This window comes from Mytilus trossulus, chromosome 3, assembly GCF_036588685.1.
Source record: "Mytilus trossulus isolate FHL-02 chromosome 3, PNRI_Mtr1.1.1.hap1, whole genome shotgun sequence".
Lineage (NCBI taxonomy): Eukaryota > Metazoa > Mollusca > Bivalvia > Mytilida > Mytilidae > Mytilus > Mytilus trossulus.
Window position 1 is genome coordinate 35,966,979 of NC_086375.1, and position 59,619 is coordinate 36,026,597.

The 59,619-nt window shown below is 31.1% G+C and overlaps 1 protein-coding gene across 3 annotated transcripts; it reads right to left on the minus strand.

Moving 5' to 3' along the window:
- Positions 1 to 918: 918 nt before the first annotated feature.
- LOC134711356 (angiopoietin-1 receptor-like) lies at positions 919 to 35,400 on the minus strand. 3 transcript variants are annotated; one of them, XM_063571910.1, is made up of 18 exons: positions 35,308 to 35,400; positions 34,724 to 34,910; positions 33,345 to 33,416; positions 31,453 to 31,527; positions 29,262 to 29,310; positions 28,804 to 28,997; positions 23,992 to 24,124; positions 23,321 to 23,607; positions 22,179 to 22,374; positions 16,778 to 17,013; positions 16,177 to 16,288; positions 15,433 to 15,612; positions 14,125 to 14,283; positions 13,213 to 13,381; positions 7,963 to 8,113; positions 7,308 to 7,563; positions 6,426 to 6,522; positions 919 to 4,544 (listed from the first exon to the last, which is right to left on the minus strand). In XM_063571910.1, the coding sequence occupies exons 2-18, from the start codon at positions 34,835 to 34,837 to the stop codon at positions 4,172 to 4,174; spliced, it is 2,853 nt and encodes a 950-aa protein (XP_063427980.1). In that variant the 5' UTR covers positions 34,838 to 34,910; positions 35,308 to 35,400; the 3' UTR covers positions 919 to 4,171. The 3 variants fall into 3 exon arrangements, with proteins under 3 accessions (XP_063427980.1, XP_063427979.1, XP_063427978.1); XM_063571909.1 differs by lacking the exon at positions 35,308 to 35,400 and adding an exon at positions 34,996 to 35,300; XM_063571908.1 differs by lacking the exon at positions 35,308 to 35,400 and having other exon boundaries at positions 34,724 to 35,300.
- Positions 35,401 to 59,619: the final 24,219 nt, after the last annotated feature.

A 59,619-nucleotide genomic window follows, 5' to 3' on the forward strand; every position in this document is an offset into this window, starting at 1 on the left:
TTGTCCATTGTTTAATTTTTCCTTTCTTGGTTTAAGTATCTAAATGATAATTAATTCCCATAATAATCTGCAATTAACAGTATTTTGAACATAGCCATATTAACCACATGTTTGATATATTTATGCAGATATAACCATTATAATATATCTGATTCATTACCAAGTTTCGTAGGTTACATCTAGAATGAAGGTTTCTATGTTTTGTCTGATTTCTTGCGAGGCCGATAAGCATTTGTTTTTGCTTTGTTTAAAAGATCTACTGTGAGATCACTAAGTGTTTTTGGTGGGGTTCGTGCTACTTAATCAGTCTTTAATTTTCTATGTTGTGATTTGTTTTTTTTTTCGTTTTTCGTTGTTTTGCAAAAACATTGTCAAATTATTCTAGACATATGAATTGATATTTGTTTGTGTATTTCTCTGTTCTGAATGTTCTTGTTTATTTATACAGTATTCAGTAGTCACGTAATGTTGTCCTTTTGGCGCAATGTTTAACATTGCCATAAAGTGCGAGGTTTGGTTAGCCATAAAACCAGGTTTAACAACCATTTCTTTTCTTAAAATGTCCTGTACTAAGTAGGAAATATGGCAGTTGCTATCAAATAGTCCGTAATAATATGTATGTTGGAACTTGTTTTTGTTGCCGCTCAGTGTTCCTGTTGATCCGTTGTTTTCTATTTTTGAATTTTCCATTTGTTTTTGGTTTGTTACCTGGATTTGTTTTCGCTTAATCGATACACGACTATTGAATAGGGTATACTACTGTTGCCTTTATTTATGAGTTTTAATGTCCTTTTTGTATCTTTTGCCTCATTTCTGCTGATATTAATTGCATCAACATTGTTTTATGCGATCAGCTGTGTGATACCCTATATTGCCTAACATCACTTTTTTGTTTTAAAACATTAAAAAACGAAACAATAAAAACAATTGTTTTATTCTTGCTTAAATTACTTGTTTGCAACAATTATAACATGTATATACAATAAAATATCAACAAATATTCGAAATTGGACGGTTAGACGATAGGGTTGATCTAACACTTCCAATATATACATACCGGTACAGACAGATTCACATTATATACATTTGATATTTACTTATCTGTGCTGCACGAGACATCAATAAATGATTGATTGATTGAAATACAATGTAAATCAATAAAAACAAATAACACATTTTGAGACAGCCATTAAAATATGAAAGAACAGCATGAACTGTGATAGAAATAACATCTTGACAACTGAAAGCGGTAAAGCAAATATGATTTTTGCACAGTAAAATTCAAAACCGCTAATTCGACTACTTGCTTGGCTAGAAAAAAACGTTGTGAACAACTATTATCTTTTTACTATAACAGTTTTTTTTTCCGAAAGAATCATGCGAATTGTTTTTGTTTTAATACTGTTTTATCTATCTTAAACTTGAAATATTTATAAAATTTGGAAAACCTTAACCTGAATTCATGGTTATCCGATAACAATGAACATATAAGTCACGTTTAAAACGTTTGATAAATCCGTAAATTTGAAACTAAGTTTTGAAATGCAAATTTAATAATAATAAAAAAAATCCAAATTATCACATCAATTGGAAGTCTTCACATATTCACACACAATCTTTTTGGAAGACAAATTTTAACTTAAGTTTTCAAACAGCTCGTTTATATATATATTTCGGATGAAAATATCATCTGAACCGTACGACACTGTGTCAGCGTATCATAAATTGTTGACACAGATATATATCTTGTCGTTGTAATAATATTATAAACTTTAACAACATGTGAACCCTACGGCAACGTAAATAACACACCCAAGATTAAGTATCGTTTTTTGCGACTTTTGTCGCAGGTGAGACAGAAACCTTGGATACCAAAGCAAACCACTCTCACTCACATTTTACAAGAATAAAATGTTATTTACTGCCTAAAATGCTACCTGAGTAAAACAATAATAAATAACAAAACAAATAAAAAATATATACACATCATTTAGCACTCAGTACTGTAAATAAGCTGTAAAGATATTCTATAGGGTCACCAATGAAAGAAGGATACGATTTTGGGCTACTTTGGCATCCACATTTTAAGTCATTCAAAATTTCGGTTGCAAAATTGAAAGATGAATATATATTTACTTTAATATATCTATATTTATGTTTATTGAGGTGTCTTTTTGCGGAGAATACAGCCATGAAATGATAGAAATGTTCTGTAAAGTGTCCCCGCTTGCACACAATCTTGATATTTGACTTTTGCATGTTGAGAAAACAAAATGTAGCACACTTTCGTTAAATATATAAACGAAGGAAGAGCATTTTCGATATGAAAAGTAATTTAAGTCTTTGATATCGATTTTTTGTTTTGCAAAAAACAAACAAAAAAACAACAAAAAAAAACATCCAGCAATTTTTCCTAATGATACATAATTAATGACGCCACAGTAAACTTGGGATTGTATTAAAGGAAGATTAACGATTTAACAAAAAAATATGTCTTTGAAGTACAAAATTATTTCTAATAACGGAATTAAATTTTGCATTTTTGGTGAATTTAACTATGTACCTATTTCTCTGGTTTTTATTTAGCTCTAAATGTGTAATTCATTAATATATAATCGACAGACTGCAATGAGGCGGCACACGCCCAACTAAAATTATATTATTACTCAAGTCGTTTTCATCAAAGAACAAAAACGTTAAAAACTATCAACCAATACAATCTGTTAAAAATATGATTATTTTAATATCATATTTGATACCTTGAATTATTCCAAAAATTCCATAAATTTATTTTTCAAACGGAAATATAGGAAGCCAATGAAATATTTAAATATAGAGATATGTTTGTTAAGCCTCTTTCTGTTTGCTATATGTTGGATAAATTAAAAAAATTGATCATTGATAACTTATCAAAGCTTTGGACGAACTCATAACATGCAAACTTTCCCTATCATCCTTCAAGGGTAGAAATTATGATATATTTCTTTCGCTTACTAGGTACAATGTTAACTGTTGAAATATAACATATTCATTGAAGCACATGTGTAAATATAATAAAACGATCACGGCGAGTACTGGCCAATCAAATTGTAAAAGTAAAACCTCTACTCCATTTTTGGAATACAATAATATGATGTAAATTGTAATACCTAATTTGTTGTCACCCGCCGAAAACATTTCAATATATGTTTAAATTCCAGTTCTATATGTTTTTCTCAATTAAATAAAGGACACTATATGCATCTAATTCATGCTTTGTCTAAGCTGCCAGGGGAAGGGAAAATATTACTTTAAAACAGATATAAGGACAAAACTTCCATATATATTACACGATAAAGTTCCTTTGTTAATACTTTAATGTCACAACTAAAAATATAACGTCACGACATGTTCACATGATTAAAATGCTTCAAATTCTAAATGTATTTCCAGGCGTTTTGGTTTCCAGTCTGTATTAGACGATGTTTATTATATACACACAATTAAGATATTTAGCTTTTTACTCAATATAAATTTCTCTAAGCATTATATTTACTAGTATATTTTGGACATTGGTGTAATATTATCTCAATTATAATATATAAATAAGTTTAGTGTTAAATACAATTCTTGTGATATAAGATACAATAGAGGTATTTGATATACATATAAAAGTTGGAATAATGTGCTTTTCATGCCCTATGAAAGAAATGTCACGATTTTCACATATATGAGAGTTTTTATGGTAGATATCTATTTGCATTAAATTGTGGACGGATTATAAATCCTAAGAAAAACCCTGAAAGGCACAGATTTATAAAGTAATACAAAATTCAGTTCGATAACAGACTATAATATGTATTTTGAGAAAGACTAAAAATAGTTGTCATTTAATGACACCAACTAAAACGGCCATGGACATGTTCAAAACTAAAGCAACAGAGTAAGGAAATCTTAAGTTTCCATTATAAATCACAGACTATAAATTACACGTTTGTCATGTCTTATTTGTCATTATATTTTTTCAATAACCTTTTCACAAATTGTTTGTGAAATCGAAAATTCACAACCATATATCACAATTTATCTGTCCATATATTGGCAGTTTTAGATTCTAATTCATAACCCGCACACCAAGCACATTATCAGCAATCAATGATTTTGGTCCTACATTCCTACACAAAACAAGATATTATGTCGTTGTTTCGTCATCACGTGCCCGAGTTAACCAATCATTTGACTGTTCTCCACAAATACTAACTGTTATGGTGTCACGTGTTAGTGACGGTATTGTTATTGCACGTGGCTGTCTGCCCGTTGAGCTTTTTACCATACCAGTATTTTTCACTGACTGTGAGTGTCTATTAGAAATGAGCGATAATCTATCGTCTGTTTTGGGTACACTGTTACTGCTGCTTTCTGATGTAGACAGAGGAACATCAATATTATCTAGATCTAAGTAGTTTCTGTCTACTGACAACAGCTGTTCTAGTTGGAGACGCAGTTCACAAAATAATGGTCTGTCCTTTGGATTTTCCAACCAACATTGTCTCATTATAGCATATCTGTAAGAAAAACAGGTAAATTAAATAACACTAGAGAATACAACTCAACCTTAATTTGGAGTTGTTTTTTTCCAAACAAGAGAGAAGTTATCAGATGATCAATCAACATGGGTTGAACATAAGGCACACAAATACACAAACAGACAAAACAGCACTTAAAAAAACTGCATTTAAAAAAAGATTGAGCAGTCGCGGCGATTCTGGTATATTCAGTAATTGAAATATGCCAAAGAAGTTATTCTAAATAAACAAATCTTTGCTTTAACTTCTTTGTGCCGCGAACAGAGAGAAGCATAGAATCCTCGTCGGCGATCGAACACACGACCTTACAAGAATATAGAATATAACTACGAGACAATATCGGATATCAGGTAAGTACGAACCGACTATCGATAACTTTTTAAAGAGAAAACTACTACACAAGTTGCAATGCATTTTATATAGGCACCAATCTTATGGTTAAGAAGATGGTTTGTTAACTTCAATTATTTTTTTGGTTTGTATTGAGTTTCTTTATTATCAACACATACCCAACAATTTCCAATAGTTTCAAATTCAATACAAAAACACAACATCAAAAAATTAATAAATAACAGAAACTATATATCTGTATTTAAGAAAATTGTCTCATAAAAATTCTGAAAATGTTTTTTTCTTTCTTTCTTTGTATGCATCAAAAGTTATCAAAATATTGTTTTACGTTTTAAACTGCAATCATTATAAATCACGAAGTCATGTTACGTAGAAGAAGTGGATAAGATAGATGAGCTAATTAGTCTATTAAAATATGACGCCTTTTTCATTGCTGTAATTCTATACGTAATAGTTAATTTAGATAAACTTTATTTTTGCAAGAGGTGTAGGATCATTTGTTGTTTTAGCTTATCAAATTTATTAAGATAAAGTTCTGATTTACTGAGGAAGATGCTATCTGCTTCAAAGTGGCTCTACTTACTCCGATGTACCGAATCTAATTGTACCGTATGTCTGCAAAATACTTGTGTTCTCGAATCTAATTGTACCGTATGTCTGCAGAATACTTGTTTTCTCAGTCATTTATTTTACTGAAAGCTTAATTTTATCTTATTCTAAAATCCACAGTTGGTACTTTGCAGCAAAAATGATTTGACACTACTTTATCTTTTGTGTAAACTTAAACCATGATAATATCAAAAATATCTATCTAAGATAATCTGTCAGAAATTTATCAAAACATCTACTTTATATACTGTGCATGCCATACAAACATTAGATGAGGTTTTTAGTTCGATGTTCTTCATTGGATCAACAAAGTCTGGTTTTATGCAAGATTAACTATCTGATGAAACGTATTAAGATAAGGAATAAATAAAGAAATATCTAAAACGAAAAAAATGTTTATCAATATTCTTTAATCACCTTTAAAAAGTGCTCGTTAAAGTTTCTCAACCAGAAAAAAATACATGTTTTTCAAGAGTCAGTTTCATGACTGCTGCGTTTTGACATAATATTTTGATATGAAAATCTTCTGTTTAAGATCAAAACGCGACGACATTAAACCTTGCTATGGATGTAACTCCTAAGACTAGAAACTTAGATCCTGCAGAGTTATGTTTTAAATTTCTACTTTAATTACAAAATGAACCACTGATTGCATTTCAAGCTACAAAGTCTTCAAAGAAAAGGAATTTGGATTGTAATCATACCACTGTTTTCACATAAACAAGACTTTTCTTTAAAAAAAAAAATATAAAGAGATTTCAGTAATAACATTCGTGTTAGTTTAACATCTTTTAAATATAGGAAAAAAAACGACCTTTAAAATAAAAAGGATTTATTTTTTTATTTAAATTAAACAAAAGGCAACATTACTTCATTTTAAAGAGTAGTAAATAGGCTTACAGTTCATCAGAGGAATTCCCAGGCTTCTCCATTCGATATCCATTTGCTAATACATAATAGAGGTCTGCCAAGGCTGTATGAGGGTACGGTGATCCTCCTACAAAACGGACGATAAATATAATGTACATCAATACCAGCCCAGAATGTAAACGGACAATAAATATGATGTGCATAATATCGTCCACAATTACAATTTTTCATATACAAATCAAATATTGCATAATAGACACTTAATATTCATTAAATTTTCCTATGTCTATGATCGCCTTAGCTTTTCCTTTCATACTCTGACACCTTGTTCTATATTCAATTGTCAAAGCATTTGACTATGTTTTTTATTTATAAAATGCAACCTGATAAAACCAAACACATTCGATGATAATAGTACATGTTTATAATTGGAGCTCAATTCAAAGCAACCATTACAGCTGTTTTAAGTGTTTCAGGTCCGTTTTGGTCATGTAGCTTTTCATGTGGTTTAGTATTAAACATCTTTGGTTTTAAAATGTTTGAATTTGAGCGTTCCTGGTGAAGATTAGTTCACAAAAGTCCTCAAAGCAGGCACACATTAATAAAGTGTTTTAATTGAATGTTTTTATCTTGATGGAAAGGAAGAATTTGGATACAGAGTCTTAGGAAGTAGATGTTTGTCAAGGGAAATAACTCTTATAAATTATTGGTACGTTTATTTAAACAGGCTTCATTAATATTTTCCAATCTTCTTAGTAACACTGTTACGTGTATTTCTGTATCAAACGAATGTTTTCAAAAGATTGATGAAAGTACGTATTAAAAACGCAATATTGATTTATAAAATCATCTGTCGTAACCCAGGTATATCCAGTAATAATTGATGCGAGAATTACAGCAGTTTTGACTTACCCATAGTAACTATTTCATACAACAGTATACCAAATGACCAAACATCACTCTGCGTTGTAAATACCCGATCACGTAGTGATTCGATAGCCATCCATTTTAATGGTAGTTTACCACTGGTAACTTTGTGATATTGGTTATCATTGAAAATGTCTCTAGAAAGTCCAAAATCACAAACTTTAACAACTTTATCATAATCAAGTAGTACATTCCTGGCTGCTAAATCTCGATGTACATATTTCTTATCTGCTAAATATTGCTGGAAGAAAAAATAAAATTTTGCTACAAAAGAATTAAATCAAAGGAAATATTTAAAAAAAAAAAAAGATATATAAAAGATGTTTACCATTAGGACATAGAGCGAATGGCATTTTGTAATGTATAATTATTTATTCTTCCAATAGTTCTCACTCTATTACTAAACCATATTGTCACTGTGCAATTTACATTTAACAATTTTTCACGCTCATTGTGTTTTTATGTTCGTCATTTCAACCAGCTGTTACAATTACAAATGTAAAACAAAATATGATGGATATAACATAAGTTTGCATCTAGTCCGTAACGAACCTACAGGGCAGTCTAAAATTACACCATACAGAACAAATAATTTCTTGTATAATTAATGGTAAAACTGAACAAAAACATATTTATATACCATTGCCATGGCAACTTGACGTGCAAATGACAGCATATCTGCTGGGGTTATTACACCATTATCAATATCACCATTCGGATCCATGATGGAATATGTAACCTCGGTAGGGTGTCCGACTCTTTTAGTAAAATCTCCCTCCATGCGACATTTCCTACAAAAATAACAATCAAATACAATATACATTTAATATTTATGATTGGGAGCTCCTAGCGAAAGTAAATCAAGAAAAGTGCTTTAAATGCACTAAACTTACATCACATAAAGTGTTTTATTTTCGTTATGTAAGCATGAGCGTGATTTTTAAATGCATCAATATGGGGGATGGCACATTAGTATACACAAAATATTTCCAAATGTTATTCGGTACAGTAAACAATAAAGAAATATGTAAAAGCAAATATAACAAACAGGTAAAAATTCTATAATATGATTGATGGGGATATACGCAGATTAGTGATTGCCATGTGACCAGAAAAAGATGGCAACTACCCAGGACACCAATGATTATCACAATAACATCCAACTGGGAACCAGTAATACAGATCGTTTCCTTTTCTTTTCAAACATAATTCTTATGATTGAACATGACAATGTTGATTTTATTGTTGTTCATAGTAATTATTTATGATCTATAACTCTTTTTTTTATGCCTGTTTGGTTATTTTTTTATGCAGTATAAATAAAATAGCATCAAAACAATAGTGACGGCTATAACAGAGAAGAGTATGTCAAAATTAAAGAAAAACGAGGGGAAGATATCAGGAGGACATAACAACGACGTAAACTGGCAACGCTAGGCGACAAAGACCAACAAAAACACGAAACACTACACAGATAACTAGACTGAACAACGATAACCCCACCAAAAAAACTAGGGGTATCTCACGTGCATTATCCGACAGGGCAAGCAGATCCTGCTATACTAGTTATGGTATTTCAATAGCCTAAGAGCAAAACAGGCTAACCATTCGCTATGGTATCATCAGTTCTATTACTTCTATATAAGAGTGTATCCATATAAACATGGGTTTCTTCTTGAGGAAATTACTGTACTAAGTCAATAATATGTCAATTGTTTTCCATTCGTTTGATGTAAATAAGCTTTTGATTTTGCCATATGGTAATGGACTTTCCGTTTAGAATTTTCCTTAGGGCTAGGGAATTTTGTTATTTCACTTTTTTCATTAATTAATCCTTTATAAAATTATTTTGTTTCACATATAACTTATAATGTTTTATGTTTTTCAAACAAATGGCTTTAAAGAAAAAAGGCCAGATCATCAAACAGCTTGCTTTTACAAGGCCAACAAGCCAAGAAGAACATCAAGGGTGCACGTGTCGGTGTAAACCACTTGCAATTTGCAATTTATCAAACAGATTGTTATCACCTAAAAATGAATCGTGTATGTTACATGTGCAGTCGGAATTTTATCATTCTGACACGAGTATACATATTTCAAAATGACTTTTATGCAAAGTTGTAAACGCCAATTTAGAAAACCGCAAATCAGTTACATATTTCAAACACAACTATGTATACACTGCATGATCGCGTATCATCATGTACTTTTTCAAATCTACAATTGCAAGTTTTTTGAGTGCACAGCTGGAACCGAAGCAAGAGTACACGGCAAAAAAAGTACACATTATTCATACATAACAACAACTTGGCAGCCGTGCATCGGAAATCTCTGAGATACGTGTCTTTCAAAAGTTCATAGAGACTGTCAAAAGAGATCTGACTCGTGTCAGCGAACAAATGTCATGAAAACGACTGAGAGTACTCGAAAGAAAAACATAGCGCATGGCATTAATTGTTTTCTTTTTATGATGTCTTCTGATTATATCTGCACTCAACATGCAACTTTAATTAAAACAATGAGCTCATCGACATTCCTTCGGGTAAGGGAAGGGTCAACATGGTTATAAAAAATAATTCAATTAGAAATAGATGTCCCAAATTTCTCATTTATGATTCAGAATCGCACAATCTATAGAAAAAGTTTATACAGGTGCCCGGAGTAAAATTACTTAACCTTCCCGTGAACTCCTATTATCAAAAGGACCAGTAGAATAAAAAGTTAACCTTTGCTTATTCTGGAGGTGATAATGAACTGTGAATTTTTACCATCGTATCAGTCATTCCTGCAGATATATCTATAGCGAATATAGCGAATTTTTGAAAAGTAAAGTAAAGCAGTGGGGTTTACAGTTGCTATCTATCTTGTATTTCATAAAATTTAAATTAATTGGCAAAAATGTTATATTAGAATATCGCACATATTATCTTTATGGGAATTATTTGTAAGTTAACCGAAAACACTTAAGTAATGAAGCAAATTTAATTGTTTTATCATTTTCTTATCCATAAGTTACAGGTTTATGACCATAATAATAGCTCGTATACTATTAAATTTGTCAGAGTTCTCAGATACTGTCAAACCATCCACTATTTCAAAATTTTCTTCTTTTTTCTATTAAAATTTTGAATTTTCTTATACATTTATTTAACAAAAAAATGTAATAATGATAGCAGATGCATGTTAAATCCCGTGTTTAACGTCATATTAAATCTCTGCATTCTTTCATGCAGCATTTTAATAGGAATATAAGAATTTAAAAAAATATTATTACCCAGCTTTTCTTTTAAAAATCATATAAACAAGACAGGGAAAATAAAATAGAATATGATTATAGATAAAGTCGACTGCTTCAATTACTTGCTGATGAGATGTTAGTCCTTGGATACCATATGCACAGTAACTTGTACTACAGTTACATCTATTTAATTCAAGTTTTATTTAGAATACTTTGTGCGAGTATTAAATCTAAAGTAGCCCCTAGTTTAAAGTTAACTGGATTATTCAGGTAAGAAAACATGTTTTATACTTCTGTCCAAGACATGATGCGTTTACTTTTAGGTAAAAGTTAGATTACTTTTTTTTTTATCTTAATCTTCAATATTAATTCAAAAAAACAATTGGTGCGTAAAAGATTCTAACGCATTGATATCGCGGTTTTAACCCACTGGAATTAAAATGAAACCACCACAAAAGACAAATATCGTACCATTTATACCTATTTCTAAAGTTTTTGTGTGTAAATTTCCAATATAATATATATTGACCATAGTATTGAAAGGTGACGGAGTATGACCCAGGTTGTTTTACGACTTCTCTCTTGTATCATTCTGAGACAAAACTAATTCCAACTTATGTCCCAAGTGTAATCCAACATAAAACGGTAAAAAAATACCCTAGATCTATTTATTATAAACAGCTGCTTCAGTTGCACATATCAAACTATGTTGTATAACGTAATCACGAAAATAAACCAAATATCTGCGTAGACATCAAGGGATCTAAAATCGTTTTATTTTAATCTATCGAACTGGATGACTTGCAAAAGAAGCTTCTTTACCGTCTGATTAAAATAAATCGTTAAAGAGCCCAATCACTGCTAACGTACTGGTTCTTTAAGATTTTCATTTCATGCAAGTTCGTAGCATGATGTCTCATTTAACTAATAGGTTATATACTTAACATGCAATCTTCATGTAAAGAATCTTGCTCAAAGTCATATAATAACTTAAATGTCTTTTACCACAGAAAACACAAGAGTATGGTTACTTTTAATATCAGCAACATGCAATAAGCCTATATTGTTTTGTCAAAATTTAGATACAGGTGCAAAATGGAAGGAACATTTCAAAGAACAAAAAAAAATATGTCTAAATGGAAAGGACATATCAAGGAACAATATATACACGTCGCCGAAAGTCAGACGACACAATAATCAAGTGAAAAAGATGAAGAAAAAAGATAGTCAACATTCCATTGAAAAGTATTTGAAACGAAGTACACATTCCTCGCATACCTATTCTTTCTTTAAGTTTGATGCTATTTTGATTAAACCCAATTTCAACAGCATGTAATAAGTCTATTTTTTTGTCAAGCTTTGGAGTTGGTACAAAAAGGAAAGAACACAACAAGGAACAATAAAACATATGTCGCCGAATGGCAAACGACACAATGACCATGCGAAAAAGATGAAATGACGAAAAAAAGTCAACATTCCACTGAAAACTAAAAACTGTTTGAAGGTCTTTGAAAACGAAGTACACATTCCTCGAATACCTATTCATTCTTGTAGTTTGATGATATTTTGATTAAATACAATATCTTGGCATCGCTTTGTAATAAAGTGCAAAATCCATAAAAATCTTACATAAAATATAATAGATTTGTAATGTAATGTCAAAGTAAAATTAAAGCTGAACGAATTTCAGATGGATTCTCGTAGATATTAATTCTTTGATCATTTTCATGAAATGGGTCACGAACAGACGAAGTAAAACTGAATTCAATAGGAATACGTACATTAAAAACCAGTCCCTTAAAGTCTAGGAAAAGACTAAAATCAGGGGAAAATAACAAATTTAAGATGGATTCTCATAGATATTAATCCTTTGATCATTTTCATAAAATGGGTCACTAACAGAAGATTAAAAACTGGATTCTGGAGAATATTCACATGGAAACCGTGCTACGGAGCTTAAAATCTGGGTAACAATCACAACGGTATGCAAGAAACAACTGAGAACCTTAGCAAAATCTAGATAAGTTTAGAGAGCTAGATACATTCTTTGATTGGCATTTGAAAACATTAAATGGAGAATGGAAACAGTTAATGCGTCAAAGAGAAAACAACCCAGCCCAAAAGCAGAAAACAGTCAATTGACACAAATGGGTCTTCAAAACAGCGATTTTGTTTTCTATTGGTGCTACTAAAAGCAAACATTGATTAATCATGACAAGTTGTATTGGGGGTTCATTGTTATTTCCAGCGATAATAGTTGTTTTGTGGATTTAACCGCAACTACAAGATTTAGTAATTCAAATGAAGAGATAAATACTGATAAGTTAACTTTGATCGAGCTAAGAAAATTACTAAGATATACATATACAACACACTCACACACATACACAAAAATCCAGAAAGACAATGAAAAGGAATATGTTAGAAAAAAAATCCATGGTCAGCATAAAATAAAGTAGAAGAGAAAAAAATCTAGCCTAAAATCAGAGGAAACAGATGGCTTGTTTCGGCGTAGAGGGATTGATTCTGTTCTATACATTACATTGTACAATATTTTTGCATCAAATGCATACAATTATTCCATCTCATTTTTGTTTAAATTTTGGCATTTTCAAGTTTCTATCATACTTACAATATATATGTTTTACTTACTTCAAAAACATTTGCAGGTTTCCAAAAGGAATGTACTCCATAGCAAGAGCAATGGGTTCAGAAAGGGTACATGCTCCTAGCATCGATACTATATTTGGATGAGCACCTATACGTTTCATTAAGTTGATTTCTGCCAATAGATCTTCTTTATAAGATAAAGGTGCACTATCTATAAAAATAAAAGAAAAAATATGTACTGGAAAATTGCCACTGGAATTGAAATGCAGGAAACAGGTGAATACAAATAACTGACGGGACAATTAATTTCAAAATTAAAGATACGAATTAGTTTTATTATCTCATCTTTGAAACGAAATTGGACATTACATTAAAAGTTATTCGCGTACTATTTTACGTGTTACTATATATACGTAAGCAAGTCGGCTTAAAAAGTAGTTTTGATAAACGTCTCCAAAAGTTTTTCATTATGTAATAGTTTACACCGAAGTAAAGGAGCATAAGTCTTTACAATGATGTAGAAATATGATGTATTAAACCAGCAAAGGGGAGGCGATTACTTATCATCTGGGGGACATTAGTTCTCAATTATAGCAAGTGTATTGATAGAGAAAAAAGTAACACTTTAAAAAACTCTAATTATTCTCTTCAAAGCTATCAATTTTTACGTAAAACATGAATATAATCAACACACTTTTATAGTTTGTTGGCTTTCTTGACAAATAATTGTAAAAATGTGTTTCACGTCCAAAAGAATATCCTGAGCTTAACACAAAAGCTGTTCGTGAAAGTGAAATGAATAATTTAAATGGGAGGTACTAAGCATAAAAAATCTCCAAGGATCATAGTATATGACCCTGACGTAAAAGAAAACTAAATGAAAACATTCAACAAGTTAAGAAACTAACAGCTTTATATAAAAATGTAAGAGCATGATTTATAAATAAAACGCACCTCGAACCAGTTTAATGGCTACTCTCTTGTTGTCGTAGTAACCAGTCACTACTTTGCCAAACGCTCCTTGGCCAATAGGGGTACAGAACTTTAGACGACAAGGGTCCAGTTCCCATTCATCACTCATTACCAATAATTGATTGGAATAATCAACTTTACCTGTAAAAAATACATTGTCTCTTTCTAAATTCATGTATATAAATTGTTTAGAAGTATCAAAAACATTCATCAAGAGAACTTAAGTTTCTTTTTTGTGGGGTCTTCCGAACGTTGTTTTTGCTTCACAGCCTATTGGGTCCACAAGATAGCGGGAGAAGGCTTATGTCCTTTTCTGTAACTAATTCACATCCGATCAATTATTCAACGATTGCAGTTGTTATTCCTCTTGAAATTTTTTTATAGATTGGACAACGAAAACATCCAAACACTATAATGTAAGTACTGAGTGAAATAGCCAATATAATTGCATATTCATTATGCCCTACCCTCGATGATAGAGGTTTTATATTTTTCCGGTTTTTGCATTCGTCCGAAAGTCCGTCCGTTTGTCCGTCTTGTTTATGGTTAAACTTATTTGTGTAATGTAGTTTACCCTGACTTTGGGGTCAAATCAACTTGAAATTTTCACCCATGTTCATATTGAGTGAAATTTTTATAATTGACACATATTTAATGGTTTACTGAACGTGGAAAAAGTAGGGCACGGTGTTCTTTTATGGACACATTTTATTGGTTCAAGTTCCATTTCTTTAAATTAATCAGTCTGTTTTCTATATATGCATTAATCTCCAAACGATTGTTCTAATTCTCAGTCATATATATAAGAAATAAATATACTTAAACTAAATGTCAACAGTACTATTGACAAATTTAGTGTTTTAATTTCTTCTAAGTTGTATTAAACAAGACATAGTTTTGCTATCAAATGTCAAGCAATGTCTTACGGCAAGTTATTTTATTTAAAAAAAATGTATTGGTCGCTGCAAGGGGTTGATTCATCATTACTTAAATGGAATATTTAATAATTCCATCGATAATAAATGTGACATATGATTTTAAATAGGACATTGATACTAAATTAAAATCATTTAAAGAATATGTATAAAAAGAGAAGATGTGGTATGATTGCAAATGAGACATCTCTCCACGAGAGACCAAATGACACAGAAATTAACAACTATAGTTCACTGGCCTATCAAAGAATATAAATATATGTTTTTATAAGATTTTTATGTCATAGAATGTGGTGTAAAAATAATAATTAACGAAACCAAAGACGGACACAAATTCGACTTCCGGTATACTTACATCCGACGTTAGACTTGTAACTGTTGCTCTTGGCAACTGCTGGTTTGGTAATGATGATATCTTTGAATGTATGTCTCTTCTTATAAATGAAGAGAATAATTAATCCAAGGAGAATGACACTAGCGACACAAGTAATTCCAACAATTATTTTATCAATATTCTTCCAGTCCGCATCTGTAACTAAAATGTAAAATATAAAAATACAATGGGCACCATTAAAATATATATTAAAAGGAAGATGTGGTATGATTGTCAATGGGAAAACTCTCCACAACAGACCAAATGACACATACATTAAATAGCTATAGGCCACTGTACGGCCTTCAACAATGAGCCAAGTCCCTATCGCGTAGTCAGCTATAAAAGGCATTAAGTATTGTAGCACCTTAAAATAATTGAAATAAAAATAAAAAAAGTTTCTTTAGTTTTACCCTTGTGGAGAGACTAACCATGTAATATTTATTGGTTTATTTGTTATATGAGTTATTATGTAGATATAGAATAATAATGGATATAAAAAGGATTTGAAAAGAGGATATAATTGAGGATGGTCATCGAAAATTCAAACTTAATAAATACGGTTAATAATATTCCTGGAACATTTGATATGAATTTATTTGGATACAAGCTTTGGGACCAAAACAAGAAAACGTCTTCGATACACTGAAGTATAGCTTAAGACATTTTGATATTTTGACTATATACTCTATTTGCAATTAAATTTTGCTTGCTGGTTAAGCTTACCTTTTCTCGATTTGACGCTTTCAGCTTTAATAGCACACATTGTAGTGTTTAGACGCCTGATATCACTTTGGATTGCATCACGTCTTCCATTACGTTGGTATATTGCTACACCCTAGGTTAATAAAATTAATACAATAGAAAAAAATATAGAAACAATTCTTTTTTTATAAAATACGGCAAAATTAGTATATTTGTATACCATATAGATAGTTACACAAATATTAAGAAATAAAATAACCCTTTGTATTCTCATTGTACCAATTTTTGCTTAAATTATAACTTTAACCAACTTTTCATTGATTTATCCGTAAAAATTATGAAATTATAGCCCAATACTACAACAAGTCTACTGTAGTCTACTGTATTCAAAAACATCCGATTACAATAATTAAGATTTTTTTTAGTATTTACAATTTCAGGGAAAATATGTATTTAATGATGTATAACAAATATCTGACGACGGAAACATTTTAATCAAGAACATGATTATAAATATACCGTTGGGTTTGTATATAAATTTTGTATATGAATTGGTAATAAAATAATGAAAAAAACCGTTTTAGTCTATTGCCATCTAACGTATTATATTATGATATTTTACCTCTATTCGATATTCAGTATTTTCATCCAAATCAAACCATTCTTCAGTTTTATTTGTTTTCCTAACTATAGCTGGAATGTCGGAGACGTCGTTGATGATGCAGCTTATTGTGTAAGACGAGACAGCAGAATGATTGAATGGGACGTTCCATGCTAACAATACAGAAACTGTCCCAGTGTGCTTGTTACACTTCCAGTTCCGTAGTACAATTCCCCATTCCATTATATCAATTGGTTCTGGAAATATAATGATAAATATGCGTTGAAAAGAGTTTATGAAACTTGAAACAAAAATTAATATTCTAAATTTGAATTTACGAATTAAGACCAATGCAATCTAGTGGCTCTTTCACAAAAATTCGTAAGTAGTATAAAATGAGATTATTTTAAATCGAGGATTTTTGTGAAAATAGTCGATGAAAGATTAAGGTACACACATTCGTACCCGTGACTTGCCGTTGGAAACAATCTGATTTAAATTCAGATCTATAACAACTCTTGTGCTTCAATATATAACTCACATGTGAGTAACGAAATTAGTGGTTTACATTTCGAATAAGATTGATTTGGAAAAATACTGATTTATTTAAGTGTGAGCAATATTCTCATATAAAACTCGATATTTATGTATTATAAAAAAAAAAATCGACTCTCCCTTGACATCATTTGCGAGTATGGCCTTATCTTATGGCGAGTATCTTGCACGTTATAAAGACACCTTGTAGATTTCGAAAAAGAGCAGGCTAATGCCGCTACAAGACAGCCCTAGCATCTACAAAGTGGAAAGGGATTTATATAAGTTGCAAAACCTGTTTCCTAATCCACTATAAGTAAATATGTTTAAATTAAAATAATCAAGGAATGGGATTAAGGAAGGAAACTATTCCACGAGTCTTTTTGTTTTTCCTTGTACAAACACCAAAGCATAGATAGACCAACAAGAAATTAAAATAGTACAGCAAAATGTCAAACAATATATGGCTGAACATTTGAATTTTTCAATAGAATTAAACTAGAGGCAAACGTGCTTCTGATGTTGTGGTGTCTGCTATAACTAAATATGTTTAGTCAATAGTTAGTTAGATGAATTTTGGCACGTAATTTTATAAGTATTCAAACATTTTTTCATAAAACTTTCAAAGAAATAAAGGTACTAATCTTGCAGAAAAAAGTTTCATCATAATTCATGATGTTTGGAGGCAGGATGGAATTCGGCCAATGAAATTAACATGCGATACTGAATAATCAATTAAACACCGAATACCGATATTGTGATACGTCAGTGTAATGAATTAGATCAAAGACAAGCTTTTATTAAAATATTCTTCATAATATCTAATTATTAAAAAAATGCGTACACAAAGTAGCAATCATCTACTCTTCATGTAGGCAGTTTGGTGGTAATTAGTATATTTTGTCTTCACGAAGTTTGATTAGGTAATAACAACAAGATTGTCGTCTCTCCACCGTAATTGTTACGCATTTGTAATGATATTGTTTAATTGGCGCGGTTCCATCACATTCTCAATAAAATACACTGCTATACAGTAAAGATAGCAGATCAAACTGATAGAATCGTTTGTGACGAGCTCCTAAAGCACCAAGACGCTAAAAGTACTTGTTTCATCCTATTCTCAATAAAATACATTGCTGCTATAGACTTAAGATATCAATCAGATCAAACTAATCTAGACAAGTTTGTGACGACAACAAAAACAACACAATAATAAGAATAACATGGGGTTCCAAATAATAAAAAGGCTAAAAAAGCAAGTTTGATTTTTAAAAATAAAGGTAATTTAACCTCTTGTTGCAAATATTTCATGCCTATTCGAATTATTCCGGATGTTTTTACATGGTCGGTGCTCATACGCAAAATTATGTTATTTACTTCTTCCAAATAACAGCAAGTTAAGCATTGAAACATTGAAACAATGTCGATTAAAACAAGAGACCCACTTCGTTCTAGTCAATTCTTATCAGATATACCGATATCACGTTTATAGAAACATACGAGGAATGGATGCTTTCAAAACAACATCTTGTGTATACTAATCGGACCAAAACAGAGAAATACAAAACTACACCATAACGAATTTAATCTTACACACCATTAATTCCTTTTAAAACCACATACAAAAAGATAAAAAAAAAAAAAAAAAGTTAACCTAAACACGACACACACACATAAATAGGTGGCGCTAGAATTAGTTAAAATATTAAAAAACAACACATTTTACAGTTTTGAGTTAACGACAAATTTCTTTCAAACACTGGATATTAGTTAGAACAACTATCATGGAGTCGAATGATAACAATGTTTCGAAAAAGCTAAACTTTTGTATATTCGATAAAATTTGCACGAAAAATAAAATGCTAGACAGACAGAACAAAAAAGAATATTTATTATCAGTAAGATGGAAAAATTCTAGACAGAATAAAAAAGAACATTTTCTATCAGTTGCAATAAGACGGAGAAATGCTAGACAGAACATAAAAGGTTATTGTCTATTAGTAAGATGTAGAAATGCCAGAAAGAAAAAAAAACTTTTTCTATCAGTAAGATGGAGAAATGCTAAACAGAACAAAAAAGAACGTTTTAATAAGTAAGATGGAGAGAAAAAATCTCACCGATAATTCTCTATGCCCATGATATAAATAGATAGATGTAAACTACTAGAAAAAGACAACAGACTACATTCGAAGGATAACAGGTAGATTCCCTTCGTTCGTATGGGAAAACAGCGATACGAGATAACATTCTGATCATGTAAGTTTAAAGGTTAGATGTAAAATATGAGAAAGAGAACACATCCTACATTCGAGGAATAACAGGGAGATGTTTAAAAGATTCACAGAATAATGCAAAATAGTGGCGAGAAATAGAATCCTTCACGTCCATGTAAGATAACACCAGTATAAGCAGCAGGTTTAGAGCAACATGGAAGAAATTATGTCAATTACCACATGGTAAAAGTATAAATTATTGAATGCCCAAAAAGGCGCAAGTCAGGGCCGACCGTGCAAGGGCTGTATAGCCAGTCAAGGTCGTTAAAAACTTCCATTTGTTGAAGAACTGGTCTACATGAACGAAAAAGTTAAAATATTAAGCTAGTGGAATTAAAAGTACAAACCAGATGACATTGTATGCATTGTTCAAAGAAAAAGGATGAAAAGCTTCGTTTTTATATTTATCGTATTCATGCACGATTCAAAGGCTTGGCAGACATGTTTTTTGTTTCTTCCTTCATTTGTACTAATTTATATATCCTGTAGCAGGTGCTTGTCGTCTGTAAAAACGTGGAAAATTATCACTCTTTAAGTTAATATCATTGTCATTAGATTAACAAGTTAGATCCTGTTTTCATCAAATAAAAACATCAAAGAAGTTAAAGGGTTAATCCCCGATAATCATCTTAAAGATTATTCATCAACTCTTAAAAAGATACAACCTCTTCTATTAATGTTCAGTTTCAGATCGTTGCTCTTTTGGCAACCTGGTGGTAACGTGCATTTATCACAATCCAAACTACATTAAAATATAAATCGTTATCGTAGTCACGATGCAATCGAGAGATCGTTATTGTAATGATTTATCATGTGATATTATCATATGGCTTTGACCTTTTTATGATGCATAAATCTTAAGAACAGAGGTCACGTAAAACAATGTACATGCAATTGGGTGGTCTTTTGGATTTTTATAAAATACATGTATGCTTATATTTTTCCCTATTTACATGTATCTGAATACAGAGAACACTAATTTTCAAGAGATTTCATCAATAATAAAAATTATGAAAAAAGATATTAAAAAAAATGCATTCACATAAAACGATCCATAAATAAAGGCAACCGTAGTATACCGCTGCTCAAAACTCATAAATTCATGGACAAAAAACTAAATCGGGGTAACAAACTAAAACCGAGGAAAACGCATAAAAGAGATATTTCTTGTGCTTTTCATATTTCATTACTTTGAACTTTGGCTGAACATTGTTTGATACTACTATAGTAGATGAACCAATAAATCATTGAATTATATAGAACTGATATGAGGTGATGGTTTCTTATTTTACTGTATAAAATATAATTTGAGTGATAAGACAAAAACTGATTTTGTAGCGTGATGTTTTGACGACATAGCTTTTTTCCTTGTAATTTTTTCTCTCTTTACATATCAGAAGAGACTGGTATTGAATGGTAAAATAAAAATTGTGACCTAAAATTTCAAATCATTAAAACGGGAATAACGTATAAACATCAATGTTGTAATTAAAAAAAACATCTCGTCACTAAACAGGTATGGAACAAATTGCAAATCAAATCGCACCTTTTACGTGCATTCTATACAACTATGAATCATTTGCACACATGTAAGTCGATTAATTCAAGATGCAGTTCTAAACATATACAACATTTCATTAAAATTCTTAATACCGCAAGCCTAAAGTTTGTTAAATAGCTGTTTTTATTGGAAATAATATTGTAATATGATTTATGATTTATCGTACAAAACTATTAAATCGATCATTAACACATTTTAACACCGAAGGCTTAGAGATTTTTCACGCAGAATCTCAGACAATTCTCGTTCTTTATCATACATTTTTAATGATATGATCTAAATTAAGGAGTTCGATGTTGCATGTAAAACATCAAAAAGTGTTAAGTAGGTAATCGTTTAAATCTATCACTAAGAATAAACAATATTGATCTATTGGACCAGTGCATCTATACTGACTGACTGGTTATTCGTTGTTTCCCACAAGAAGAAAACTAAGTAACCTGTTTGAAAATGGATGATCAATGGTTCTTTAGTTGTCACTAGGGACTACTATATGCTAGCAAGATACTGGGCTGTCTAAGTACAATAAGTTTTACAAATAGGACAGCTTTTCAAAATAGACAATAAAATGGCAACCAATGTATCATCTTATGATACTTTGGGCAGTTTGTGCATGCATATCTAAGGACGTTAGACGCTTATAATTGGTCAAATGCATGATCTTTTAGACAGTATAAAAGGGGGCGGGTGGGCCACCACACTAGACAAAGTTTGAAGAGGAACGTGTGAAATGTCTGGATTCAGCACAAATAAAGGACGACAAGAAGTGCCAGGGATCAAGACCTCTTAATCTGCCTTCTTTGATGTTTTTCTCTCTTAAATTGTTTCAAATTTGTTAATACTGGGAACTATTATTTGTATTGCTTACAATAGGACAATACGATGTGGGGTTTTCTCATTATCAAAGACCGTTGAGTTACTTAAATTGTTCACACCATTGTCCTTTGGTATATGTAAAGTTTGCTCATTCAATCATACCAAATCTTCATATTTTCATATAAATTATTGTATCATGCAAGACTGGTCGAAAAAAAGACATAAAACATACGCTTACCATGTTCATAATCCTCTTCTGTTTCACTTTCATTATTATTGGATGCTATTACACTTGGACATACTGTGTAAGTTTTGGTGTCAACATTTGGACATTCTACAGTACGGAACTCCACATTTCCATACCAATCGTCATTCATCTGAACTTCTAGGTGATAGTAGGAATTATACAGCAATTTGTCCAGCTTATAATGGGGCTGTAAAACAATAGTAATCATTTGCAATTTTTTATTCATAATTTGCATTTGCCTAGTATGTTGCGCTTTATCATTTCCAAAGTAACGACAGCTGAAGGACGCCTCTGGGTGCGGGAATTTCTCGTAACATTGAAGACCTGTTGGTGACCTTCTGCTGTTGTTTTTTCTATGGCCGGATTGTTGTGTCTTTGATACATTCCCCATTTCCATTCTCAATTTTACAAGCAGTATATGGCAATTAAAACTCTAGTACCGAAAGATGTAGCCGCAGTGGTAGTACCAGCACTCTTAGGATAACGAAATCAATGAACCAGAAACGTCTAAGGTCAACCTGATTTGCAACAAAAGTTTAGATATCTTTTTAATTTAAAATTTACTAATGCGTTTTAGTTTTCCTTTGATTTCTTTCGCCTCTCTTTTAAAATTATCGAACTTTAAATAGTTATCTTAAAGAACACCCCTTCAGAGATTATCAGGTTTATAATTTGTTAAGCATCACTGCATTTTATTTATATACATAAGACTTATCAGTGGAGCTCAAATCAAAACAGTTGAAAGGCTAAATCTTAGACAACATCGAAAAACACGGGAAACCAAAACCTTACTTAAAAAAAGTTATGCCTCATCTGGTTTTTCAAAATGTCCCAAGTCAGTGCAAACGCACGAATATTCATTTAGTAATGAACATTAAAATTCAAATTACATTTGACATGCAAATTTTAATAGTAAGGATTCTTTCATTAAAGAATGAAATATACTTAAATTGTGTGTTCGATTGACGTAATGGAAAACCTAATTGCCTTAATGAACATTTCTCATGTTGTAATGACCAAATCAGCTTTTATATCAAAGTATATTGCCATAAAAAAACTTTATACACAATTTTACAATATAGCTTCACATATTTTACTAGTTGAAATTGACAATAATATTTAAAAAAGCTTACCTTTAGTGTATCTCTAAAACCTACAGTATGTGCATATTGTTCTGGTGTTTTTAGGCATGTTGGAGATGTTTCATAAACATTGTTGCAGTCAGTAAATAACAAATGAATATCATACAAAATAACGCGTTTACTGGTAAAGATGGGTGGATGGTCCCACTCGACTAGTGCTGATAGAATCCCGGTTTTGGTATCTTCTTGTAGAGTAACGTTTACAGTTAATGGTGAGTCACTAGATATTTGTACTGGTTGCTTTATTTTTAGAGGAAAGACAACTGCCGGAGTAATAACTGCAATAAACAAATGAATTCCATAAATATTTAATGATGCGGGAAAGTTTTATTTCAATTTACATCCATAATTGGTAGTTGTTTCATAGAAGATAAAGAAGGCCTCCCTTTGATAAAACATATATATTTTTAAAGCATAAAATCTTCCAGGAAATGCTCTACTCCGCAATATTTATTAAGTTTTTTGAAATTCTACCCCTGTTTAAAAAATCTTGGAATTGACCCTAATGATCCAAGCATTTAGATCGAAATCAATTGTAAAACTAAGCTCATTTTGATAATTCTTAATATAATCTTAAAGACAGTGGCGAGGTAATTTTTTAAAAAATAATAAAAGTTTTTGAAAGACCTTTGCAGCTTTGAGATAAGTTAACATATATTTACCCTGAACTATTGGTGATGAATCCATATCGAATTTAATTTCAGCAATAGTACCGTTTTCACTAACCGCCATTAACCAGAACTCCGGAAGTATAGGAAGAGAATCTTGCTCTAACAGTACTTCTTGAGATGATGTCTGTAAAAAAAAACAACACTTTATATGTTTTGTAAATATGAAGCTTTTTGTGAATTTATCTTCACAAAGAAGTTTCAACACACTCCCTCTTATAGCTTATAATCTATATAGGGACATGAAAAGAATATCTAAATCCATACTTATCGATATTAAATGCTGCTTATTTTTTAACTATTGCAAATCGGTACTTATTGATATTGAAAGTTGCTAACTTTTGACCAATTACGAACCGATACTTCTCGATATTGAATGTTGCTTATCTTTAGAACAATTTACGAATCGATACTTATCGATATTGAATGTTGCTATTTTTTGCACAATATAAGCATCGATAATTATTGATATTGTATATTGCTTATTTTGCACAATAAACGAATTTTAAAAAAACTTATCGATATTGCCTGTTGTTTATTTTTTCAAATTAATTATGTGTATTGTTTTTGTCTCTGATGTCTTTTATCCATTTTACATTGCAAAATATATGGCGCTGCTTTTACTTTTAATCTCGAACGGTTCATGGAACACTACGAATAACAACTTGGTGTCGACATTGATCATCTGTCTTACATGCATACTTTTAACTCAGAGAAAAGGGAACAAAGGGGAAGGATTATCTAATGGACAATGGATATTCGACTAGACGATCTCATTTTCGATATTTATCTAATAGAACATAAGCAACAAATGAGCCCCCGCTAGAATAGACAAGGGTACTAAACAACTGTAAAAAATAAGCTTGTTTTAACGTTTAAATATTAAACCTCCAAGTATTGTTAATACAAAGCAGATAGTTAACTCATTTGGGAATGCGAATGTCTAGTTTGGTTTCAATTTTTTTTTTCAGGAGAAATAATTTCTAAGGGATTTATTTATTTCTTATCGTCTGGTATGTAACCAAGTTACTTCACATTTTGATTCTCAAATACAGGGTGCATAACTACAGGAAACAGCATGTTCTATTTATAGAAACCAAGGAAATGTTATAAGATAAGATACGATTGTTTTTTCTCTCTGAAATCTGGGGAACGTTGCGGTCTAAATGTACATCTATCAAAAAAATGGAAAAGGTCAAACCTATCAAAGTTATTTCTTATTAACATGCCCTTCATTCCAAACTTAATGAGAATGCTGTCATCGTAGATTCACACACAACTGATTGGATAACATATTTGAGTCAGTTAATCTATTTAACTGAAACATCACAGCGTAAATCTAAATTTGAAGATCAAGTAATTTGTCTGTTTGTTTTATGGACAAAGCATTCTTACTTACTGAGTAAGATTTTCGGTTTTTAGGTCGAGCAGCAGAACAAACGCAAACGAACAACAAAAAAAAATATCCTGGAATCTCATTATGTTAGTAGACTTTTTTGTTTTTATCGTTGCAGAACAATGTCACTTCAAAGAAACTTCATGTCATGCAGAATCGGTGATTAAGATTACTGACTAACAAATGTCTATCACTATGACGAATTGCAACGTACTAATATTCTACTAAGACAAACACAAAGTTACTTAGTACAGTATAGTAAAAATAATTAACAAAGGTAAAAATGACTTTCTTTAATGTTCTGAACATGTCTTTCATTATTTTTACTTTCGTTTTATCGACAAATGGTCCGTTGGTATCTAGCTGTGTCGGTTATAGAGATATAGCACGCTTGGTTTCAAATACAAATTGGTTGAACATCGATAATCTGTAGAATTAATGATGTATAAATCACAAAGCTCCTGTGATACTACCATGCTTCGATGATTACATGATAATCAAACTCGTCATTTTTTACAATCTTGGCACAAGAAACTCAAAATGATAGAAACAGCTTCCTATCAAATCGTTTGAGAAAAACTACAACAAAAATACTACGTGCATGGTAATTTGCACGGTTGCAAAAGAGGAAATTCGAATCCATAGGTTTAGCGATTAGTATAAAACCGATAAAAGTAAAAGGAGATCAGAGTTCAGTAACCGCCCAGTGACAGCAAACAAACGATGAAAAGAACTCAAAAAGACATATTAAAGAATTCATTTTGATCTCCAAGAAAGAACCAATTACATCCTCCCATTCCCCCCAAACAAAAAATACAGAGAAATAATGACATCAAATGGATATTAAAACATACAGCAACAATAAGGCATTATAAATATTTCATTTTCAATTTCTGTATTTTGAAAACTGATAGTCAATATCTTGAAATTTATATAACTATTAATAATAGTGAACCTGTTACGACATATAAATTTGGTGCAAGCTTGGCATTTTTCTTTTTATGTATGCCTCATTTTTATAGGCACTTTAATTTAAGAAGTTGCGTCGTTATATGAAACACTAATTGATTGTTGCTGCATGTGTATTAGGGAAAACAATTTTCTAATGTTTCTGCCAAGAATAAATGGTTAGGACATAATGAAAAGTAAACATAAATGGAATTTTTATTACTAGACATTACACATTTTCCATATCGTACGTATACCTGCAATGCTACTTTAGCGTATAATTTCCCTATCGATGTATCTAAGCTCATCAACGTGAATCCAGATACTTATCCCCTTACAATGTTATTAAACAAAGCAAGTGGTTTGGGCATCTGGTAGAATCTAATAATATACCACTGTGGGAGAATGCCAAGGATTAACGTTGGATTATTGCTCTGGCAGATTTATTGTATGTAAATAAAAACATCTACCATGGAATTATTACCCAAAATATCACACTTACATACATCATAATAGAAAATCAGACAGAACTATATCGCTGCGTAGGAAGCAGAAATTACTAAGTTTTTTTTTGTTTCTAATTAATACAAAATCATCATTCTCGTTACATTTGACTGGATAACATGGATAGATCTCAAGGGAACTCATTTCCTTGTTCAATACTAACATCACAGTAACTTCTGCTTCCATTATTGTATTTAAGTCCTAACGATTTTAGGTAATCAACTTTTGAAAATAGAATCCGGGTGCGTTCAGTAACGGGTGGTTAATTATTAACAAGTTTTTGTAGGAACAAATGATGTGCAATAGATGAATCAACTTGAGAAAAAAGGAAAATACGACCTATAAGAACACATTGACATTTTCAAGCTGTTTTACCGTTTGGATTTTTACTTAAAACTTAGATTTTCTCGTGTATAGTCATTGTATATGTAATTTCCATACTGAAAACGCTGAGAAAATCATTATAATTCCACCACTAATATACTTTACTATATTACGTGTAAATAGGTCAAACTGTAGTAAGCTGAAGCAAAATTTGCTCGACATTATTAATTTTCCAAGCATGACGAGACCTTTGTCGCAAAACACATTTTATGTGACAAATGAAATTCTAACACGGAAAAATAGAGAAAAAAATACATAGTGCATAGAGCGGAAAAACCCATACAAACTCGGAAAGGGGATGCACAATTTGAATATGATGAAAAAGATTCCATGAATATTTTATTGAAATAATCACGATTTCTGGGGTTGCTAATGAAAACAAAGATCGGCGAGATTAATTGTTGAATATTACTTTTTCTATCAAAATTTAATTTGACAAATAGAAGTACAAACACTCTGTAATAATGAACTGAACCAAAAAAATAGGTTTGCGGTTCTATTATATGAATATTTCATTAAGTATTACTTTGAATGAAACAACCTTGAAACATGAAACTTCTAAATATTTAATTATTTTAAAACATTTAACTGATTTATATTACAAAATGCTTTGTCACATTTGTTCTTTGATCATCCTTGTTTCCTTTACAATGTCCGTTGATCCCTCCCCCACGAGAACATTCAAAATAGAACAATGAATTTTAATTTCGGAAATTTTGTTTTGTTGATATGCTGGTATTTTGGCACTAGTCATTTTAAGATAGTAGTCATGCTCGATATACTAAATGCCTGTACTGAATCTTTAAACCCATTACATGGTGGTAATCTTAAATACACATCTAAGATAAGACAAGGCTTGTATTTCTTCAAGAGTCTAAAACATGGAATATGCTGATTTATATCGTTAACATTTTGTATAGTGTTTCAAAATACAAAATTCAGCTGTTGGCAAGAAAAAATACATATACAACTATTTTCATGCCAATTTATCGACGAGTAGTATTAAAAGATCGAACTAAAAATTTATCAGGAAAATCTGTTATCATATTAAATAGTATATCTTAAAGAAGTAAACAACAAACTTGGTCCTACAACTAGTCATAATTATTCATTTTATTCTTAAAATCAATAAAAAAAAAAAATTCCAGCTGGAAATATAAAAATAAAAACAAAGGCAAAAAAAACCAAACCCCAACACCCAAAACACATAACAACACAATCAAACTTTTGGATAAGACAAGACAAAACACATTACACATATAACAACACAATCAAACTTTTGGATAAGACAAGACAAAACACATAACACACATAAAAACACAAGAAACCGCGGATATGTTGGCAATCGAATTGTAAATAACAACAACTGGAAAAGGTACATCTTTACTGAGTACAAGTTATTGGTATACATGGATACGACCTTGGCATAAATGCAAACGTACTTGACATAAATGCATTCGTATACTTGGCATAAAAGCATACGTACTTGGCGTACAATTGCAAGGTCAGAAAACAAAAAGAAGAACAACATGCATTTTTAAATGTAAAGAAATAATTAACATGTGGACACTCACTTGCTGGACTTCCTCCCAGTCTTTGATTTTGACCGTCTTGTCTCTGAACATTATAACATACACAATCAAATCGTTCTTCCTACTTAAAAGTTCCAGTTCTGGGCGAGACCATGTTATTTCAACTTGGTGAGAATGTTTTAAGCGTTGTACATGGGCATCTTTCCCCTTAAATTTCCAACCAGCAGTCACGTTTCCTGAAAGATAAAATGTTTATTTAGAATGTGTTAAGCGCTGTACTTTGTTAGCTTCTCCTTAAATTTCAACCTAGCAGTCAAGTTTCCCGAAAGAATTATAAAATATTTAATAATTTGATATTTATAATAGGGACCGGATAGATTTAGGAACAACATTAGAAAGATATAATCATTTCATTTAATACATACATATTAAATCGTATTAATAAAGAAGGGGGTGGTGGTAATTGTCTTTCTAAAAATATGATTTTAATGAAGACTTACCCGTTGGTTCGTTTTCTCGAAATCTGCAAGCAACTTTACAACCTTTGTGCTGTATAAAGAAGAAAGAAAATATTGAACTACTGTTTATAAATATAGCTTTAAAAGGCAGAATTTCATTTAAGTACAACTCATTCATTTAAATTTCATTGGGATATACATATAATGATATATATATAGAATAGTAACACTTTCAAATCTCTTCTTTCAATTGACTCTATACTGGTCGAAGTTTAAAAAAAATCATAAAAAATCAATCAGTTATTCATGTTAAATATTTTAATTCAAGAATTACATCATTTGGAAATCATAATCAGTTTGTGTCATTAGGTAAAATATCCTTCCTTCTTATTGGAAATTGTTATTGTACTTTGGACTACTTAAGTACATATATATGTATAGGAGTGACTACAAATAACAGTACAGCCAACTATGTAATGAATTCTTTATTTCAAAAAGATTAAATCAAATAAATAAAAAAAGGTGTTTTGATGCTATTATTTATCAGATGTTCATTAATTGAAGGTGTGCTCGAATAAATCTGTCAAAGACTTCCCACCTAGTTGTCTAATAAGATAATATTGAGTTTGAAAACATTAACGAACATTGCAGAACAGCTCCATCATTCATATAGCATCCGACTGATTGTTCGCTTTGTCAACAGATTGAAAAGGCTTTTAATTATTGAGTCAGGAATACCTTGTTGAATGTAAATCAATATGTATTGGCCCAAAACAGTGAGCTTTTGTCGACTTTTGCAAGATTACATGGTAGTGTCATACCACAAAATGTGATTAAATAAATTGGAAACAATTTAATCAAATACAAAATCACATTTGTTATTTAAAATGCATATAGTATACCACTCGCTTAACAGAGTGTGGACGTTCAAAGTTATGACAGAATTAGATGATTCTTTTTTAACTATTGAAAATGCGGTGGTATCATATGTCTGCCATCTTTATCTTGTATCCCGAAATAAGTGAACTTTTCAAAATCTTAACCTTACATTTTGAATTATTTTGCTTATATCAGTGACACTAATATTTTCTAAGCTGCATTTCATTTCTTTTGTTTTAACATTTGAAAATGCAGTGGTATGTCTTCCATCTTTATCTTGTTTCCCAAAATTAGTGAACTCTTCAAAAGCTTAACCTTACATGCTTATATCAATGAGACGCGATCTTTTCTAAGCTGCATTTAAGTCAGGTCAGATTAGGTTATGAATTACGACTCTGTGGGTGCCTTTGATTTCAACAAGACTGACCATGCACATTTGACTACTTGGCTATTTGTACAGAACATTCATTAACATCTTGTCAGATGAAAGAAAGTATCGACTAAAACATGTTTTGGAAGTGGGCAAGAAGCTTTATTATTATCAAAATGTCAGTTAACTTCCAAACTCTGGCTTACAAATCCATACATATGTCCGAGTTGAGATACCTTTTATATGTTGAAGTTGTTGTACATATTAGCAAAACTAATAATATTATATAAACATAATCAGTCATATCACGTTTTGTTTCCCTATAGATTCAATTGTGCATTTACCTCTTATAAAAAATCAGGCTTTTAGTTTCCCAGATTGAACTGTTTATCTTTTTTTCATTTCGGGGTCTTACAGGTTGTTATACGGATTGTTTTTTTTCGTTGTTGAAGGCTGAACAATAACTTAGAAGTACAAACTTCTACCATTATTTTGTCATTGGCGGAGAGTTGTCTCAGTTGTCAATCATACATCATCTTTTTATTCTAATATTTAAGAACACGTATGTATTAAAATATAACGCAGTTGTTAGAATTGACCATACCATGGCAGTCGGTAAAAATCTTTCTTTTAAATAATTCGATTATCAATATACTCTATACACATCAAGGTTTCTGTTTCGAAGAAAGATCGATGAGGTCAATGCAGCCAAATAACGGGACAGTAAACAACAGTCCACTTGGCACCAAAACCGGAAGTGTTAGTATTTGGACCAGGATCACTGATTTAATGTAAAAATGCTGGCATGATGCTGCATGGCTTGTGAAAACGTCCCTGCTATTAGCCTATATATACCTCATTTAGAACACAAAGGGTAAGACGCAATTTTACGTTAACAGTAGTTGAATTTCTGAGTTGGTCCAAAGAAGAAACGCGTAAAAACAGTTCCATTATTTTCAAACGTTCGAATGATATGATACTTACACACACATCGGGATTACTACATACAGTTGATGTTAACTGATAACTGGCATACAGGTAGGAACACATCTGCCAACACTGAAAAAATAAGGTCAAATATAGAGCAAAACTTCCTTGCAAACAATGAAAAAAATAAGGTCAAGTACAGAACACAACTTCCTTTCGAACTCCCTTAGTGCAGGTTTATGTGTTTACCGTCAATAAAGAAGGAATTCAAGAGAAATCTTTCCAAATTCAGTTTTTGTGCAATTTGTAACCCGGATTGCTTTGGTACTATTTGACCTATGGTGTCATTAAATTTGACGCTTTTATAAAAAGCTGAACTTAGCATATTACCTTGTATGGTTTATAATATTTTGCTTTTGCGTTTTGGCTCCAGATGGTATCGTTTTGATTTTTAAATATTGTCGCGAGCGTACATGTTGGAGGTTGTCAACAGAAACACATTTCGTCTGCACGAACCATTTTTCAAGTTTGACTTGAGAGTAAGACAATCTAAACAACACAATATAGATGAGACCTAACTTTTCTACTACTGGACATATTTTTCAGGTATGGACTTTTGATCAACTTGAGCATTCTCAGTTTCCATTATGAGACAGACTATATGTATATTTATAAGCGTATGACATAGGGTATAATTTGTGGTTCAATAAATTCGTCTTTTTTCATATGATGGAAGCGATTAAAAATTATAAAACGAACATAATCATTAAAAGCAAGGAGGTATATAAGAGATAACCTCCTTGGTAAAAGAAATGAATAAAAGAAGATGGTGGGTAACCGTCGTTAATAAGACAACATCTCAATGACAAAAACAAAAACAACAAAACAGTTGGGGGGGGGGGGGGGGACACTTTTTATCTTCATCAATAGACAGGTTTCAATTTTTATTTCTTGTCTAACTTATGCCATGGTAAAAGGGTTGAAATTGTCTTGTATATTCTATTTTAAAAAACCAGCAATTTTTCAAAGTTAAAGGTTCTTTATTTATGCCCTGTTAAAATCCAACAATTTTAGAACACAATGACGAGAGGTAGCAATTCTGACCCGTGCCATTTGAACATATAAGTATCTTTGTTCTGTGATCAGTTTGTTGTCGTTTTTCCTTCTCTGATAAATGCCCTGTGAGTTGGAAAAACACAAACGACGAATACGCTGACCTGTGGCGAGCAACATTCTGAACTATGCCATATGTACGATCATTTAGTTTACGCTTTAAGTGGTATATTGTTATGATTTGCTATTACTACAATTATCGCATGGCAAACTTAATGAAGATGGGTCAGTAGTATCCAACTAGGAAATACCCTACTGTTTGTTTACATCTCGCAGCATGTTTGTGGCAGGCTTAATTAATAGCCTTATCAATATAAAGTTATTGTTGGAACTGTTACTTCTCAATGCCATGATAATCAGGGGCAACATGAGGCCAAATAAATATAAAGCAATAATCTTGTCTGGATAATGAACTATGTCATATCATAATATACTACTAGTATTTGCATGTCTAATCTAGTAAAACTGATATGGCCCGGTTTATGGACAAGTACTGCATCTGTTTATATTCCTCATTCAGAGATGATCCAAAGACCTAGATAAAGACTTTTTACGGTTTTCATATTTGCTTCCGAATGCTCCAATTTCTTTATTTTGGGCATATGAATATTGACACCAAGAAATATTTAGCTTTAATGTCATTTTTAGAAATATTTTGGAGGATTTTTTTAAGAATTGCAATTTCAGTAAATATTGTGCACTAGATTCATAACTTTAGCCGGTAGCAACTTGAAGTAGCCACATCAAGACATCAGCCGATTTTATGATATATATCTGATATAAACAAGAAATGACTTTCTCGATATAAACCTTAAAACGAAAATAATAATACATACCCCGTCACAAGTGAATTTTTTAAAGCAATTTCCATCGTTGATTTTCGTACTGATATCTCTATGTTTTATTGTCTAAAAAATAAAATGTTATGTGAAAAAGATTATCTAAAACATATTGCAAGAGGTAGTACAAGACATAATTTTCAATGGCGAAATTCTATACAGAAACCTTTTTTTACTGTGGATTAATTTAATTTTAGGTACAGAATTTCGTTCATTGAGGGAAAAATGGAAGTTTTTATGGTTCTTAATTTTATAAGAATGCTGCATATACATGCAAATAGAAAATTTGTAACTGATTTTACATAGAAATTCGAGGTTAGCCTGTATCAACAAAATCCACGAAAATTAACAAAATAAAAATGAAGTCAAGAACAATTTATATTATCAATGCCATACAAAATTATTAAAATGTATTGTGCAAACTCAAATGAAAACCAAAAATAAGTGTAAGACCCAAGAGCAAGATTCGATTGTTCTGTCTCTGAAAAGGTACTTTATAAATCCAAGAGAACTATTTATTTTTTACAGATATCTTTTTCAATTATTTTTATACTTTTTTTCACATTTCAATTATTTTGATACTTTTTATCACATTTCAATTATTTTTATACTTTTTGCACATATCAATATTAGCTGTAATATTAGATTTCGGTTTATTAAGTCTTTCATTTAGAACAGATTCCTATTTAAATTACAAAACAGTCTCAAAACTGGTTAATTCGTATAGAAAATATGTTTTCGATGTAAAAAACTCATTTCATGCGTCTAGTATCCAACTGTTATGCCTATTTTCAATGATGTAAACTATATATATTTACACAAACTTAACGCTGTAGTTTGGCTAAGATTTAGTGTGAAATTTCGCTGCACAACATTTCTGTCAAATAAATTATATTTTGTGTTCTCTTAAAAACACGTTTACCATGTTCTAGTCTGTGTTTTATTCTTTAAATGTAAATGATGAAAACACCATAGTTCATTGTATTACCTAAATTTTACGTAATGAATGTAAACTTAGAAACATTTTTCATACGGAAAATCTTATTTTCTTAATGCTTGTTCTATGCTCTTTTACTTCTAAAAATGAAATTGAAAAATAAGCCTCATATTGCATTGTATTACCTAAGTTTTTTTAAACAATTTTACGCAATACATGTGAACTTAGAAACATTTTCCATACGCCAAAATCTTATTTTCTTAATACTTGTTCTACAAGCCATGCAATGCTTTGAGATATTTTTTCATTAAACGGTATTCATATACAAACAGGTGTTGGCAACACTCAAACACAATCAAATAAATTATTCTGAGGTGCGAAAAAGTAATTGCGTTAAACAGATGCAGCAATAGAGAATACAAAAATAAACTGTATTTACCTGTTTTAAGCATTGCACCCGACATCGAGCTATTTGGACCGTTGTATGATAAACGTTGCCGTGTACTAATCCACAAATAAACACAAACACAAACAGATAAAATAATTTCCACATTTTGCAGCTTTTTTTGTTTTTAAGACATTCCTTTAAAGTTAGAATACCATGACGCTGTATCGATCCTTGAGCACTGAAATGAAGAATAAACGTCAGACATAGTTTTTGGTTCAATAATTAATTAAATTAATGTGGAGTTGCAGGTTACGTAGATTTACCTTTCACACCTGAATAATGTTCAGTGGAAATGAACATGGTTATAAACTGCAAAGTATTACTGTTATACACACAAATCCCTAATTGCTGAATATACAGATGATACGATCAGATCATTTCTAGTCGAAACAATCTTTGAACAATTAATTAAACTGGAGTCAACTAATATTAATCCTTCTACGAATTAGCATCATCCCAAACAGATTAACAAAAACATCACACAAAAATAATCATTAATCCATATATCTCTTAGAATTATTATTGATAAGTCTGTGTTTTCATTTCAGAGAAATACACGTGGATAATAATTATACCCTGAAAATTAACGTTGTTTTGTGAGATAGTTGTTTGTTTCTGAGTCATATATACGAACGATGAAATGTAACCCTATGTTATCGCGACCGATGATGCTCTGAAGTTGATGAGAGTATGGATTTGAGGCGCATGTCAGCTCTGACGTTTTGACGTTAATTGCTATTTGCATTTTCTCGTGTTGGTATAAATTTCATAATGATTGCGTCTTTTAATTAAGAAAGAGTTTTTTAACTGATTATGTTTTTTCCAGATATAGTTTATCTAAATTAAAGACAGTTAATATTTTACAGCAATGAAAGCCTGTAGAGCACGTATTACATGCTCTATAGAAAGCTGGTTTTGATATATATATAATAAAGATAAATTATTCATGAGAAAGTTTGTTTTTTGAAATTGATTGTATGAGTTCAAAATGCAAAATTAGACTAAATAAATATCTCATTTGCAATCAAAACTTATATCATTATTCTCTTATATAAAGTATAGTTTTTCTTCCTACAAATAGCATAGACAATGTGATTTGATAAATATCAGTAAATAATAAATTGGCAATCATATCACATGTCCTTAATTTTCAAATTATATAAATTTGTTATTAGCACCAAGTGCATAAAATTCACGAAATTTATTGTTATTTTCCCAATGGAATGACGATATTTGACCAAGTATTCACTTTTTTCAAACATGTGTCGGAATGCAAATTAAGATTTTAATTGGAAATTTCGTTCAAATTCAATATTAACTATTTGAAATCAAGGATATTCTATAGAAGTTAATATATGTTCTCAAATGAACTGATATGTACATTCACAAAAACAACATACCAGAGTTCCATATATACTATACGTAAACATGAGTTATTTTGAGTTACTAGTACCTCGATCCAACGATATTGGCGCAAAAATAAAATACATTTTATAAGCTTCTGATAAGAAAATTCGGAAAAGGGGGTTGGATTGGGTGGCTTGGGGGGTATAGGGATTTTTTTTTAGGGTAAAGTAAGTTTCTCTGTCTCGCAAGATTATTCTTAAAATATGCTCTAACCAGCGGGGATATAGTCATTTTTAGAATCATCCATCACCCCCTCCCCCAAAGACAAAACAAAAAACCCCAAAGAAATGGAAAATCAATGGTCGTCCACGTATACTCCTGCATTCTAAAAAAATCGTGATGTCGCACTACTAAAGAAAAATGGAAAAAAACCTATAGGTATTCTATGTTGTATGAGTCGTTGTCATTTCTTAACCTTTTGAAATTTAAAAAATAAAGGCAACAATAGTATACCGCTGTTCAAAACTCATAAATCCATGGACAAAAATCAAAATCGGGATAGCAAACTAAAACTGAAGGAAACGCATTAAATATAAGAGGAGAACAACGACACAATATAAAAATGTAACACACACAGAAACGGACTAAGAATTAGACAAAATCCTTTGAAAATAAAAAATATAACATCAAAACCAAATACATGAATTTGATATAGATAAGTACCGTGACACGTCTTATAGCAATGTGAATTCACACTCAAAAATAAGAGAAAACAAACGACACAACGGAAGCACAATATTAAAATGTAACATACACAGAAACGAACAATAATATAACAATGGCCATATTCCTGACTTGGTACAGGACATTTTTAAAGGAAAAAACCCATTTCTTTTTTTTTTTCTTCTGTCATTGTTACTTTTAGCTACTGATCGTTGAAATTTGATCTCTCAAGTTCGAAAAATATGTCTAATTGTCAGTTTAGTTTAGCCTGCATCCGTTATTTAGCAGACTTAATTTGTAAAAAGATATATTTTCCTGATTTTGAGATGTCCGTTAATTTATATCTAAAACTACCTCAGCATAAGAAATATATTCAATATAATTTCAAATTTTGAATTTCATGATTAAACTGAGGGTATACAAATTCAAAGTCGAATCTCGAATAATCCCTCTGGATTTAAACGCTTGCATTTCAAAAGGAAGTAAGGAGACCAGGAATAAAAAGTATTCATGGGAAAATAGCATGCAGATATTGTTTTTTTTTTTTTGGATTCAGTAGCCTTTTCACTTAAATGTAAAAAAAAATAACCATATTTAATCAATGAAATTGAGAATGGAAATGGGGAATATGTCAAAGAGACAACAACCCGACCAAAGAGTAGACAACAACCCGACCAAAGAGCAGACAAAAACCTGGCCAAAGAGCAGACAACGAACAGCCTGCATGTTAATTTCATTGCATTCTGACAAAAAACTTACAAAAAAATAGACGTACTCGATTTTGATACCGGTTAAATCTCGTTGCCTTTATACTTAATTATTTCTACATTATATACTATAAATCATTTGAATTCGTATTTATAACTGATAATGTAGAATTATTTTTGAAAATCTCAGCTTTAACAAAACGTTTTATTTGTAACAGGTTATTACAGAGCAAAGAAAAAGATGGAAATACTTATGTAAGAATTCTTAATATTTGCCAGTGTATATCATAAAATATTAGTTAATTATTACAAACGATCAAATATTGATACAGTAAAGAAGATCGTATTTGTTAGCAATTTAGAAAATTGACTTTGTGGCTTTGATTTGACGCGCTTTTTGATGAAAACGACGAAATGTTAATTCAGGGTATAAAATGGCATCAGAACACATTAGCGCGAAAGAGAAACATACTGATTACTTACTCGATAAATTTGAATAAGCAACGGATATGCTAACTATTCCGGAGCACATGGTGCTATTTCCGGTTTTTATGTAGGTTCTCATTTCGTTCTTGTTCTTGTAGATTTTGCGATACCCTTATAAAGCGTTTCTTCTCCGTCCGTGATTCAGTCTTGCATCATTTATAAATCAGTCCGTTTCAAGTGTTGTCCTCACCGGGAACTTTATGACAGTTATTCCAGACCGAATCACGTGCTGTGATCACGGAAATCATATCATATGGTTTTTTAAATGCTATATTTGGATATTTCTATTTTCTAATATGTTTTTTCGTGTCCTTCTTGATGGATAACTATTTTTGTCATGACTCTGCATGCATTTAATTTAACACCGATATTCTGTAAAATAGTGTTATCTTACAGTGTATTATTTCAAAAGTAGGCTGTCTATATATGTAATAATATGATGTTAAGCTTTTCACACCTTCAATAACTTTAAGTAGCAAATTACTTATAGGGTATGCTGTGCTTATTACTTGTAATACCCTATACGTATAATATGCGTTGATTTAAAATTAAACTTTCCACGATTTGAGAAATATAAAAATAATAAAAGGGTGCCGTGCATGGCTAATGTAAGTTTTGAATGAACTCCTGTTTATCAAGAAAGGGTCAAAACAATGTTCAATGATTGAATGTTTTAGTTTTGCCTTCTTCTCGGTTGTTTCAAACGCATACAGTTCCTGTTTATTAAGAAAGAGTTGAAAACAATGTTCATATTTGTAATAAGTATAGGAAGATGAGGTATATATGAGTGCCAATGAGACAACTCGCTATCCAAGAAACAATTAATAAACCATGATATGTCAAGAAACGGCCTTCAACACGGAGCCTTGGTTCACACCAAACAGCAAGCTATAAAGGGCCCTGAAAACTTATTGTAAAACCTTTCAAACGGGAAAACCAACGATCTATAGTCTATATATAAACGAGAAACGAGAAACACGTATGAACTATACATACACAGACAGTTACTGATTCCTTACTTAGGTCAGGTTTAAACATTTGATGTTTTAGTTTTGTCTCCAACTCTGTTATTCAAACGCAAAAAGTGGCAGCGTTTACGGAGAGAAACAATATAGGTATATATATATATATATATATACGAGTCTAAATTGAAAACTACGTTCAAACCTATGACTGCGTTGGATAAAAACCGCAATTTTTATACGTGTGCATGTCAAACAAATTTCGTTGTAGAAGGGTCTAAAAACAGCAAAAACAACATTTTCCAAAAGACCAAAAGAGTGAAAAAGTATATTTAAACAAAACGCATTTGACTAACAGGTCGAACAACTGATTTTCTTTAACCCTGCTGACTGCCATTGGCGATTGCCAAATAAAATTGATCACAGGTTGTAACAAAATGGATCTTATTATAAATTTAATACGTCACAGAAAAAAAATTTGTTAACTTGTGGACAGGATGTTGTGCCACAAACATTCGGTGTCAATATTTCTTTAGTACACCATATCCGGATTTCGACAATAAATGTCTCTTTAGTGATGTTAGGGATCGAAACGGTATTTGGAAGGCCATATAAAAAGCACCCTCATTTTTAGAGAAAGTACCCTCATTTTTAGATTAACTCTTGAATTTTAAGAGTCAATATATAGGATGAACGGATCATATAAACCGGAGGGAAAATATGATACATGCCCAAACAAAAAATATAAACGAGTCTAAATTGAAAACTACGTTCAAACCTATGACTGCGTTGGATAAAAACCGCAATTTTTATACGTGTGCATGTCAAACAAATTTCGTTGTAGAAGGGTCTAAAAACAGCACAAACAACATTTTCCAAAAGACCAAAAGAGTGAAAAAGTATATTTAAACAAAACGCATTTGACTAACAGGTCGAACAACTGATGTTCTTTAACCCTGCTGACTGCCATTGGCGATTGCCAAATAAAATTGATCACAGGTTGTAACAAAATGGATCTTATTATAAATGTAATACGTCACAGAAAAAAAAATGTTAACTTGTGGACAGGATGTTGTGCCACAAACATTCGGTGTCAATATTTCTTTAGTACACCATATCCGGATTTCGACAATAAATGTCTCTTCAGTGATGTTAGGGATCGAAACGGTATTTGGAAGGCCATATAAAAAGCACCCTCATTTTTAGAGAAAGTACCCTCATTTTTAGATTAACTCTTGAATTTTAAGAGTCAATATATATTATATATATAAGATTTATATCACTGGTGGAAATCTAGCATACCCAGACGAAGAACCAATGACAAAAATACAAAAAGACCGAGAAATGTTTTGTAATAATACATTATATATGATATACAAAACTGAATAAGAAGTTCAAAACGTAACAAGTCATATACGTAAATACTAAAATAATTATCATTCAGACTCGCTCGCTTCCTTTCCTCTTCTCCAAGATGTTATCCGTTTATTACATCTAGAAAGACATTGCGCAAATAATTATCTATAACACAGTAATCGTTTTAAAAGAGAATATTTACCATCAGCAAATTTTGGGCTGATGTAAATTAAGAAAAAAGTAAAAAAAAGTATAACTGGGTTGCATATATCGTTGCATATATCAAAATTCTAAAATCTCCTGAATATTTCATATTTAAGTTTTTTCTTCAAAAAAACAGTTGAACTGAATAGTGACAATTTCATTTCCATACATTACCAAATACTAATATTTTGGCACACCAAAAAATATATATATATAAATACCGCGTAAAGACGTCTTTTCCTTTTCTTTGTCCTATTTGGCCCCTGTTCTACTTTTAAATAATTGAAATATTTTAACTTCTTTTATTGTTGGTTATTTATTGCATATAATTTGTTAAAAGTCCATTATCTTAACATACTAAATATGGACATAATTTACAATAGAAAATAAACACATCAACAACGACTATAAATTTATTGGAAGAGATATCCCTATAGCCGAGCAACTCAAAAGTTAATGGCTGTACCTCTATATCAATCATAATGAACATGGAAAGTTAAATGAATACATATCTATAAACAATGTGTATGAAATACCAGAAAATCCTAGCTACAGATTATTACTTTATTGTTAAAAAACACAAATACATGCATTTCAAGTTAAAGTGGTTTACAAAAATTCCATACGAAAACTAAACTTCGTCCTCAAAAAGCAATAACTGCACATAATGACATCGGTTTGACAAGTGGCATATTATTGAAATACAGAACATTTATTTTGTTTTTTTACAATTTCTCTTTTTTCACCTTGTTATGGGTGCGAAGTAAACCTATATACTGACCTGTTACATTTTCCTTATAGCTTGTACCACTAAAAACTGATATACATTTAGAAAAAAAAACACAACTCTTTATAGACACGCAAGCACGTGTTATTGTATACTCAGAACACATACTAATTTAGACGTGTGTCGCTTGTCTACTCTAAATCACAATTATGATTAGGGACAGACAAATGTATTTGTATCCCCCGTTTTCTTCTTCAAAATCCTGTTTTTTTTTCTTTAAATTTCATTTTCTTCTGTGTAATATCAACGAACAACAATGACTTCGAAGTAAGACAACGGAACCGCCCCAGATGGACACTTTCATGAAACAAGGCAAATGTTTAGGGTGGAAGATATAACGTATAGAATTGTACTGATGTCATTTACATAGGACAGACATAATATCAGTCAGTGCTTTTATGCTGTGTGTTGCCTTCCGAGTTATGTGTAATCCCTAAATTCACCTTTAAGAAAAATATCAGAATTTTTATTGTGGGGTCGTTATGATATCATGTCATGATGTCTAGTATTCTTATTTCTTGACGTGCACTTTCCGTGGCGACTGTTCTTAGTGTTAATGGTAAATCCCCTTAAACGACAATAGTGCAAATAGTGACCAAAACTAAATCTTTTTAGAAAAGAAACAAAGATACAAGTTGTCCAGAAAAAGTCTGACTCCTGGCTTAGGAAACGGTAAATTAATTTGACGGAATTAGGTTAACCAGAATTCCGTTTATAAAGATGAACGTCCCACATATTTTTCAATTTCAAAGCTGATTAGGTCAGTGCCTTCAAAAAAATAGAATTATAAGATAAATGTTGACTAAACTATCCTTCAGGCCTGAAGAACTCATTGATTTTTTTCAATATTTCTTATATAATTAGAAGATTATTATTTTCTTTGACTTAGTATTAATACATATTACGAAAAAATAAGCTATAGGGCGTAGCGTATACATATGCTGCTTTTAAATATTAACACTTGCATATAATTATAATGGGACTGATATCAATAAGACAGCAACGCAACAACAGCATTTTTCGTTTACTCCAATACTATTGATAAAGTGGCCCCTTATGTTTGTTATCTAAAAGTCACCAAGCTACTTCCGGTAAAAGTAAAAAATGGACATGAAGTGTTGCTCAACAATGAGTACACCCACTTTTTACCAACTTAATTAAAATATAGTTTTCTGATTTCGATATTATGTATACTTAGGGAGCTACCATTTGATTTTTAGGGGGGGGGGGGGCTAGGATGAAATTTGAAAAAAAATGGCAGGACAGGAGTTTTAATTAACAAAAAAGAAAGGATGAGACACTTACAAAAACAAAAAGTCAGGATGACAGGATGATATGTACGAGCACGCGAGTTAAATAGGTCTCAATTTTAGTCAGATGGATTTTTTCTCGAAAATCAAGATTAAAACATTGTAAAACTATATTTCCATTCGTTTTTATAAATATAGTTATTTTATTTCTCATTTTTATAATGAAATTCTTGGCGAGTTTTTATCAATAGTTTTCACTACATCGAAACACCTGAATTCTCGAATGTTTTAGTGGGTTTTGTAGCAAAAAAAAAAATTGCTAATGGCACTACGCTTTTGTTTCTGTTAAAGAGTTGCATGTAGTCAAAACATATCACAGAATGATACAATATGTAGAACTTTTTTATAAAGTGGTAAAAAAAAAAATATTCACAGCATGGATTAATTTTACCAGACATTTTCGTTTTTGAGTAATATTTTCCCGTTCAATAGTAATGAGTTTTCCCTCATTTGATGCAGGTGTGTGATGGTCTGACTGTCTTGTTTAACTTCTCTCAAAAAAAAAATTTGCTTCATTAGTCTGGCGTGATTTACCTTTAAACAATATCAACAGAATAGACACATGCAATGTTTTCAGATAACATGCAAAATTATCACAATGAACATTTTGCTTTGTAAACTGTAGAATTTAGACATGGATATTTCCTATAATGACATCCGTACTTTCTAAAAATAGATATAAATCAAAGTGAAATTTCAAAATAAGCATAGAAAATAGGTCTCTCTGTGTCTGTACATAGGCAACTTTAAACTATTTAAAGGTTTTAATGATTGTTGAATTTTTATGTAGCTTCATATAGAATTATATTTGTAAATTTAGTCACAGAAGAAATCTTTATCAACATGCGGAAGCATAGAAAAACATGTTCTTTTATTACGAATATTACGTGTATGAATAAAGGGAAAGGTTTGGTGTACGCCATTGCGATGGGCACTTACCAACTGGTTTGCCAATAAAGGAAATTCTGGATAGAAGAAGTTCCTAGTTTTCATTTAAAAAAAAATTCCAAACATTTCATTTCGTCTTTGATTTATTTTTTTTCTTATTTCTGCCATTGGTTGCTCGAAGTTTTCCTGTAACTTAGCGTAAAAATAAAATCACCGTGTGCGCAACAAAATACTTTACGTTTGCGGCGGATTAATAAAAAAAAATAATTGCAAATTCTAAAGTTATCATACATATTCTAATATTGTCCAAACTAGGTATTCAGAAAATAGAAACAATTTCACATTGAACGTTAGGCAAAAAACCATGACAAAACTTGCATATTTTGTAACATGTCTTGATTTTCCTTGTTTATCATGAAAAAAATAAGTATAATTGGAATTAGAAAAGTATGTGCGCATCCTTAATGCCCTATATGGGGAAACTCACCAATTGTCCGCCCATATGTAAGTTGAAAGTTCACTAAAAAGATCGACTTTATCATCTCTAAGAAAAATAAAGGAAAAAGGTCCTGGCATTTTATGGATATACTTTCTTTAAGATACTATGTTGAAAATTGAACCATTTCATAGAGATGCACACACAATCTGATGTACAAATGTAAAATTAGGACTAACTTAGAATGTTATAAGGATTACTAAAAAAAACCCAATGAATATGACTATGATATTGATGAATGCAAATAAGAAAGGAAGCAAATTCGAAACAAAATAAAGAAGAATGCTTATGACATTTCCAATCTTTAATCGATGCATCCGCGAATCTTATTTAAAATCAACCAATGACTGTGTTCTCGTAGATATGTATTTCATTCGTGAATTTATGTTTTAAATGTTCTGTTAATTCAGGTATTAAATTTGCACAAACGTAATGCTTGTCATGTTGAAATTCGTGCAAATGTAGGTAGTTTTCTCTTCTATAAATATGAAGATTTTACATTTTATATAGTTAACAAACAATATCATAAGCATTCCACAAACTTTGCACATTCTAAACAACATCTAAATATACCATCAATCAACTTGAAGATGCGATTTTTATAGTTATATATAGGAGATATTTAGAAAAAAAAATTTCTCAAAGCTTCATCATCTTTTATGATTTGCATGGTATGGTTCATACTTCAATACAGTGTCTTTCATTTTTGTAATCCGTATTGTATTACATGTACTATATTATTTTATGGTTTCACTGTTATTCTTTATACCATCATTCTCCATTCTTATTGTTTTGCTTAATTATAACTGACTAGGATTGTCAGTTTTCCTATCAAAGGTCGGTGTTTTTTTCCGGGCACTCCGGCTTCTTCCACCAAACTGAAACTGACCACCACGAAATAGCCCAAAAGATTCGCTTAAAAATACGTTAAAACACTAACAATCAATCAATCAATCAATGTTTTATCAATTTTTATAAATTGTTATATTATTTTGGCAATTATTATCAGATTATTACATGGCATTTTTCATATCGCGTGTATTATCAGCCCTAGGTTCATGTCATTTTCCATATGGTCCATGGTTTCAGCCCACGACCCATATCAAGCCCTCGGATATGGAAGTCTAGGGCTGATACCAGGGCCATCTGGAAAATGCCATGTAATAATCTATAATTATAGAAACCCCAAATATACAGGTCAACCTATTCTTTTCAAAAGTATCTAATCTTTTTCATATTTCAAACATTAAATTATACGTCCTCCCAAGTCCTGTTACTAGTAACTTTAATAATATTTTTATTTATTTGCATAAATGGTTATGGTATTATCATTACAAAAGTATGAAAATGCATATTCATATATCAATTTCATTACAAGAAACAATATGTAGATCTGTACTGTTACATTAGTTTGACAAATGAATCATTCCGGACATGGCTGTACTGACATGGCTATATATCAACATGAGTGTTGTGATCTTTATGCACATAACAACATTTTTATTCAACAGACTGGAATTCATCAACATATCGTAGTAGGTCTCAGCTTGATACTCCGTGTTTTCACCTCAAGAAATGTTCGGGTGTGGTAAAAAAATAAACATTCGCAGATACTTATATTTATATATCAGCTAATTTTTCAAGATAAGAAACAAATCATTGCTAATCAGGAAGTATTGAAAGTTTATATCACGTGTCAAATATTCTTAATTCGAATCAATATGATTGTAATTTTTTGAATAAATATTAAAGATTTAACTAATTAAAAAACGCCAGAGTACTAGTAGTTTGGTACCTGTAAAATACCACGCTGAACGATATAGTCCGTTAACATTTATCTTAAATATAAAAAAGAAGATGTGGTATTATTGACAAAGAGACCATATGTCACCGTATACGACCTTCAACGATGATCTATTTCGTATAGATGCTTTAATATTGATATAGAATTCACTCACTTTATGAATGCCAAGTTCACTATATACATATATGTATGTAATAAAAACCTCACTTAATAATATTGGGGGCTAAAACGCTTCTCTGGATATAACTTCATCCGGAATACTTAAAACCAAAAATGTATACACACAAAGTACTCAGTATGTTATATCAAAATCCTTGTTTTCTAATAATCATAATTATTTCATAAATTCTATTCCGTGAGCATATTGGATTACGAGTAAATTTATCAATATACTACATTGACACGCAAACCTCTTTATATTAACTTGTTTTGCAACATCATCTATGTTTTATCATGTAAGTATACTTCCATGATCTTTTACAAATTTAAACTAATGCGTGCACGCCGATAAGATATCCTTTGATTCCAAGTTCTAAGGGGAAGTAACGCGAATCGCAATATCTTAGCGATAATATTTAGCGAAAATACGTCGAATTCAAACGTGAGAAGAAAGCTTTGTAATGATTCAAGGGGCCGATTGGTGAATAAAAGTCAAATAATCGCGGAGAAAACGAATAGTTAAGTCAATGTTGTATATTTTTATATAGATATATATATATTACGATTTCGCCAGATACAATTCGGCATGTGTCCATAATTTCCATATCTTGATATATATCGACTGCGCTCTGACGCGCAATAGCTCTTGTACACATTTGTAACAAAATCGATAGTACAAGAAAACAGACCGTTCGGACGCCAGGTCTGAATCTCGAACTAATTATTATGTTTTGCTTCTTTTGTTTTGGAGATTTCATGTTCCACTTTAAAAGAAATAAAGCAGATATGATATGCTTGCCAATGTCAAATCCATTCAAAATACAAAAGAATTAGATATTTTAAATATATGTTACATCAAGGCCAATGTCAGAAAAATATAAACTTTTTTGTATGAGGTTGAGAAAATTGGGAAGGTCAAAGTTCTACCGAGCCCTTCCCCAGTTTTGAGCAAAGTACAAAAAAGTTTATTCTTTCTTACATTGACCTAATCATAATTATTTAAATTGTAAATTTGATTTCGAAATTATTATCATCCCTTATTGACCTATAAGTGTAGAAAAAGTGGACGAGGCTTAGCAAAGAGAAAATCCGCCGCTCTGTCCGTTTCGAACCGAATCCTTATATCGTTGATAATTAGATTGCATTGTGAAGACATTAATAGTGCATTGACTTGACATATCATACATTGAGGAAAATCCCCCTTTAAAAAAAACTCATATCTCGATGTGTGAACGAATCGTTTGATTTGTAAATAGGCAACAAACAAAAAATATTAACAAGTGAAATATGTTTTTCTCTCCAAAAAAATGTTAAAGAAACAAGTTTGAGACGTCACACGCATCTTTGTTTACATTGGAAACAAGAACAGGTTGAAGAGGTCGTATGAATAATTAAATATAATTTCGGCTATTCACGCAAGGAAAAGTGATATCGGGGTTAGTGACTGTATGTGACAAAGAAATATAAAGTCAACGCATTTTGACTGATCAAATCAGTGGCGAATCCAGAAATTTTGATAAGTGGGGACCTACTGACTACCTAAGAGGCCCGCTCCGGTCACGTTTCATTGATTCCCTATAAAATAAATATTTGTTTCCCAGAAAGGGGGGTCCTTCCTTAATCTGCCTCTGCAAATAGAACGTGTGCAATATAAATTTAGGAAATACACATAACTAAATGAAGTATAAAGAATATTATAGTTTAATCCAAAAAGCTTACTAACACCAACGTAAGATACTTATATACGGAAAGGCTTATTCCTTTTCTTTTAGGTTGTTGAACATTGCATAATTATAATTCACAACAAATACTTAAAAAATAAAGTAGTGGTTAACATTACCGGAAGTGAATACTGACAAACCTATTAAAGTTAAACGACCTATAAATTACAATATTTCGCCCTTACCTGTTGAGTACACCTGAAGGTTATGGTATTTCTATAATCAGAGATAAGTTTCAATAATTTACGTATTTTTTCCATTAATTGACGTTTTTCTGTAGGATTGTCTGTACCTAAGTACATGATATTTCCTCCACAAACAACATAAAGATTTAATGATAATCTTTTAACTGAAACACGAAAATAGTAAATCTAAGGTGTTTTTGTTGTTTTGTATAATATATATAATTCAGCATTTCTCTAAGCAAATAAATATTTAACGATTTCTGTCTTTGCGTGAATTAGACAATAGAAAAGTACATCTTGCAGACGTAGTGAGTACATAACACGTGCAGATGATTTTTCTTCCACGATAAATTAGTTCTTAACCAAAAAAAAAACAGAAAAAAGAAGAAAAAAGCAACATGCACCAAAACAAGTTTGTTACGTATGTAACAGTCTACACGTGAGAGGTTAACGAGATGTTTAAGTTTTATAAAATTAACTACCAATATGAAATTAAAAAAAAAAGATGACCTAACAAATCGTGAAACAATCAATATTATATAGAGACATTTTGAAAAATGTCTACTGCATTTTGCCCAATAGATACATATATATATTTCTCTAATTCTATGGAAATTTATCCTTTTCCGAACCCATTGTATAAAAATATTTAATCAACGTGTGGTTGCTGGTGATCTCAAAAGACCATTGGATGAATTTTAGGGTCATGACCTTTTTAGCCAACTGGATGAATCAAAATTTGATAACAGGTGTTAATGAAATTGACATCTTCGTGCAATGTGAAAGGCACTCGAAGGGGATTTTCGGTTAACAAAAAAAGAAAATGTCTTTTTAATCATTAGAGAAACAGATTCTTACATAGTCACTCGCGGATTATCGGATTTATCCAATCTCTTTAGTTAAATTATAAATTTTAAAGTCCTCGCCGAGGCGGCTCGGACTTTAAAATTGATAATTTAACTATCTCGATTGGATAAATCCGATAATCCACTGGTATCAATGTAAGAATCTATATATACATGCAAACGTTTCTAGCTTCGAATTATTAAACAATCATAGTTCAGTGTTTTCGGGGTACCTTACTGTGTTTTTTGTTTTGTTTTGTAACAAGTCTTTCAGTTGAATAGTATAATTAACTGTTGTTTTTGTTATACTAGTGTTTTTGTTGTCTTCTATACCGTTTACCGTTACAATATAACTAATTTCAGTGCTTTAAAATATAAACTTCGGGCAAGTTTAGAGAGCCAGCAGAATTTCAATCTTTGGATACTTTTCATTATAGCAATTAAAAGAATACTTATGATAAGGAAAATGTAATACCTGCCACACAACTATTTGCTCTTTATATGTGCTATGTAAAGTTTTTCCTGTTTAAATTTTTTTTAATAAGTTCATGCATGGTTAAAAATTCATGAGGTCATGAGTTGAAATTTGAGTCAGAATAATGTACTTAGAAGGCTAATATGTCATCGTATAGGCGACTATCTTGATATTAAGTTGGTACACGTTGAAAATCTTACTAAGCGTGTTAAACTAGTGTCAATCAGTATCTAAATCTGAATATGCAAATTATTTTTACCATTGGAGGTGTTATATCTAAGTAAATCAATAGTATTACACCATCGAACATACCAATTAGAAGTTATGGTAAGTCTATAGTTTTAATTGAGTAGGATGAACATGTAGATCAGATCACAGAAACTGCACTAATAGCAAAGCAATGACGTTATTGTGGTCTCGTATACTTTAGAAAAAATGAACCAAATGATTATACTTGACTGTCAACATCTTTTGTGACAAACATGTTTTATCTAAAGTATAAAAAAGAAGATGTGGTATGATTGCCAATGAGACAACTATCCACAAAAGACCAAAATGACACAAACATTAACAATTATAGGCAGACTCCTTTCAACTGGATTGGCTTTTTACACATTTATTTATGAGCTAGACAATGTAGCTTTCTTTGAGAACAATTTTTTTGTCATGTTTTAATAAAGAAAATCTAATGACCATGCATGTGCATATAATAACCCCCGAATTTAGGTAGGGGTTCTGATTGCTCAGTTTTAACTTTTCTGTGATGTGTTTAGTATACTGAAGTAGGTTTCACCAAAAGACTTACGACTAAGATTTATCGTAGGTATACTAAATTGTTTATAACTTATGATCAATCTTAATCTAAAGTTTAATGTGAAACCGACTCCTGTTGTTTTGTCTTTTTGTCTATTTCTCTTTTGGCATTGCTTTGAGTTTAGTATATTCGTTTCTCCTGTCAAACAATATAACCGGTACAGTATAAATAGAAGTGCAGCATTGATAAAGAAGCAATTTTAAAACAATTAAAAAATCACAACAACTATAATTCACAAATTTATGATCTCGATACGAAGCTTTCTTCATCATAAACAAACACCTTATATCTATTCATCAATTAGAGACTATAAATTTTGACGAAATACATCAACGTCCAAGAGCAATAACGGCTACTCGATCCCCAAAAATATGTAATTATTTGCCAAAATCAACCGACAGACATACACGTTTAATAATCCTGACGATAAACGTACGTCAAAAGCGTCATCTATCATTTTCCATCAGCACTTTAAGTTTATTTGATAGCTCACCAAACCATTAAGCAGTAATTTCTCTGGACTCGATGAATGATGAACTGCATACATTGAGCAACAGCGAAACATTCTTATACAAGATTCTGCGATAAGGTGATAGAGATAAACAGTCCTCGGTGAATATGGAGGATATATCACCCTGTCGTTATTTTGAAGCATATCATCAATGGTATCAATCAAAAATATGCTGGTGGCAAAAACCCAAAAAATCAGGTACTAAAATGGGTACGACATTAAAAAGTGTAATATCTTATAAATAAGTTTACTTTCTTTAAACAAGCTAGAGTAAATATATTTTTAATGTTTGCAGAATGCATGCAGCGAGAATCATTATCGTTAAATTTATCTATTCAAAACCGCGATAAGAATAAAAGTGCGGTTCATTGAAAAATATAATAAAACATTAAGAGTAAAAATATTAAGATTTTCATACGATGGAATGTTGATATAAAAAATGAATTATGTCAAATATTTCCAAAGATTTCTGTTGAATGATAAGATAAACTGCTTGAAAATTCTTTTATATATTTCAGGTGAACTAAATATAACATTAGTTTCTTTTCTGTGTCGTATTTATAACAAGGTGTGATTGCACTTCTTAAGACACCAAATATCACTCGTGTCAAATTGGCAACATGCTATGATTCCCCTTCCTAAACACAACATGTTAACTCTGTCGAATGTAAACAAGGCTATGCTTTCCTTACATAGAATGATTTGAATAGTACGTTTTATACTTGTATATTGTATTTTATCATTTTGGAAAAATAAACTCCATATTTCAGCAAATATATAACAGGAGCTCGAACAGCAAGCCATAATAGGCCTCGAACAACAACAAAAAAATAAATTAAAAACCAATTCTTCAGAGAACAATTGAAGTTCTTTCAAACTCGATAATAAGAATGAAATTTAAAAAAAACGATGTTAGAAAATGTCACTACTTGTTGATGAAATGTAAATCAAACTGATATAAAAAAAATAAGATAAATAGGTTTATGCAGAAGACTTTTTAATTGTTTTATAATGAACCAGAAAGAATTTTTAGCAAAGGTCAATATATAGAACGTCGAATTGACCTTTGACCTTGACCTCCATTTTGAGATCACAGGTCAGTGATCTCAAATCAAAAGACCACAGGTCAATCACTTGTATGGTTGTGGAGAAATATTGATTTCAAATACATAAGGGGAGAAAACTCCTATAAGGGTAAACCAAAACACTTCGATATAAATAGGTTTAAATATAAAAGTTGCGCCTTATTGTAAACAGTTAATTGGCAAACACATCATGTACTGTAATAGTTTCTTTTGAATAACGGTAACAAGCAAAATTCAAAATTTATAACATGACCTTTACCTCAATTTCCTTAAAATTGACCAAGGACAAGTTCAGATCGAAAGACTACGACTTATATGAATTTATCCAACATATCGCCTATCTTAAATTTTCAAAAGGAAATAACTCCCATAAGATCTCTTCCGATCACTCCAGTCAAATTAACCAAATCATATTAAGAAGAGTAGACGAACAATTTGGCGAAAACAGTTTGTTAAAATCTTTTATGGTTTCAGAGATATAGCGATAACAAGAAAAAGGGGACGCGGGGAGATAACTCCTATAAGAATAAGTGTTCGGTCACACAGGGTGAGTTTTGAAACCCCCATTACTGTACAACATCATTGGCCAAAAATCCATTCGATATGTTGTAAGACAAAAAAGCATCTTAAACGGTAGAAGAAGAAAAAATCAGAAGAAAAAAGGTCTTTCCACGAAAAGTGGAAAGACCTGAAAAAGATCGATATAAACACCAAACTACAGGCTTCTAATCTGGAACAGAGACTCGCTGAATGTTGTGGACCAATAATTTCTGCAGGCGTCTAAGCTACACCAAACTGGAACAATGGTGTAACAACTTAACAAAAGAACAACTTTAAGCAATCAATTGAAAAAGCCTTACTAGAAACTGAGACTACTATAACACAGTAGTCTCTGCTAGAAAGTACATATCTGAAGTACTCGCAGTTTCTGGGAACAAGTTCAAACCGAAAACAGCAAATAAAAAAAAACACGAATCATAGACTAAAATATCAATCAGTGCACATCCAATGGATTTAGTTTAACGACTTAATAAAGTCAGAATAAAACATGATATTCTCCTTTTATTGACACGAAACAAGTCTCGTTTTGGGTAATTTGGCTTTAGTAAGGCATAGGTACCGACAAATGTACCACATGCCAAATGTAAAATGTCTTTTCCTGTTTACATACATGTTACTATAATCTTTTAAATGATAAGATTTTTGTCGGATATACTTTATTCATTTGCTTATCATGTTGTTTATTGGTACATCTTAACCTAGATAAAGAAAATTTACTGCACCCTAGATTTAGTACATCTTATCAACGTTCAGATTAATTCGAGGAAATTCAATTTATCTTCCAAATCATTTTCAGATTAAAATATATTTAAAATAGATTAATTACTTTTTCGATATGGATGTTTGTCAACGTTGAGAGTACCTTTATCTTTCGATTTCTTCAAGTTGCACAACATTGTTTTCGTAGTTGTTTTTCATTCGAAAATAGAATGTTTGATCTTCTCAGTGGCGGCAATGTATTTTGATTTCTATTTTGATTCTTTAGATTTTCTTGGATTTGCAGCCATATTAAATCTATAGGATATATCAATGTCAATGATATATAAATATACATGTATCAGATTGAAAATGTTTACCCTTTTTTATGACGCTATTTTGACAGATTTATTATTTTATTTATCAATATAGAATAATAATCTATTGACACAGATAAATGTCTCGCCTGTATGTTATTTTGAAATAAAGAATGAAAATGTTGAAAATGGCATCACTTTTGAATGTTAAAACTTTGCAAGACTTCCAAACTTAAAGTACAACGAGCACATTAGGTTATGAGGCCAAAAAATATTTTGGAAATGAGTTACTAGTATGGCAGTGCGCATACAACTGAATATTTGAAATATAATTGACCATCTGAAGTTGTTCCACTTGAATTGACCTAATTGAAAACTTATTAACAAGTTCCAAAATCCCAATTATGTTAGAAAATACTATGGTTTATTAAAGTACAAATAATGGAAGAAAACAAAGCTGCCTAAAACTTATATAGGACTGTACATTCTCTTAAACATTTAACAGGGACTGAAATGATGCAATATGTGAACCCTTTTTCAAACACCTGATACTATGATTAACAAAACAATGTTGTCCATTAGAGAGCTAAAGGAGATTTCTCCAATCTACAAAACGTATGTATATTAATAATACATTTGACGATTCGAGTACACAGGTTAACGTACCAACACGTTTGCCAAGGTTATACTCGTTTGCATGATGGATCGTCCATCACATTGTTACAATCTGATACTATTTTTTGGCGTCCAAACATATCTTATTCTCTTTTGCAGAGTATCAGAAAAAATTTATCACAGTCACTTGAAATGTTCGTACTAATGATATTTCAAGCAAGGTTTGACCTTGTAATGACATTAGCTTTATGCTTATGTTTACATTTAGGACAAGTAATTATTGTTTCAAGATTATAATCACAAACACTAAAAGCAATTACACAAAATGCATTACAGAAACTGCATTAATATTGGTTTGGGGTGTGTGTTCTGTTTATGAGCTGCCAGGATTATTGTAGGTCATCAATTTGACATCTACATATATCATAGTACACGTTTAGCATTTATGTAAGAAAGTTGATTATAATTCCAGCTATAATCTATTACCAATACATACCGTTATAGCTATGTAAATCTGTGTCGACAACAGAGTTGGCAACTGCAATTGTATACAACCGTGACTTGAACGTTTCTATCTTATGTAAACAAACAAATATATCTTGTTGCATTTAGTTTTATATACCACCCTCAAAAAGATATGATGGTTATCGGGTCCCAGTAAAAAATTGCACAATCAGCCCATTTCTATGAAAAGCACCGATACATATATATTCTCAGATATGGCGATTGGAATTTCAGTTACTGAGCCTAACTGATTCCAAAAATGTACTATATAATATCCTTAACTTTGAAATTCTTTTCGCAACGTTTTGTCTATTTAATATTCTCATTTTTTCTTTAATATTTGGCAATTTGATACATTTGTACATACTTGCGGTATACGATGCAGCTAAAGATATTATACTTTAATCTTTTTTAATACGAAAGAACTCTTTAAGCTGAAAGATACTATTTATAAATAAAAAAAAAAAGATGGTAAATAAATAATCCCTATTTGCACCATAAAACTTGGACTCAGAAAGCTTTGAATTGCAGGTGGGACATGTTATAGAAAAACATACTTGCATGCTGCAAAACATTTTTAATGAATTAGACTTATGTCTTCAAACTTAATTGCAATAAAGCGGTTGGCAACCAACATCTTATAATTATATTTGCAAGAAAAGAACGTGCAAGATTTTACCTGTTGTGAAAACATGATTTAAAAACAGTTTGAGGGTGCATACGAAAATGAGTTTATCTAATTTTAACACGAGTGTACGTTCCATTGTTGATTACTATATCACGTTCAATGTTTCCTGTTGTTTTGCCTGATAAAAACATAAACTCTTACTAATTATCTTTGTTAATTATAACATTGAGAGTGAGCAATGACGCTCAATATAATTGTGTATGGTCAATTAAGATTAGGAGACAGAGAAAAAGAGCCAAAAGAGAACGCAATTCTTTTACTCTCAGTGAGAGGCCTTGGTTTTCTCGTTAGTACGACTTGTTACAGGTTACGCTTCGTATGGTGAGTATCGGCAGTAAACTATCTGTGACGGTTTTACAAATTACACTAAACATCTGCTGGCTTTACGTCACATATTTAGTTTAAATTGAACATTAATAATTGTAATGTGCTTGTTCAAACTACCCATTTTTCTTAATTACATAATCACACTTCCTTGAAACTGTTTCAAGAACGTTAAATACTGTTATTTTTATTGAAGTGTATGAATGCTTTCTCGTTTTTCTATTCTAAGATGTAACAATTGAATAATAATGAACGCAAATAAACAAAACGTAAGCTTTTCTCAGCTGAAAGCGACGCATGTTTGCACTGTGAACCAAAATCCCTATATGATCCAGTCGATAAACTCTGCTGATGCAGATTAAAATTGCTAAACAAAATAAGATGGCTTATTTATGAAATTAAGGAACATATTTACGAATTAAAAAACAGTATGCATTTTCCTTTTATAAAATTCATGTAGTCAAGCAATTTATATTTACAAGGACGGGTTTCCATGAAAAAATCACTGAACATAAGCCAAAGAGAGTATACAAAATACCGGTACGTACTAGAAAAGTCTCCAAAGGTGTAAACAAGGGAAATTTGGAATTGATAAAACGTCTTTTTATCAATGTCTATATACGGTTTTCCCACGACTACATTGGTGATTTTATTTGGGTAGGCAGTTATATGACAGAAAATGGATACATGTATCATTTAGCACTGTTGTCTAACGTCTTGTACATGTACTAGTACATGTTGCTATTATTTAGATATAAGCCCTGTCGTTTGTTCTAGGCCGACACACCGTACCGAATTTGTCAATACTTACTCATTAATCTACATCCTAAAGAAATACGTGTCACACTTTCGGACACACCATTTTCATTTTTATCCTATCACACCCTTTTATACTCTATCTCCGAAACGCAACGTATTTAGTTGGGAACTAGCAAATGCCACTATATATAATGCTTTGATTTTGTTCAGACAAGGCATCAACTATATATCACAACCTTTTGCATCTAAGACGAACACTCTGTCGAGATATACAGTTCGCAGTATTATATAACATGTATGAAATTAATATTAAATATTATTTGCATTCCCTGCATATCTAATTTCAGAAATAACGTGTTTATCACTAGTGTAATACAATTCGACTTGAAATATTTGATTCAATTTCAATTTCTACAAATTCCGAACACAAGTATCTAATATTCTGCCGTACAAAAATAGATATAAATAACAACACATGTGAGCAATGGTTTATGGAAGATGAAAAATGAACAAAGTATTGGTGAAAATTTGTTTGTATCATATCACATTTAAATGGGTATGTACAAAGAATACGGAATTAAAACTTTGACCATAAAATTATTTTTTATTTTGTCTACGGACCAATTGAAATAGTATGACAATTTTCAGTAGTCTGTCAATCATATCGTCCAATCATATCGTCCAATGGAATCAAAACAGCGAATGAAAATTTGGTTGACTATATATATATATATTTTTTAAATGTTGACATTGTGGTTAAAACAAATATGAAATTGGTAGATATACCTTTAGAAAAGCAGGGCAAATGTGTAATAGTCGAAGCCACCCAAATCTAGTTTTTAAATAAAATGTTTATTTTTAAAATATTGTGCATAAAATTAAAATTTATCAAAACGATTGTACGTATAAAAATAGTTTTAATGACAATTTCATTTTAATTCATATTCTCAACCTAAAAACAATTGCTAAAACAACACGATACAAATAATAATCATTATGCCATTTAATATTTTCATACTAACTTCACCAACCCGCTCTTGTGGGCTCGCTTGATATCATTAATACTGATACAGTTGGTATGAAAAGGGCGCGCTTGATATTAATACTGATAAAATCAGTATTAAAAACAAAACATCAATTATTCAATATATATTTTGCTTATCATTTAATTAAATTGTGTTTAACATTTCAATATTTTTGAAATTTTAAGATGAACAACTGTCACTGGGGCACCACATGTTCCCATTACAATCTGGTAATTCTTTATAAGCTATATCCCATATGTTGACATTGATATCAACATTTGCGCTTGATATTAATACTGATAAAGTCAGTATTAAAAACAAAACATCAATTATTCAATATATATTTTGCTTATCATTTAATTAAATTGTGTTTAACATTTCAATATTTTTGTGTGTCTTTCATATTAATATATTATGCCTAACGTTTTACAATATTAAGGTTATTAGTTTGATATTATACTTGTTAACTTTTATTATATTTCAATGTGTTATATATTTCAATACATTTTAGTTATTCTGTATAATCCCTGACGTTTTTTCTAGTGATTATACATAATCCCTGAAAATTTTATTGATTATATATAATCCCTAAACTAACCAGTGATTATACATAATCCCTGAACATTTTAGGGATTCTACATAATCCCTGGTTATACAAATTCACTGTAACATATACATGCTTTATTTATACATGGTTTACTTTTATAAATTGTTATTTGGATGGAGAGTTGTCTCATTGGCACTCATACCACATCTTCTTATATCTATTTATGCTTTTATGAATGTAGAACTGATTAAGAAGATATGGTTCACTTAAAAAACTAGCGGTTAAACTTCATTTTATGCTCAAAGTATACATTGTAAACTGCTGTACTGGGGGTTCAATAACAAACTGAAATTATACAGGATGAATTGTCTGTTTGTTTCCCCCAAAAAAACCAAACGAAGGCCGTCTAGAGATATATAGTCGTTAACTTCTATGTCATTTGGTCTCAGGTGTAGAGTTGTCTCAATGGCGATTACACCACATCCTCCAATTCTTATAAGATCGTGTCGTGCATACTGTATTATCACTGTCGAGATATATCAGTGAACAAAGTATACCAAAAATTAATCTAAACTTTCCTCCTCTGTCGACAACATGACAATAACGCTAGCGAACTCAGCACAGGCACTTGTTTCTCTCTATATATATCCATTGGAAGGTCGACTATGTGCGTATTGTTATGCGTTTACTTTTCTACATTAGCTAGAGGTATAGGGGGAGGGTTGATATCTCATAAACATGTTTAACCCCGCCGCAATTTTGCGCCTGTCCCAAGTCGGGAGCCTCTGGCCTTTGTTAGTTTTGTATGATTTTTTATTTTAGTTTCTTGTGTATATTTCTTCTATGACGTCCATTATCAATGTACTTCTTTTTTTTTACATAAATAAGGCCGTTAGTTTTCTCGCTTGAATGTTTTACATTGTTTTATCGGGGCCTTTTATAGCTGACTATATGCGGTATGGGCTTTGCTCATTGTTGAAGGCCGTACGGTGACCTATAATTGTTAATGTTTGTGTCATTTTGGTCTTTTGTGGATAGTTGTCTCACTGGCAATCATACCACATCTTCTTTTTTATATAGTATGCATAGTTTTAAGGGCCGGCTGAAAGACACCTACGGGTGCGGGAATTCTCGCTACATTGAAGACCCATCGGAGGCCTTCGGCTGTTGTCTGCTAATATGGTCGGGTGGTTGTCGTTTTGACACATTCACCATTTCCTTTCTCAATTTTATCCATATTAAACAAGTGCCTATGGTACTCAGGCTGAATGATCGATGAGTCTAACCATGGCTTTTATTATTTGTTAGCTTCATGATCAATATGAACCCTTCCTTTATTACCTGCGCACTAAAGTTTGGGGTTGTTTTACATTTCGAGATTGATGTCATCCGAGTCAAATGAGTAAACTATATATATATATATATTGACTGATTACGTAACTACCGTAAATCGGTACTTGAGTTAATGGTACACATGGTTTCCTTGAAAACATTATAATAAGAAGACGAAAAATCAACGCACGCATTGACAATCTAACAATACCAAAACATTCTTTTTTAAAAATAAGAAGGTGAAGATAAAATTTAAAGGAATTTGAGTAATCTTTCAAGGACAAAAAAAAAATGCCATGTGTTGTCTGTTGCTTGTATACCAAATTTGTGTTAATTAAAAGGGGAGTTAATTACTACAAGAAAGAACCCACATGCTGATCGCTTTAACGAGTTTAAGGACAGTCTGTATAGTGCTATGTTAGGTTTTGTACTTAAAAACAGGACAACTTGATGCTTTTTCAATAGAATAATAGTGGTGAACAAGAAAGAAGCTGGTTTGCGGTAATTCTTCAAAGCATCTGGTTAAAGAAACAAACTAATTTTCCAAAAGTTATAATAGAAAAGTTTCTGATTAACTATGTTATGCCTGTGTGTCTGTCTATGTGTCTTTCTGTCTTTTTTCTTTTTCTTTTTGTTTCAAAGTAAAATAGCAAC

Bases quoted from the DNA above. Each gene is read 5' to 3' on its own strand.
- LOC134711356 (XM_063571910.1), bottom strand. From the start codon at position 34,837: ATGTGGAAATTATTTTATCTGTTTGTGTTTGTGTTTATTTGTGGATTA. The intron at 13,382-14,124 runs GTGCGTTTTATT...TTATTTTTATAG, and splicing joins AGCCATTAAACTGGTTCGAG to ATAGTGCACCTTTATCTTAT. The intron at 7,564-7,962 runs GTATATAAATAT...TTTTTCTTCCAG, and splicing joins GTCAAGTTGCCATGGCAATG to CAATATTTAGCAGATAAGAA.